Here is a 72,089-nt window from a genome sequence, read left to right as displayed (position 1 = left end):
ATGCATTGAACATTCGCAGAAATTTGTGCAACAAAATAGCCGTGTGTGAACGCACCCAGACTGTAGCGCCAATTAAACACAACACTCTTCTTCAATGTACGCCGGGTCTTAGCTGGTATTCGATGTCACATTTGCGCCAAATTTAGCCACGCCCACAAACAGAAGACAGCCGACTAAACATTATAGATAGTCACATATCACGTACCTGCGGAGAGCCCTGCGTAAGGACAGACGCAGCAATTTCGGCAAATGAAAAGAAAACAAGTGAAAGATACAATAACTGATGTACACCCTAATGAATCATTGATGCGCACAGTTCTCGCAAGGAAAAAAAAAGTAATATTATACTCGGCTTATGTTTTAATTGATTTATTAATATTTTATCACAGGAATGTAATTTAAGCTTCTCGTGATTTAGCTCTCATAAACCTTTAGCATTTTGCAAATTCAAATTCCAATTTGAAGCCAGGGCGAGCAATTAACTTTTCTATCATCTTGTCAGGGGAGAAGGTTCGTGTTTAATCTGAGACAAAGTGACAGAAATATATACACTCCGTGTATTACTGCAATTTCATTACTGAGTCCGTTTCGTACGCCGTCATTCCTCAGAAAGGAGGGGGTGACCCCCCACATTTGCAGCCGGTGTATCCCCCACTTCATCTACAAAAGGGTCCAAACACGACCCTGAAATTGTAAAGATATTATAAAGCGAAAAAGATTCTTTACCAATCTGAAGATCACCAAGTTTGTACATCGGGGAATCAACAAAGCTAATTTTTGCCTGTGACACCAAGTCAGGTCTATAATACATTTCTTTACAGCATAATTAGCAATACAGATTACATATAGAATTAAAGGGGTTTTTCCATGATCATTATTTATCACCTATTCACATATCAGGTGATAAATATCTGATCGGTGGGGGTCCAACCGCTGATACTGCCACCGATCCCAAGAATGAAAGTCCCCGACTGCCCTATGTGAATGGAGTGGTACTGTGCATGCTTGGCCACAGCTCCATTCACTTTCTATGAGATAGCCTGTCCTGTGGAGGTGATAAATGATGAATATGGGGAAACCCCTCTAATCTAAGGTACATAAAATATATCGTCACTGTGTACATACATTACATTACTTATCCTGTACTGATCCTGAGTTACATCCTGTATTATACTCCAGAGCAGCACTCACTATTCTGCTGGTGGAGTCACTGTGTACATACATTACATTACTTATCCTGTACTGATCCTGAGTTACAGCCTGTATTATACTCCAGAGCTGCACTCCCTATTCTGCTGGTGGAGTCACTGTGTACATACATTACATTACTTATCCTGTACTGATCCTGAGTTATATCCTGTATTATACTCCAGAGCTGTACTCACTATTCTGCTGGTGGAGTCACTGTGTACATACATTACATTACTTATCCTGTACTGATCCTGAGTTACATCCTGCATTATACTCCAGAGCTGCACTCACTATTCTGCTGGTGGAGTCACTGTGTACATACATTACATTACTTATCCTGTACTGATCCTGAGTTACATCCTGTATTATACTCCAGAGCTGCACTCACTATTCTGCTGGTGGAGTCACTGTGTACATACATTACATGACTTATCCTGTACTGATCCTGAGTTACATCCTGTATTATTCTCCAGAGCTGCACTCACTATTCTGCTGGTGGAGTCACTGTGTACATACATTACCTATCCTGTACTGATCCTGAGTTACATCCTGTATTATACTCCAGAGCTGCACTCACTATTCTGCTGGTGGAGTCACTGTGTACATACATTACATTACTTATCCTGTACTGATCCTGAGTTACATCCTGTATTATTCTCCAGAGCTGCACTCACTATTCTGCTGGTGGAGTCACTGTGTACATATATTACATTACTTATCCTGTACTGATCCTGAGTTATATCCTGTATTATACTCCAGAGCTGTACTCACTATTCTGCTGGTGGAGTCACTGTGTACATACATTACATTACTTATCCTGTACTGATCCTGAGTTACATCCTGTATTATACTCCAGAGCTGCACTCACTATTCTGCTGGTGGAGTCACTGTGTACATACATTACATTACTTATCCTGTACTGATCCTGAGTTACATCCTGTATTATACTCCAGAGCTGCACTCACTATTCTGCTGGTGGAGTCACTGTGTACATACATTACATGACTTATCCTGTACTGATCCTGAGTTACATCCTGTATTATTCTCCAGAGCTGCACTCACTATTCTGCTGGTGGAGTCACTGTGTACATACATTACTTATCCTGTACTGATCCTGAGTTACATCCTGTATCATACTCCAGAGCTGCACTCACTATTCTGCTGGTGGAGTCACTGTGTACATACATTACATGACTTATCCTGTACTGATCCTGAGTTACATCCTGTATTATTCTCCAGAGCTGCACTCACTATTCTGCTGGTGGAGTCACTCTGTACATACATTACATTACTTATCCTGTACTGATCCTGAGTTACATCCTGTATTATACTCCAGAGCTGCACTCACTATTCTGCTGGTGGAGTCACTGTGTACATACATTACATTACTTATCCTGTACTCATCCTGAGTTACATCCTATATTATACTCCAGAGCTGCACTCACTATTCTGCTGGAGGAGTCACTGTATACATACATTACATTACTTATCCTGTACTGATCCTGAGTTACATCCTGTATTATACTCCAGAGCTGCACTCACTATTCTGCTGGTGGAGTCACTGTGTACATACATTACATTACTTATCCTGTACTGATCCTGAGTTACATCCTGTATTATACTCCAGAGCTGCACTTACTATTCTGCTGGTGGAGACACTGTGTACATACATTACATTACTTATCCTGTACTGATCCTGAGTTACATCCTGTATTATACTCCAGAGCTGCACTCACTATTCTGCTGGTGGAGTCACTGTATACATACATTATATTACTTATCCTGCACTGATCCTGAGTTACGTCCTGTATTATACTCCAGAGCTGTACTCACTATTCTGCTGGTGGAGTCACTGTGTACATAAATGACATTACTTATCCTGTACTGATCCTGAGTTACATCCTGTATTATACTCCAGAGCTGCACTCACTAGTCTGCTGGTTGGGTCACTGTGTACATACATTACATTACTTATCCTGTACTGATCCTGAGTTACATCCTGCATTATACTCCAGAGCTGCACTCACTATTTTAAAGGTGGAGTCACTGTGTACATACATGACATTACTTGTCCTGTACTGATCCTGAGTTACATCCTGTATTATACTCCAGAGCTGCACTCACTATTCTGCTGGTGGAGTCACTGTGTACATTCATTACAATACTTATCCTGTACTGATCCTGAGTTACATCCTGTATTATACTCCAGAGCTGCACTCCCTATTCTGCTGGTGGAGTCACTGTGTACATACATTACATTACTTATCCTGTACTGATCCTGAGTTACATCCTGTAATATACTCCAGAGCTGGACTCACTATTCTGCCAGTGGAGTCACTGGTCAGTTGGTCAAAGGATCACTAATCCTGAAGTCTTATCCTACTTGCTCAGCTGTAAAATACCTTCTAGTGCACTCAGCTATCAGCTGGGTGCATTGTGTTCTTCAATGTTATGAGTGACAGCAAGTGAACAAGCCCTCCATCCCTTTTTATAACTACTTGTAATGTCACTTATTGTCAGTACCGGGAACCTAGATTTTAGATACACAAGTGTGACTGATATCAGGCGCTCCTCTAATATAAGGTTTAGGGCATGTGCCCACATTTTTCAGGGCGTTTCTGACCCAATGGGATATCAAAACTCTTTTTTTTGTTTTTTTAAATTGGCATTGAACTCTTGCTAATCACTCTACCCTGTGGTCTTCCAAAACGTAGAGTCCTCCATTTCTATTCCAGGATCTGATTGACTATCCAATAACAGACCTATTGTATTATAAACTAAGTGGACTATAACTGACTGCAATGGATGCTGAATGACTGATGGATATTGGATAATCCATAACAGCTACACTTACTGCTCTAAAATGCTCCGCTGTGAAGAGACCAATCCTAAAACCGCATGAAAGAACCTATACACCCCTCTGAACCTCTTGAATTTTCTTATTGCATAAAAGCAAAGGCCACATTTGCCTACAATCCCAATAAACCCTCAATCTGTGGTGTCCTACCTGTGGATCTCCAGCTGTGAAGAATGACAAAAAGTAGAGAAAGTGTTCAAGGGTGTTGTAAGTAATGAGTTTGGAAGAGGGGCGTAGTGGGCCAGAGAGTGTGGGGCGTAGTGGGCCAGAGAGTGTGGGGCGTAGTGGGCCAGAGAGTGTGGGGCGTAGTGGGCCAGAGAGTGTGGGGTGTAGTGGGCCAGAGAGTGTGGGGCGTAGTGGGCCAGAGGGTGTGGGGCATAGTGGGCCAGAAAGTGTGGGGCGTAGTGGGCCAGAGTGTAAAGTGAGCAAAACCACGGGCAGATTACGTAATAGTCCCTTTTAAGTCCCTGCCGTGAACTACCAGTCAAGTAGGCAGGACAGCCGCCATGACAAGGAGTCCACACAACAAAGTCACCCATGTAGGACCTGACCAACGCATTTCGTCACTTAGGTGTACAGTCTGATCATTAAGGGCTCGGAATGGCCAAAACATACACGCAGCCAAGACCCAACAAAAAGAAACTGTATTTGGGTAAAAAAAGTGGAATATTTTGATAAATACTCTTCTATTTTGTGGCTCATTTGCACCATTTTCCATATGAACGTGAACATAATAAAACATCTAATCATAACTAGAAATTCTGCCACTTAGTCCTGAGAAGGCACCTCTGTCACCGGAACGTCCCAGCCTCCCACTAATAATATAAAGCGACATGGTGCTCGGTGAGTTCTGTGCGCTTCTCTCTCCCTCCTGATTCCTGGAGCGCGGCCAGCTCGCAGCGTCTTACAAAGCGCTCCCCGTCCCCTCTCTGGTGCTTTGTAGTGTGTGCTCCCTACCATCAGATGGAGGACATAGGTAACCTTTCCCACAGTCTCTCAGCTGCTGGCTTTGTCTGAGAGATTACCTGAAGTAACTCTGCGCCTGGCCCCCGTGGGGGTAAGTTTGGAAAGGACAAAAGGTTTGATCTGAAAACAAGAACATTCAAGGGGGGTGGACGGAGAAAATTAGGAAATTGCAGACTGTTGCAAAGAAAAAAAAGAAGAAAAAAAAAGACCAGTGCCCTCTTACCATCTGTTTCTGGAGCTTTACCGCTACTCCCGGTAGGGCACAAAGGATATAAGAGCCCCCGCTGTTTAGTGGGTGTCACTGTTTCGCTGGGATTAGTAAGGTAATATGGTGACTCCATCGAAATAAAATCATACTTCTAATACTGTGACCTCTCCTTGTTAAGTGCTCCTGACAATGAATCCATGAATCTGGATTTATCCTGCCCCCCCCCCCGCTGGGTCGCACTTTAGCACCTCGCTGTGTCGTGTAAGATTATTGGCCTTACACTCGGTGATGTGGTGGAGACATTCATAAAAAAAACAATGTAAGATAAACATAACGGGCTGCACATCATGGAAAGCTCATTAGGGTGACTGCACAGGGTGTTCTTGGTGGCCGACGTCCCTCGAGAAGTCATGGATGACGCTGTTATATGAAATCATTTTATTTTTTCCAAATTATCTACTTACCAAGAGCCTTTACTCTACGGGTTATTTCACATCACCGCTCTATTTCCTATTTCATTACCCAGAGACTGGCCCAGACTGAAGAATGGGAAAAAGGGGAAATGATCTTCCACCATTCAGGACATTCGACCCACGCGTCTACACCGTGAAAGGCTGTAAACTTCCTACCGGCAACTAATTGCCGACGTAACTGATGGTTCCAGCTGAGTTTTATTTCGGCACTGTAGGGTGGTAGAATTCAGGAACTGCATTGCACTGTCATTTTGGCATTGCATGGCACTATTATGTTCACCGCATGGCACTATTTTGTAGGCAGCTTTATGTGTTCACTGTATGGGACAGTTATTTGGCATTGTACGGTGGTAATTGGGCACTGTATGGGACTGTTATTTGGCATTGTACGGTGGTAATTGGGCACTGTATGGGACTGTTATTTGGCATTGTACGGTGGTAATTGGGCACTGTATGGCACTGTTTACTTGCCATTTTATAGTAGTTTTGTGTGCTTACTCTATGGCACTGATATTTAGCACTGTATGGTGGCTTTTAGGCATTGTATGACCCCTGTAGGTGTTCACTGCATGGCACTGTGTTGCAGGCATTTTATGTCAGATTTATGTGTTTACTGTATGGCACTGTTATTTGGCATGGCACAGTGGTGATTAGGCACTGTATGGCCCTGTTTTGTAGGTATTTTATGGCAGATTTATGTGTTTACTGTATGGCACTGTTATTTGGCACTGTTTGGTGGTCTTTAGGCGCTGTGTGACTTTGATATGTGCTCCCTGCATCGTACTGTTTTGTAGGTATTTTATGTCAGTTTTATGTGTTTACTGTATGGCACTGTTATTTGGTATTGTATGGTGGTAACGAGGCATTGTATGGCACGGTTTTGTAGGTATTTTATGGCAGAGTTGTGTGTTTATTGTATGACACTGTATGGTGGCCTTTAGGCACTGTATAACACAGATATGTGTTCACTGAACGGCACTGTTTCGGAGGTGTATGTAGGACCTATGTGGCACTATTCTGCATATACTGTTATTTTTTTTTATAGGGCCATTATTTAGGCAATATCTTAAGTTTTCACCTTCTAACATGGAAGGAGGCCACCACACACGTTTTATCCGGGCGCCTCCACAGAACTTGTTTGCCCCTTTACGGATTGACTTATAATTTACTACAGAAAATGCCATTTCACATAACCATGGGTTGTATCTTCCCTTCCATGACAAAGAAGTAAATAGAGAAAGGGGATATCCTAGCGGAGTCTGAATAAAAGTGAAAAACACTTCTCCCCTATTTAGCAAACCAGGATGAACTTTTTGCACAAATAGCGGAGATACCATGCAGACATGGACCAGGGGTTCTTCCTTTATAATATGATGAATCAGCAATAAGTTTCATGCAAACAAATCTATATTCTCTGTGTGTTTTCTCCTATCAAAGTCAATATCCAGACGAGGGCCGCAGGCTGTGTTCAGTGCTGGTTGTACCGTAAAGTTTACATAGAGAGCAGCAGGTTCCGAGTGTCTAGACACCTCCGGGTGTAATATGGTGAATGGTTAGGGTGTGGACTGTGGAATGTGACACTAAGAAGAGTTACTTGTTCTTCACGCCTGGTAGAGCGTAGGCTGCTAGGATTGTAGACGAGAGGTGTACATTTAAAGGAACAACAACAGTGACAACCCCGCAAACTATTATTTGCGCAACAAATATTTTTCAACCCTCTGGCAAACTTATTGGTAGCAGAACAAATATATAAAAACTGTCTCCAAAATTTGCAAATAACAGCATGGCCAAATCGGAAAGGGTTAAGTGGTGACAGGGTAGGGACACCAACAAGATGGGGAGGGTATATTGAATGGGAAGAGGGGTTAAAATCACATGACCATCAATTCTGGTAACAGAGGCGGAGCAGACAACCCTTCAGGTGGTTTTATGAATTGTCACACTCCGTAGTTCTGCCGCGTAATTGGTGTAGCTTTCCAAAAAGATCAATGAAGGAGTTGTGCATACTAATCAGCAAAATTCCTTTCAAATATTTTCTTCTTCTTTTTACCCCAAAAAACTGAGCATGATGAAATAAAAGTAGGCCCGGGACATAACATGGCGTCATAATCTTGATCCACAGTCATAGTGGTGATCCTGCACTGGCCTTATACTTTTCCAGACCAGGACCATAAATATTCATGACTTTTCATTTAAATTAGTGATGGAGGTCGGAGCTATGGCACCTGTATAATCCTATGTAATGATGGGCATCAGTAGTTAATGATAATTTATAGTAATATGCTTGCTGTAGAGCGGTGTTTCACAACCAGTGGTCCACAATCCACACGTGGTTCTCATCCCCCTTGCATGTGGCTCCCACTCTGTCAGCAGATATCACTGGGGTCTGATGAGTAGTGTAGACAGTGGAGACTCACAATGCTACAGTATATGGGGATACAGATAGAAGGGATACAATATATTTTTGTTACTAGGAATAACACTGTTGAATGGCACTTATCATGGAGTTTTCCAACAACTGATGAGATGATCAGAGATCTATTCTCTTCTGACCACTGCATGAATGAAACGTCATTGAAGGAACTGTTTAGCCCAACGTGCCTATAATTTGGCTCTGCACTACTTGTGGATTTTGTATGTGGCTCACAAGAACTCGCTGTGCCTCATGATACAGTGATATCCCACAGGGATTTTATAGACCACAAAAATAATATATAAAAGTTGGGGCTGAACATAAAATAATTAATTCTTCTAAACGTCTACTAAAAAACTAACAACCCCTATTTACAGTAGAAACCTCCAAAGGTGAAATTTGTTTTCACCCAGTGAGGTTTGTACACTGTACCTTCCTTTTCCCTGATGCAGAAGTGAATGTGAAGGGAGATCTCATAGCCCAAGTATAAAGAAGGTGAATGGAGAATTCATAGCCCCAGTGGAAGGAAGGGGAAGGGAGATCTCATAGCCCAAGCAAAAAGAATCTCAGAGCCCAAGTAGAAGGAAGGGGAAGGGAGTTCCCATAGCTCCAGTGGAAGGAAGAGAAATCTCAAAGCCCAAGTGGAAGGAAGGTGAAGGGATCTCTCAAAGCCCAAGTGGAAGGGAGATCTCATAGCCCAAGCATAAAGAATATCAGAGCCCAAGTAGAAGGAAGGGAGTTCCCATAGCCCCAGGGGAAGGATGGGAAACCTCAGAGCCCAAGTGGAAGGAAGATGAAGGGATATCTCAAAGCCCAAGTGGAAGGAAGGTGAAGGGATATCTCAAAGCCCAAGTGGAAGGAAGGTGAAGGGATATCTCAAAGCCCAAGTGGAAGGGGAAGGGAAATCTCATAGCCCAAGTGGAAGGGAGATCTCATAGCCCAAGCATAAAGAATATCAGAGCCCAAGTAGAAGGAAGGGAGTTCCCATAGCCCCAGGGGAAGGATGGGAAATCCCAGAGCCCAAGTGGAACGAAGATGAACGGATATCTCAAAGCCCAAGTGGAAGGAAGGTGAAGGGATATCTCAAAGCCCAAGTGGAAGGAAGGTGAATTGATATCTCAAAGCCCAAGTGGAAGGAAGGTGAAGGGATATCTCAAAGCCCAAGTGGAAGGAAGAGGAAGGGAATTCTCATAGCCCAAGTGGAAGGGAGATCTCATAGCCCAAGCATAAAGAATATCAGAGCCCAAGTAGAAGGAAGGGAGTTCCCATAGCCCCAGGGGAAGGATGGGAAATCTCAGAGCCCAAGTGGAACGAAGATGAAGGGATATCTCAAAGCCCAAGTGGAAGGAAGGTGAAGGGATATCTCAAAGCCCAAGTGGAAGGAAGGTGAATTGATATCTCAAAGCCCAAGTGGAAGGAAGGGAAAGGGAGATATCATAGGCAAAGCATAAAAAAACTCAGTGCCCAAGTAGAAGGAAGGGGAAGGGAGTTCACATAGCCCCCGTTGAAGGATGGGAAATTTCAGAGCCCAAGTGAAAGGAAGGGGAAGGGATATATCAAAGCCCAAGTGGAAGGAAGGGGAAGGGAGTTTTCATAGCCCAAGTGGAAGAAAGCAGAAGGGAGATCTCCTAGCCGAAGTATAAAGAAGGTGAATGGAGATTTCATAGCCCCAGTGGAAGAAAGGGGAAAACAAATCTCAGAGCCAAAGTGGAAGGAAGGTGAAGGGATATCTCAGAGCCCAAGTGGAAGGAAGGTGAATGGAGATCTCATAGCCCAAGTATAAAGAATCTCAGAGCCAAAGTAGAAAGAACGGGAAGGGAGTTCCCATAGCCCCAGTGAAAGGAACAGGAAGGAAAATTGCAGAGCCCAAGTGAAAGGAAGGTGAAGGGATATCTCAGAGCCAAAGTAAAAAGAAGTAAAAGGGAAATCTCATAGCCCAAGTGGAAGGAAGGAGAAGAGAAATCTCATTGTCCAAGTGGAAGGGAAAAGGAGATCTCATAGCCAAAATTCAACAATGGTGATGGTAGTTCACATAGCAAGGGAAAGGAAAATCTCATACCATAGGAAAGGAAAGTGTCTAAGCTCATGGACCGCAACAATCTCATCTTCTGCTGTATCACTATAACATGACACTAGAAATGCACCACTGGGGACGGAGTGGTCTGGGTGCTTGGGAAATAAGAGCCATGGACCTTTTACCAACAATCTGAATCATGAAACCCTTTATTTATTTTGATCTAACTTTATTTAAAAATATAATGATTGTATTATTTTATTTCCATGTATTTATCATTACTTTATACCACTGGAATGTCACACCACATATTTTTTGCTCCCATGAAAGCGAGTGCGTGGACCTCGGACAGAACACAGAGCGCTGTGATGTTATTGAGACGACGAGGCACACAGTGGGTGGATGCACTGGTCTGTGAACTGCCAGACCTCTGTTACCTTGCACAGTGTATTGCTAAGTATTCTGTCTATCACACTCTCCTCCAAATAGAATAAGAGTGGTTTTATCTGTCTCGCGACTCCTACCTGGCAATGCCAGTACAAAGACTCTATTCTTTGCTGAAAATAAGCCTGAGACTGTACAGATCGCCATGATTTACCGTCCTATCATCTCAATCACAATTTTATAAACAATCATCCCTTCCTTGCGTCATAGACTCTCAGCTGGATGCTCATGGTCCTTTATCAGATCTGCAGGGCATAATCTATGCATTGTAATCTACACAAAAAGCTCTATTTACCAGTAGAATTAGCTCAGTCAATGTAAAATAATATAATATATAATCGGACAAGTTAGTGCAATCAATTCCAGGTCAACTTCAACAGCCTATGGAAGGTCATGTGGTCCCAGCATAGAACGTGGCCCCCATCAAAACCATAGTTTGTCTATGGACGGTTTTATCCGAGTCTGTAGCCTGTGGTTGGGCTGCAAGGAAGCAGAAGGGAATTTGGTTACCGGATTACTACATTTCTCTATATTTACACCGCTCTATTTTGCGGTAGAAGTAATTCTGATAATATAGCTGGGTTTACACTTCATGGTAAAGCTTTATATTTATCGTATTTTTGGGATCACATCTTTGTTTTGGCAAATGAATAAAACCAGGTTGTGAAATCTAACAGCCTATAGGGGAATGGGAAAAAATTAATAAAAAAGTCCCCTAAAATAGGCACTTTGGTACTCCCAAACTGGAGGCACGCCAACTGCATGGAGCTTGTATATTGTTCTTGGGTTTCTCCAGTTTTTTTTCCACCCTCAATAAACTGGCTTCGTATGGAATTGTCCCTATTGTATGTGCATGAGCTACATGCCTCCTCCCTAGGTTTGCCATCGCTAGTTGGTAAATTATTACACAAAAGGGATTTTTTTATTGTTTAAGAAAAGCTTTTGTGGAACCATTTTGTCCCCATTTAGTTTTTGGTTTTCTTTGGGACAGACCCGTTGGCACATGGGCACTTACTAGTGCCTAGTGACAACGAGATAACCTAAATGGAACAGCAAGCTTTGCGGCCATGCACCCCTATAAACCTCCGACTCTTCTGTACTTTACACAGATAGGGCAAGTGGGCGCAATGTTGGCAGGACTCTCCTGTATTCTTAGACTGGCAAAAGCATCAGTGTTGCACGCACACCAGCCAGTATAAACCCCGGGATCGTGACATTGGTGCAGTTGGTCATGTAAACCTTTGTTCACATCTGCGTTTGAGGCTCCATCAGAAACCTCTGTCGCAGATTCCAACATTCTTGATTGGAAGAATAGCGCAGCTTCCTGTCAAAACAACGGACACCGCAACGGAACCCGACATACCCCATTATAAGTCAGTAGGGTCAGTCGGAAAACGTTGGTAATTGTTGTGTCACGATCAGCCACAGATTGAATTCAGTTTTTCTGCTCGTATGACGAAACAGAAAAACGGAATTCACAACGCAGATGTGAACTTAGCCTAAGTGGCACTTGTAGAAGAGAGTCTATGTCAATTTCCACCCATAAAACATTTTAGCCTTGGCAGGAATTGCATTTCTGCCTCCGGATTCCCACCAGCCATCTGAAACGTCCATGAGCCTGGCGATAAAGCTGTCATTTTAAGTGGTCATTACGAGCAAAGGGCTAAGCTCGTAATGAAGTCTCCCCCTGTGCTCCTGTGTATCATTGTGCAACTATTTTGGGTGCGTTTGATGAGCAGCAAAGACAATAATTAGCATGTAGTCAATGTGCGCATGTTGTATGATTACAGTGACGTGCATCTGGGGCTCGAACACCGAGCGAGAGAATGTACTGAGCCGGGAACAACCTGCCCTTGTGCATGGAAAACTCTGTGGTCATACACCAGAAGAAATATTAATCTGGTTATAGTCATTGGACAGGATCTGTGCCCACAGCCTATCCCTGCTGATGTATACATTATAAATACATATACAGGCCGGCTGTGTACAGTCAACAAGCAGCAATACAAACATTGCCGGGGAATGTATAAACACAATGATGCGGCCTGCCACCCACAGCCTGCTTATTTACAGAATATCAGCCGTATACCATCAATGGACTGGGACATCCAAAGAAATCTTCCAAACACAGTGTCGTTTTGCATTAGTTTACATGTACGGGGGTTTCTTCCAACAATGTCGACTATAATGAGGTTTGCATGTGTTTATATTTGTTGGACTCCTCTCTCGTTCTGTTATACTTGGGAAGAAAGTAGAGAAAGGATTTAAAGTGTACCTAACCTTTTAGGGGACTTTTCAGAATAAGCAGTCATATGTGTGTACATGAGGAATAACACTATTTCTGGCCATTATATGACTTGTGTATGAATTTTTTTTAGCAGTTTTATCCCTCTGAAAGCTCTCGCTCTAATTCTCTGTTTTCCCTGAACTAGTGAGGGAACCTAACTGTTTTTTTGTCTTCTATACATTGCACACATAGAGAACAGAACATCCTGCTCCCAAATCTCTTTGTAGGGCACCCTCAAAAGCAGCAGCAGCTGCATGGAGGACGTCATACAGCAGTACTGAGCAGTTTAGCTGTGAATCCAGTACTGGGGTGAGATACAACTCTTACTAGGAGCAATAGCAGCATGGAGGATATTAGACAGCAGTAATGAGGAGTGTAGCTGTGAATCCATCACTGGGGAGAGAAATAACACTTACTAGAAGCAGCCGCAACACGGTGGACATTATACAGCAGTAATGAGCAGTGTACCTGTGAATCCAGCACTGAGGTGCGATATAACACTTGCTAAAAGAAGCAGCAGCATGGAGGAGATTACACAGCAGTAATGAGCAGTGTAGCTGAGAACCCAGCATTGGTGTGGCACTATCTTCATGGCCACTATGGGACTATATGGGCACTACATAGAGGGGACACTGTGGCGCTAACTACATGTATGGCACTATCTACATGGGCACTGTGGCACTATGTGGGCACTGGCCCTTTTTACGTCGCCACTATGTGGGCATTATCTACAGTGCGCACTGTGACATGATCTACAAGGGCATTGCAGCACTATCTACATGGGCACTGTGGTGTTTTCAGAAGTTTGTACAAAAAAAAAAAATCGGACAAATTAAATCCATCCGTTTTTATTAACGGCCATGAAAAACGGATGGGAAACGGCCATTGAAAATGGACAGATGGAATGGAAATGGATGAAAATTTAGAGACACACTAATGCAAAACGGCCATGAAAATCAGTTGATCAGTTTTGAATGGTCATTTTTTTGATTGTCGTGTGAATGTGGCCTTATCCTTAGACAACTCAGATGCTCTGATCCATCTCCACTTTTAAATTAAAGTAATATATTAAATGCTTCTGTTCTTTGGAGTTTCCAGATTATTGTGCAGTTCTGAGCTAGAAAAACATGGTGGACTGCTAGTCTTTCTGGCCTATTGGATGTCTAAGTTTGCAAAATGATGGTAATACATGGTTGTTCCGTTTGTAACTTACATTATTTTGACACATGGATTGGGAGCTGCTGCTGATACCAGCCTTGGTCTGGAGATTCAAACCATTGGACCTCTTTACAAATGGCCATTATCTTATGTCGGTCTTGTAAGGTATTAGTCATTTGCTCTTTTACCGAGGTCCAAAAGTCCAGATCTTTGGATATTTGCTGGTATAGACAGCATGGGAATGATCTATCTGTTCAAGAAGAAGTTTTCATTTACAAACTTTTTAGGTATAAAAATATTGGAATCCCTATTGGTACTTAGTGGCCATTTATTAATGGTCACTCTCCATTGAAATGAATGGTACATATCAAAAACAGATGCCGTCTTTCAATGGAGATTGACACGGGATGTGCAGTCACCACTTTGGGACAGAGAACATGCGTCCTCTCATACTCTAGAACACGAAACCTAAAAATGAATGAGAAAAAAATTAAGTCAAAAAGCAAGTTTATCGGTCTGTAGGGACAAAATAAATCAAAACAGGCAGGGGCCTTCCACACATTAATTTTTCTCACATTTCAGCTGGTGTGTGAAAGGGCGGGTTTATCTATATGGGCGGGGTTTATCTATATGGGCGTGGTTTCTCTATATGGGCATGGTTTATCTATGTGGACGAGTTCATCTATATGGGTGTGGTTTCTCTATATGGGCGTGGTTGCTCTATATGGGCGTGGTTGCTCTATATGGGCGTGATTGCTCTATATGGGCGTGATTGCTCTATATGGGCGTGATTGCTCTATATGGGCGTGGTTGCTCTATATGGACGTGGTTGCTCTATATGGACGTGGTTGCTCTATGTGGACGTGGTTTCTCTATGTGGGCGTGGTTTCTCTATGTGGGCGTGGTTTCTCTATGTGGGCGTGGTTTATCTACGTGGGCGTGGTTTATCTACATAAGCGTAGTTTATCTATGTGGGCGTGATTTTTTTTTGTTTGGTGTCAGTTGCAATCAAAGCGGTAGGAGAAAGTTTCTAAAACTTCCCAGAGACAAAGCAGTCAAAGCCCCACCCATTTCCCCCCATTTTCTATTTATTTTAGGCCCCATGCACACGACCGTTGTTTTTCATGGATCTGTGCTGGGGCCGCAAATCTGCGCCGTCAAAACTCAGCCAAGTTATTTTACAGTCTGGATTTGTGGCTTGATTAAACTGGTGACATAAATTTTTTTGTTGCAGATCTGTGAATACTGGAAAAGTTTTTTGCGGACAAATGGACTGCAATGGATCCATGGTTTTGCGGCCCGCAAAAGGACTGCTACGGTCATGTGCATAAGGCCTTACTCTCTAAAACGGGTGAAGGATGGGGAGGTAAAATGAATGCCTCCCGGAAGGAAAAAGAATATAACAAATTATTACAATTTTTAAATTAGAATTTTTCTAATGCAATCCGAAACAGAAAAGGAGCATATCATTGTAAGTGTTGCTTGTATGTTTTATGTATCTTTAATGTCCCTTTCATGATAACGACGGGGGTTGCACCTGTAGAGCAGTCACATTAGGAGTCATTGTTTCATTTTGGAATTATTTGGAAGAAGCACTAACTGTACAACAAGATAGAACCTATAGATAAGGTGGGGAAAAAAAGAACGCTTCTCTTGTTCTGATCCATCACGCCTTCTCTGCGGCCATAATGAATGACTTGTTGACAGCAGGCATAATATTTAGGGTGTAAATAGTTGAAGGGTTTTTGAAAGGACACCACGCTGAGTGAAATCTGAGGAGTGATACAAGCGCTGAGTGAAATCTGTTCCCTGTGATTCCTCTGTGTGTAGTGTCAGAAGCACAAAGACAAAAATCAGATTTAGGGCCATTGCTAGAGTCGACACATTAGGAGCTCGTCTTCTGTTGCATTTTGTGAAATGATTGGACGAGGCTTCAGCCTTCAACTGTATTATGGATCTGAGCTGAATGGAAGCAGAATACAGCACCCTCAGAAACCTTTGGGTCCAAACAGCACCTCCGAGGGCCTCTGATTTCATAAAAAATTTATGAAATAAAAAAGTGGCATGTTCCACCGCATGACATATTACAGAGCATTGCTTCTAGGAGAGAATACGGTGCCAAGAGGAGGCGCCAGACATCGGCATAGAATGTGCCACCATACCGGCCTAACAGAGACCAGCCAGGATCAATCGGATCTTTGATCCTGGACTCTCAGCTCCTATGTATAAAATATGGAGAAAATTTCCAGCTTACAAATATATTTAAAAAAAAGCAGTAAAAAAAAAAAAAAAAGAAATAGTCAAGAAAATCAAAATGCAGGAAAAAAAAAAGTTATTTTAAAGGGACTGGCCGTGCTGCCCCACCTGTAGCATTTTTGGTCCATTTACGTGGCAAGAAACCTAAAACTAACCATCAAACCTAAAGCTAAAACTGCAAATATGTCACCATGATGTACTTTTCCATATTGGGTTTCTAGAAAAAACCTTATAGGAAATGACGCTGTGAAGATGGGTAGCCATGGGTAAGCGTGGTAAGCGTGCAAGCTACCCATCTTCACAGCGTCATTTCCTATAAGGTTTTTTCTATTGACCAGCGGCAATAGAGTTTGATGAAGGCCGGATTGTGGCCGAAACGTTGCACCTTTTCTCTTATATTGACTTATTTCAAATAAACCTATTTTGCATATTTCAACCGAAGGAGTGCTTGAGTTTTTCATTGCAAGTATCTACGGGGTGGGAACCCTACCTGCAGCCCCCAGACAGCCTGCAGAGTGCCACAGATTTGACCTACGTTCCTCTAGGTGGGCTGCGAAGGGCCCGGTTGTCTTGGTCACTGTATAACACCAAAAAGGTAAACTTGAAAAATTCCATCTAGTCCCACTATTCCATGATATATTCCACAACCCTAACATACCCCAAATCCCCCATACATAGAACCCCTTGATTCGTCTCCTCTGTTAAGGGGTGGTAATGGTGTGGCAGAGAACAATTGCAATCCGCGGTAAAACCGCATGTAAACCACATTGCATTCAGCCATTTCTCCGCTAGATCTGTCCCTCCCATAGGTGATATCTGAATGGCCATTATGTAGTGATGCACCCCCCCCCCCCCCCCACTTTCATTACTATGCAGACTGAAGAAAAAATGGATGACAACTCCTATCGGAGTTGTTCTGGTAGTCATATTGGTTGCCGCTCAGCTTTGCTGGAAACGTAACCGAGATACATCTGAAATTTCTTTTTAAAAAAAAACGTAAAAAGAAGAAAATCTCAAAAAGAATAGGCTGCAGACAGGGCACGTTTCCTGCTTCCCAGGCCCTTTAATATTAATTTGTGGCCATTAGAATAAATTGCATTCCGAAATAAAGTTTATGACCGTAATAGACTGTATGAAGTGTGTGTGGGAGGGGGGGGGGTCACATATTTACACGGCTACCTTAGGTGACCATTTGAGGTAGTACGCCCCCCTCTGGTCACGTTCTGGAGGGGGGTACGGTAAATAAGCAGCTGGCACAGACCGAGAAGCACGCGGATTTATATCCCATCGTCTCAATCGAGGCTGCTCCACTTAATAAAAAAGAATAATAACTCCTCGCAGCATCAAGGAGGCTGAGAAGTCCCTCAGGCTCATACAGAGCGCTGGAGGACGGCCAGAAAAAACTCCCAGGAGGCCGAGCATGGGAAGATTTCATCAATGTGAGGGCTGGGGATGGGCTCCGACTCTGCAGCAAGAACCATGTACAGGATTCCTAAAAAGCTTACAAGTTAGGCGGCTCCCCCCTTCCCTCTGCGCTGCCCCTTCCCACTATAAATAATCCTCACTGCCTTTGTCATCCACAGATAATCAGGTATTGGCTGGGCCGGCGCCGGGAGGGTGAGTGGAGAGCTCCAGTCTGGTGCGGGCACAGCAAGGCCCCGAATGTAAGCTTACCCACGTAATCGCGGGGCTCTTCAGATGTGGAGTTAAGCTTGTTTACCATCAACACACACAAAAAGGAGGATCCCGCTTCCAAGCAGCTGCTCCCGTCCCCAAATTCTCCATCCGCCGCACTGACCTCCCGAAAGGTGGAGTGTCCAAGGATTACTTCACTGCTGGGAACTGATTTCTAGTGGATAATACTGGTCTGAGGCCTGAATCAAACTGGTCTGGTGTAGGAATCGCTGTTTGGATTAAATTTTACAATTTATTGTAAGAAAAAAACATTATTGTTGATGATGTACACACGACAGGAAGAGAGGGGCAGTGGAGTGACAGCGGCAGAAGTCCTGAGGACTTATAGGACTGCTTGAGGTCATTCTCATTTAACCCCTTAGGATGGGGCCGGCTGTGGGCCCCAATGTTGCAACAATTTTTTCATTTTTTTCATCTCCGCATTCCGAAAGCCGTAACTTTTTTCAGTTGACAAGGCCAAATCAGGGCTTGAGTTTTTGCAGGACGAGTTCGATTTGTAAATGGCCCTATTTTGGGGTTCATATATTGTAGTGTATACAAATTTTGGGGGGTTTATATTCCTGGCTTTCACTCACTGTGCCGTAAAAATAACATGATAACTTTATTCTCTGGGTGGATAAGATTATGGCGATACCAAAGATATATATATTTTTTACGTTTTACTATTTTTGCATAACAAAAACACCAGATGTCGTTTTCATTGGTACAATTTCACACAAATCTGGATTTGTGGCAGAGTTTGATCTGCCTGCACTTTTTTGCGCCATTTTTCGGGCATAAAATGGTGCGAAAAACACTTTCTCTGCCTCCCTTTGATTTCAATGGGAGGTCAGAGATGGAAATGCGGGATGAAAGATAATGTCACCTCTTTTTCCCGCGAGCGTTCTTTTTCCACTTTTTACACCTTGGTCTCTCATTGATTCAATGGGAGGCGATTTCGGGCATTTTTTGGTGCAATTTCCGATGCGGTCACCATGTCAAAAACAGCGTCAATAAACGGTGTGAACTAGGCCTTAGGGTACATACCTCTTTTTGATCACTTTTTATTATTTTTGGGGGGGGGGGGGGGTGAACAAAAACAGCAATTCTGACATTACTAAAAAAAACAAACATTTTTATGCCGTTAAACGTGCAGGATAAATAAAGTTTTATTTTTATAGTATGGGTCGTCACGGATACAGCATTATCAATAGTTTTTTATTTTTTTGTTTATTTCTTATTAATGGTGCATTTGGTAAAGGAAAAAAATGCTTCTCCTGATCTTAGTAGTTACATAGGTTGAATAAAAGACATTGGCCCATCAATTTCAATCACTCAGATCAATTATACATCATTCATTACTAAATTGTCTATAACCCAGTGGCGGATCAACATTAGGGCAGTTTGGGCGGCCGCCCGGGGCCCAAGGCTCAAGGCTCCCAGGGGGCCCGTGCGGTCATGTGCGGTTTGGGCAGCCATGGGCCATGCCCGGTGGCGTCGCTAGCACTGGAGGGGGCCCCGGTGCCAGCAGCAGTCACAATCATTTGTATCGGAGTATGAATATTATAGGCTGCAGGACACATTAGGCCTGCAGCCTATATGGCGGTGGGAAGACTCCCTGCGCAGGCCGGCATGATGAGGTACTGAATCACGCCGGTCTGCGCATGTGTCTAGTCCGGAGGATTCACATGTGTCTAGCTGGAGCGGCGGCCACGGGGCAAGGTAAGTAAAATATATATATATTTTTTTAGGTGGGGGTAGCGCTGTGCATATATTCAAGGAGGGGGGAGTGCTCCGTGACACTATATACAAGGGGGGGGGGGGGTTTCTCCGTTACACTATATACAAGGGGGGAGTGCTGGGTGGTCCTATATACAAGGGGAAGGGTAGCGATGTGTGGGCCTATATACAAAGGGGTGGGGGAGTGCTCTGTGACACTATATACTAGTGGGGGTGTGCTCTGTGACACTATATACATGGGGGAGTTTTCCGTTATACTATATACAAGGGGGGGAGTGCTGTGTGACCCTATATACAAGGGGGGAGGGGAGCGCTGTATGGCACTAAATACAAAGGGGGGAGCGCTGTGGGGCCCTATATACAAGGGGGAATGCTAAGTGGCCCTATATGCAAGGGGGGAGTGCTGTGTGGCCCTATATACAAAGGGGGAGCGCTGAGTGACACTATATACAAGGGGGAGCGCTGTGTGACACTATGTACAAAGGGGGAGGGCTATGTAGCACTATATACAAGGTGGGGCTGTGTAGCGCTATCCACAGCGGTATGTGTGTGGCGCTCTTTACAGGGTGGGCTCTGTGGCGCTATTTACAAGAGGGGGAGGGCTGTGTGGTGCTCTCTACAGGGGGGGCTGTATGGTGCTATCTATAGGGGGATGTGTGTAACGCTCTCTACGGGGGGGATGTGTGTGGTGCTAGCTATAGGTGGTGTTATATTTACAGGAGTCTGTATGTGGCGCTATCTATGGGGGTACGTAATATCTACTGTGTGTGGCACTATGTACAGGGGGTGGTGTGGCACTATGTACAGGGGGCTGTGTGTGGCACTATGTACAGGGGGCTGTGTGTGGCACTATGTACAGGGGGCTGTGTGTGGCACTACGTACAGGGGGCTGTGTGTGCCACTATGTACAGGGGACTGTGTGTATGTGGTGTTTTACAGTGTATGGTATTATTATATTCAGGCGCGCAGTGTTTGGTGCGATTATATTTAGGGGCACAGTATGTGGCACCGTGATAATTTTATTTTCGTTTATAGGTGTGGAAATGTGAGGCGCCGAAGACATCTGGTGCCTCAATTTACCCCTCTGAGCATTACTCGTTACAAGTAAAGCATACTTCCTAACCCCCGCTGAGCGTGAAACGCCCCCACAAAATAGAGAAATGCCCACTTTGGTGCATTTTTGCATAGGCACCGCCCCCTTCGCAGGTCCGTTTTGCAGGACAGTCCTGTGCAAAACGGGGCATTTTGTTACAGGTTCTAATGGGCCTAGCAAGGTACAGGACAGATTTATTTACCTAATCCCATTGAGGGGGGGGCGCAGCAATAGGGAGTAGATGAGGGAACCGGAGTGAGGAGAAGTTGGGACAGCTCCCTACACACTGGTGCAACCCCGTCTGACCTTCTTTATAACTGATCCCAGCTTGGCACTTCACAGTCCTGACAGGTCGGCGCCAAGCCAGGACTTCACCAGGACATATCAGGAAAATGCCTTATATTCGGGACTATCCTACTGAATCGGGGATGGTTTAGGAGGTATGGCTATGAGTTTATACACATGAACAGGTTTTGTGGCATTTTTTACAGCGACGATCACAAAAACACGGCAAAGAAACGCTGCAAAACCTGCTTGAGTGAATGCACCCTCAAAAATTATTACAATAGGGTTTCCCCGTAAAGATATTCCAAAGAAAACAAATAAACTACAACACACGTGGACAAGCGACACGATTCATACTTGTTATCGCGGAATAGGATTATGTATAGTCATTGTGAACCTGTGTTACTAATGTGGCTCTAGCTCCAATGAGCCTTATGTTTGGGTATCCAGTAATTATAAATCCCTATTACCTTAATTGTTGGCACTAAGCATGTATAATTGGTTGCTATGGTAATGCCCTCGGAAACGCTCTGTAGGGTTCTAAAACATGGAGTTTTTATCATTTTTAGGAAACTCGGGAAACTTCTTCAGCTGTTTAGAGATATGAGATCTGTACCTACAGGCCAGGAGCTTGTCCAGCGGAGAGACATGTACAGATACAACCTGAAGATCTAGATCTTACATCAAAGGCAGCTTTTTTGTTTTGTTTTTCTATACTTTTATCTATTCTTTTCACCTGTTGATTTGAAACTATAAAAATTGTAATGGAGGGACATATAACACAACTAACGATCTGAGAACGTAGCCTCAACCATAAACTATCACCAGGATGTACTGAAACCAAAAAATTCTGCTCATACTGCTACTATTGATACAAGGATTAAACATAGAATATAGCAACATTGTCGATGTAATGTGTGATGCATGTAAAAGACTGACGAGTACACAGAAATATGGAAAATGTATATTCTTGTATATAGGAGCAGTATTATAGTAGTTGTAGTCTTGTATATAGGAGCAGTATTATAGTAGTTATATTCTTGTATATAGGGGCAGTATTATAGTAGTTATATTCTTGTATATAGGGGGCAGTATTATAGTAGTTATATTCTTGTATATAGGGGCAGTATTATAGTAGTTATATTCTTGTATATAGGGGCAGTATTATAGTAGTTATATTCTTGTATATAGGGGGCAGTATTATAGAAGTTATATTCTTGTATATAGGGGCAGTATTATAGTAGTTATATTCTTATATATAGGGGGCAGTATTATAGTAGTTATATTCTTGTATATAGGAGCAGTATTATAGTAGTTATATGCTTATATATAGGGGCAGTATTATAGTAGTTATATTCTTGTATATAGGGGCAGTATTATAGTAGTTATATTCTTGTATATAGGGGCAGTATTATAGTAGTTATATTCTTGTATATAGGGGCAGTATTATAGTAGTTATATTCTTGTATATAGGGGCAGTATTATAGTAGTTATATTCTTGTATATAGGGGGCAGTATTATAGTAGTTATATTCTTGTATATAGGGAGCAGTATTATAGTAGTTATATTCTTGTATATAGGAGCAGTATTATAGTAGTTATATTCTTGTATATAGGAGCAGTATTATAGTAGTTATATTCTTGTATATAGGGGCAGTATTATAGTAGTTATATTCTTGTATATAGGGGCAGTATTATAGTACCGTAGTTATATTCTTGTATATAGGGGCAGTATTATAGTAGTTATATTCTTGTATATAGGGGGCAGTATTATAGTAGTTATATTCTTGTATATAGGGAGCAGTATTATAGTAGTTATATTCTTGTATATAGGAGCAGTATTATAGTAGTTATATTCTTGTATATAGGGGAAGTATTATAGTAGTTATATTCTTGTATATGGGGAGCAGTATTATAGTAGTTATATTCTTGTATATAGGGGCAGTATTATAGTAGTTATATTCTTGTATATAGGGGGCAGTATTATAGTAGTTATATTCTTGTATATAGGGGGCAGTATTATAGTAGTTATATTCTTGTATATAGGGGGCAGTATTATAGTAGTTATATTCTTGTATATAGGAGCAGTATTATAGTAGTTATATTCTTGTATATAGGAGGCAGTATTATAGAAGTTATATTCTTGTATATAGGAGGCAGTATTATAGTAGTTATATTCTTGTATATAGGGGGCAGTATTATAGTAGTTATATTCTTGTATATAAGAGCAGTATTATAGTAGTTATATTCTTGTATATAGGGGCAGTATTATAGCAGTTATATTCTTGTATATAGGAGCAGTATTATAGTAGTTATATTCTTGTATATAGGGGGCAGTATTATAGTAGTTATATTCTTGTATATAGGAGCAGTATTATTGTAGTTATATTCTTGTATATAGGGGGCAGTATTATTGTAGTTATATTCTTGTATATAGGAGCAGTATTATAGTAGTTATATTTTTGTATATAGGAGGCAGTATTATAGTAGTTATATTCTTGTATATAGGAGGCAGTATTATAGTAGTTATATTCTTGTATATAGGAGCAGTATTATAGTAGTTATATTCTTGTATATAGGAGGCAGTATTATAGTAGTTATATTCTTGTATATAGGAGGCAGTATTATAGTAGTTATATTCTTGTATATAGGGGGCAGTATTATAGTAGTTATATTCTTGTATATAGGAGCAGTATTATAGTAGTTATATTCTTGTATATAGGGGCAGTATTATAGTAGTTATATTCTTGTATATAGGAGCAGTATTATAGTAGTTATATTCTTGTATATAGGGGGCAGTATTATAGTAGTTATATTCTTGTATATAGGAGCAGTATTATTGTAGTTATATTCTTGTATATAGGGGGCAGTATTATAGTAGTTATATTCTTGTATATAGGGTGCAGTATTATAGTAGTTATATTCTTGTATATAGGGGGCAGTATTATAGTAGTTATATTCTTGTATATAGGGGGCAGTATTATAGTAGTTATATTCTTGTACATAGGGGGCAGTATTATAGTAGTTATATTCTTGTATATAGGGGCAGTATTATAGTAGTTCTATTCTTGTATATAGGGGCAGTATTATAGTAGTTATATTCTTGTATATAGGGGCAGTATTATAGTAATTATATTTTTGTACATAGGGGGCAGTATTATAGTAAATATAATATCGACCACAGGGGGAACTTTATAGTTTTTTTTATATAATTAGTCATAGAAGCAGAATTATAATAGTTATATTGTTGTAAATAGGTAGCGGTAGTATGATACTCGGTGCTCACGTAATTAAGATTTTCTACTCAGTTTGTGAAGACCAGGGCTGAATGGTTGTGAAAAGTGACGACTACTTTTGAGATAAAGAAATGTGCAACTCACAAATGTCCACTGTATCATTGATGTTAATACCTACCGTGACAAGAGTTGCCCTTTAACTGGAGCTTTTAGAAGGGGCCTATTACCAGGACTCACCTTCCCTGCTACCTACATGTCTCGAATTCAAATACAGTGGCGTTCATTGTTCTCGCCAGGTAGAAAGTCCTTGATGCAGTCAAGCGTTTGATAAGATATTCTTCCTCCTTCCACGGTGAGCTAACAATACCCCAATACCCCCAGGAATCCACGTCTGAAAACCAGTGCAAGTTGTTCCGCTAACTTATCTAGCTTCGTCACTGCTTCTCTTCCTCTCGCTGGATTCTTTTTCCCTGTCCCTCTCTTTGGATCTGAGTCAGTGCTCTTACCACAAAGAGATGTGCATCGAGCCAACCAATACAGAAAAGACATTTTCTCACACTGAGACTGGATATTGCTTTTCTGAAGCATCCAAGCTCTTCCTTTTCCTCTGAGATGAATGCATCTCCCCCTGCTCCACTGTCTCTTCTTGAGACTCCTGTCTTAATAAGCGATGACTGCCGTGACTGCTTGCATCCAGCGATGCTATTCACCGCCAGCACCTCTGCTCTCCTCCTGTGGCTCGAGAAGAACTGATTAGCACTTTGCATAATTAACCTGATTAGCACTGTGCATAATCAAACTGATTAGCACTTTGCATAATTAAAAAGAAATAATAACAACAACAATAAGCAGCACTAGGTAATATCAAAAGCCGCTAGTTCCAAAATCCCTTTTGGCCTCTGCCAGGGCTAGTTTAACATAAGGCACATTATTTCTTTCATGGAAGAAAAAAAAAAAAAAGAAGGCCTAAATAATCGGAGCACCAGACGATGAGAAGGATCCCGGACGCTGTATACATACAACTTGGATGAGGATATAGACAGAAGCAGAGACGAGCCTAATAAATGACCTAAACTACCCCGAGTGCAATATAAGCGCTAGACTCCCTTATGCACTGGGCTAAAAGTACGTTAAGGTGCTAGATTCTCCTACTCTACCCTATGCATAATATATGGTCCAGGCTAGACGAAGTGTAAATGTGTAAGAGACACATACAAAGTATTAAACTTCTTGTGTATAACAGATTCTCAGTAGGAGGTATTATAGCATATGATTAAGAACCCTAGTGGCTTGAAACGCGTAAGCGTCCTCCCGGGATTTTAATGAATTTGTCCTGTTTTTAAGATAACCTAATAAATTCATATATTTTTTACTACCAAGAGTGCTGGATACAACGTTCTTTATCTTTGTATCATAGCATATCCCTACTCTGGGGCAGATCTATAACTGCGTTCATCCTGATCCTCCTGGTCTTGCAAAAAACAATTCCCAAACCACCAGAAGTACCGTAAAATCATGATATACATATAAAAAGTCCTAGAGTTTCTGAACTTTCCTAGGTGGAGAAAAGCTATCATAAACAAATACTCAACTACAAGGGTAACAGCTCTTGCACACGACCGCGAACAGTGAGTGAAAAACGGTCCATGTGTCGGCCCCACCCCGGTACAGGTGAACGGCACTCCTGGCATCATAGACATTTATAATGCCCCTGCCCTCCCACGGCTGTTTTGTACGGTATCATTTTGTTCAGTACAGAACAGCAGTTCCGTGCAGAGGAAGGGACTCCTAGCATTAGAAATGTCTATGTCTATGCCAGGAGCCCCGTTTACCTGTACTGTGGTCGGGCCAGGCAAATCCAGCCAACACGCGGACCGTTTTTCACGTCCTGATCACGGTCATGTGCAAGAGCTGTAAGTTCACATGTAGCATAAATACTGCGGATTTTCCGCAACAGATTTTGTTGCGGAAAATTTGCAGCATAATACAGTATCATTAGAGTGGATGACATTTGAACAAATCTCCTCCACACGCTGCGTAAATGTTAAGTGGAAAAAAAAAACGCTCAGAAATTGACCTGCGGTGAGGTTTTTAATCCGTAGCATGTCAATTGTATTTGCGTAATCGCCGCTTCTGTGTTTTGCGGGTTTTCCCTATTGAATTCAATTGGTAGTTAAAACCGCAACAAATAGATGTGTTTTTGGCGTCGGAAAAGCAGCGGTTCCACCGCAAAAAAAATGCAACTCTTATTCCCAGTACCCCAAATTCTCTTTATCTTCGTCCAGGCCGGCCTCCTGGGGTGAGGTTTCATCCCATGTGACCGCTGCAGCCAATAACAAGCTGCAGCGGTCACATGGGATAAAACATCATTCCAGGAGGCCGGTCTGCAGGACGTCAGAGGTTAACTATGTGTTGTTTTTAGTCTTTGTGCAGTTTTCCGCAGCGGTCATTCTGTTTGAAAAACTGCACCACAATTTGGTGGGGTTTTTCGGACGGAATTCCATGCGGCGCCCAGGGCGGATACGTTGTGTGCTTTTACACAGCATATCCGCCCTGTGTGAACATGGCCTAATAAATATCTTATAGTTAGTACTGGAATATGCTACATATACATGTATGCCATTACTTAAATGGATATTTGAATACAATGAAGGGAGCACTCCAGGCAAAACGGATACAGTGTGTTATGTTTAGAGCAGTAGCTGAGGGGGTGGAGCATGACACAAGACTTCTCTTTGGTGCTCTTTGAATCCCTGTGTCATGCTCCACCTACCTCAGATCTTACACTGGGAATAACACCGTTTTTCCTGGAGTGTTCCTTTACAATAATATAATAAAAGAATTTCATATTTTCTTTTGATATGATACATTGTAGTCCGTAGTATAATATTATATGAACCCCCTACATGGGGCAGAATAATGTGTACACTCCCTCTAGATTGAATATTATAAGTTTCCAGGTCTTAGAAGAATTGCGAGAGGTTTCATAATACTCAATTTAGGATAAATGTGCTGGAGCCAACATATAGAATAGATGTAAAAAAGCAACCGATCTAACAATGCCGGTTCTGAGAATCTTTATATGGATATAATGAGGCCGATATTGCTTTATAACAATGCTATGTGGGCATAATTCTGCAGTATAGCGGTGGCTCACAAGAGTTGAATTGAAAAAAGGAAGAGAATGAGCAGCAACAAGATGAATTGGGACAATCACATGGGCCATGAACACGACACCGAGAAGCCTGAAGATCCAAAGACAAGACACGACATCCTGGAGAAACATACAGCACTTCGAGGGTATGTCAATTTCTGCAACCATTTTTGATTATTACAATCTACAATAGAACAAAATGAAGCAACTTTGCAAATATTCTTGATTGAGAAAATGTCTTACAGTTTTGTGTATACAGTTCCTATGCGGACCAATGTGTCTCCATGGCTACAGACTACGAGTGAGCCCTGTGTAGTCAGATGCCGCAGTCACATGTTATTCCCTTCCATCGACCTCCACTTTGAAACTGGCCGTACACATTAGATGCACATCGGCCACACCCGCCGTTTTCAGTGGGACCGGCCATCTAATGTACATTGCGGCGTCCTGACTCCCTTCTGACGGCAGATGTTGAAGGAGACAATGATCGAGCTGTTGAATTGCAACATGCCAGATCCTTTTGTTTGTAAGGAGATAAGCCACTGCCAGAAGAGTCTGGCAGTGGCTTTCTCCCTTCTCCCTGTTGAGAACACATACACGCTCAGCCGAGCCGAGCCTGCATGTTCATAGGACAGTCGCTAGGAATAGCTGCAGGCCGAAAGACCGTTCCACCGACAGCTATTTAAAGTGTATGGCCAGTCTTAGGGGGTTTTACATTGGGCAATTATCGGGCAGTTCATATAAGGCTCGTTGCCGATAATTGCCCTGTGTAAACAGAACAGCGATCAGCAGATGATTGAGCAAACGCTGGTTTATCTGCTGATCGTATTGTTTAAAAAACGGAAATATTATCGTTGTCGGCAGCGCATCTCCCGGTGTAAACGGGGAAACTCGGGGCCGACATAATAATAATATCTGGGGATGAGCGATCAGAGTAACGAGCGCTCGTCCCCAAACTAGCTCCTTGTGACAGGAACAAACGAGCGCGGATCAACGAGCTGTCTGGTTGATTGGGCTCGTAGCACCGCTCAAAATGTCCAGTGTAATAGGGCGTTTAGTGTCTGTTGGTTACTAAGTAGATACGGCAGAGGGAGTGGAGTAACACATGACTGCAGGCTTAGACTAAAAGGAGTTTAATTGTTGTTTGTAATTAAAGAAAGACATAGGTCTGCATAGGAGCTGTATACACAAAACAGCAGGATATTTGTAACCAAGACTATTTGCTAAGTCGTTTCACTTTTTGTTTAAGGGCTAGTTCACACAGTGTTTTTGGCGCTGTTTTTGACGTGAAAACCGCGTTTTTTTCCCCGCGAGCGGAAAAAAAAGCAACATGTTCTTTCTACTCGCGGTTCCGTCTCTGACCTCCCATTGAAATCAATAAGAGGCAGAGAAAGTGTTTTCGCAGCATTTTTTGCCCACGTCGCTCAATGTCTGAGGCCGAAAAATAAGGTGAAAAGCACCGCAAAAAAACACGGCAAAGAAAGCGCAGGCAGGTCAAAATCTTCCTCAAAATTCCTGAAGGAATTTTGAGGCAGATTTTTCTGTGGGCAAAAAACTTTGTGTGAACATACCCTTAGATACATATGAGCAATAAGATAAAACGGTATACACACCCTGTAATAATATTTATGGAGGTGATGGGGAGTGCATAGAATAGATTATAGAAGTTGCTTAGCTTTATTTTTAAAGTTGCCAAAGCTCAAAGACAACGTGCGCTACTTCTGCCTTATAGAAGACGTGTTCTTGTTAATGCAATGACTTTATTACGCTTCTGATGATGAGGAATATATTTTGAGAGATACGGCTTCGCGGGATGTTTCTCAGGTTCAGCAAATTGTCCTGATTTTGGTTGTTCGGCTCTATTCACATAGCGTTATATCCTTCCATCATCTAAACGATTCTATACATCAATAATATGCTGGGTGACTGGGGGCCTATGGACATGTTTGGCGTATGTGCCAGAAACTTCCCGCCTTATATGCCGAACATCGGCATCTAACGCGATGTGAACAGAGCCGGGGACACATTAACGGAGTTGACCAAGAGAGGATAATGAAGTAGGAGTCAAAAAGTAGATTCCATGTCAACTTCGCTCAACCTTGCTGCAGACGGACAGGATCTTCTTTACGTAGACCACAAAATTATTGTGTGCCATGAAGATGATCTAACCTTCTGGTGACCAGTGTTTCTTCTATCTTGTCCTATCTTCTGGTTGGATCTTCAGCCTTCTCCAACTGTGTTCTCAGTTGTGGTCAATGTCTCCATCCACTTTGCTGTTGCTTGTTCCCCGATTTTCTTCTCACAATATATCCATAGCAGCTTGACTATCCAGTCTGGTCATTTATGCTTCAAGTGGAAATTTCATCTTGAGTTCTGGTGAAGGGTCCACGCGTTTGCCGTCCATGGTCTACTTAAAAGTCTTCACCCACACCAAAGCGTACAACGTAGAAAATGTGGATCATCTTGAATGCAGCTGTGAAACTAAAGTGAAATCTTCTGCATGACCCTGAAATCTAAATTCTAAAGCGAACTTATCCATGCTCAACCCACTTCAGTCAACCTACTGCCGAGTATGAGCTCTTCAAGAAAATCAACCAGCCAAATTAAATACTAGAAAAAGTTTTTGCATATTATTAATCAATAATGTAAATAAAATGCTTTGCAAAGCAAAATAAAACATGCAGTGGTAGGAATGGCGCTACTGCTAGGAGGGGAGTTATGTGCCTCCTTTACGTATCACTTTGGGACACCTCATAATTCAGTATTGCTCTTTGGAGCATTGTAAGTAAAAATATTTAGAGGACTTCTCCACATTGGACAATCTCTACTTGTTATAAATGTCATTGACAAAAAAGGCAAAAACAAACAAAGTGCCCTCCTGCTAGGACCCCCAGCGATCAGCTTTAATCTTTGGGGAAGTCTAGACGTGTTTCGTTTTCCTGGAGCACCACCACAGGAGAAATTAAGCATTACACAGTGTCCATCCATATCAATGGGTTGTCTGTGTAATACAGGAGAGGACAGATCCTCCAGAGAGAGAGACGCTCTTTATAACCGCTCTCCACTCTGAGCAAGAGATGAGGACCCTGCACAGAGGACACCCCTATAATAACTCAGAATTCCCTAATAGGGCGTATGAAAAGGGTTTCCTAAGGCTTCATTCACATCTGCGTTGGGACTCCGTTCATGAATTTTCGTCAGAGCTTTCAGTCAGGGGAACTAAATCTGAAACAAACGGAAACCGTAGGTTTCCGTTTGCATCACCATTGATTTCAATGGTGTCTAATCCGGTGCAATTGGTTTCCATTTGTCCCCATTGTGTAAGGGTTCCGTGGTTTTGACGGAATGAACAGCGCAGTCGACTAAGGTATCGAGTCCGTCAAAACGACGGAACCCTTGCACAACGGTGGCAAACGGAAACCATTTGCACCGGATCCGTCCCCATTGAAATCAATGGTGATACAAACAGAAACCTATGGTTTCCATTTGTTTTAGTTTGGATTCCGTTCATGGTTTCCCCTGACGGAAAGGTCCGATGGAACCCATGAACGGAGCCCCGACGCAGATGTGAACGAAGCCTAAACTGGACAACCCTCCTTTAAAGAGGCATCTATTCCTACAACAGAGCGGGACAGATGATCAGTCCTAGCTCAGCATTAACTTCTCAACATTTCAGGTATAAAAAGACTCTTGAAGTTTGTCTCAAACAAGACGAGTCGCTGAATTTCTATACTACGGCATTCTCTCGAGTCGTACATAACACAATAATTTATAATAAAAAAACTTCAAGTAAAAACAGAATTTAAAAAATTGAATATTATGAAGATCGGCTAATGTTTCCGAGATTTAAAGGCGCTTTCCTTTCCTTATGCCCTATTATGGTATATAGAGGAAATAGAAAGGGGTGAGTGGGAAGCCTCCTCATAGCATAGATCGTGCACTGGAGGACCCGTAGCACTTGTGCATTACGTAAAAAACTATTACAGAAATACACAATTATCCAATCAGAAACAAATGGAGCTCAGTTTCCTTCTGGACGGAGGAGTAGTATCTCCCAGACTTCAATTATATAACTTTCTGATGCACCTAAGTGACGTCAGAACATAATAAAGCTGGAGAATACAAATTTTGTAAGTCAACCGGTTATATGAAACGCCATGAAAGCTAAATTAAGATACACAATATAAAAAAATAAATTAAGTACCCCTGCAGGTAGCTCTGTGTCCAAACACTCAATGACTCTCTCATGACTCTCCCAGGACCATCACACCCATTCACACCCAGTAAATCGGCAGGTTGTAACCATCTTGTGTTGTTGAAGCCTTCATTAGATAATCCTTCTAAGGCTGTGTTCACACGCAAACTCAAAAACGTCTGAAAATACGGAGTTGTTTTCAAGGGAAAACAGCTTCTGATTTTCAGACGTTTTTGAAGCCACTCGTGATTTTTGCAGCGTTTTTTACGGCTGTTATTGGAGCGGTTTTCAATAGAGTCAATGAAAAACGGCTCCAAAAACGTCCCAAGAAGTGACCTGCACTTCTTTTTCGCGGCCGTTTTTTTATGCGGCCGTTTTTCAAAACGGCCGCGTAAAAAAACGGCCCATCGAAACAGAACGCCGTTTTTCCCATTGCAAAAAAAGGGCAGATGTTTGAAGGCGTTCTGCTTCCGATTTTTCGGCCCGAAAAATCATATAAAAAAACCATATATACAGTACTCAGCCAGTTTTGATGTTCGTGGTCTGCACACAGTGTGATGCCATGGTCAGAATTTGCCCCAGGAAAATTTGCAGTGGATTTTTAATACAATTCGCTGCAAAAATCTGCAGCAGAAACTCTGTTTTCTGCCAATCCGCGTGCAAATTAGCTCCAATGTAACTCAGCATGAAATCCCTGAACGTGCAGAGGCTTTTAAATCTGCGGCGCGTTCATTATTTAGCACTAATTTGTTCGGAGAACGTGAATGGCTCATAAAATACCCGATTTACACTCATTGCGAGCAGAATGCTCTGGATTACTTCAGGATCTAGTTGCGGAACCCACAATGTATGAACGGCCTCGTATCGGATTTTATTAGTATAGAGCCGATTAAAAAGAAAGAGGTAAACAAAAACACAAAATAAAAGAGAGTGACTGGTTAACTATCCTTTAGAGCCACAATAATGGCTAGCTACCAGTCAGGACCCTCACTCAAAGCAGTATAGAAGCATAGCATGATTTTCAGGTGTAAGCCCCATCGTAGACCCAGCTTTCCCAAAACGGTGTTCTATGAGGCTCCAGACCCACGGCCACAAAGTACCTAAACATTCGTGCCCCTTGCGGACATGCCACACGCCAGTAATCATACAGTATGGTAAGCCAAAGAATATTTCCAGCACGGTATTAAAATTAGAAAGGAATATCCCACACCATGATCACCACACAGAACTACCCATAAAATAATCACATAGCAGTGCCCACAGAGTAGTTATCACTACACCAGTACCAATACACATGCACCAGACGCAGTGCCCCAACAACACAACACATCAATCTCCTCCATGGTCTTGCACTGCTCTGTAATCCACCAACAGGAACTTACATTTTAGCAGCCAATCATCAGTCGTTTGAATGTAGCGATCACTTCCTGTGATCAGAGATCAGCAGTGGAGAAATCCATTAGACAGAAGCAATCGATAATCGTTCTCTTCTATCGGGACAGATGCGTGTGTGTGGTCTTCTGGACAGTGCTAGGAATCCTGGACACTTGTTTGTCATGGGATACTGAGGAGTTAGGGTCCCGTGAGCCACATGATGGCCACCCCGAGTGTATGGAGTTAGTGGATCTTCCAATGAGGGTTGTGAGATAAACTTTGATAAAGGCTGTCGGGCTGCTCGTTTGTACTGCTCAAGGGTCATGACAACGTCACAAAAGTGACCCACCCACCCAAATCACATGACATTTCAGTTTTAATTATGATTATGATTTATTTTATTTCGTTCGAGTTGGTTGCGGCGTTTGTGGTGTGTTGATGAGCCTTTTTATTTTCCTCGTTTTTGCTCTAGGAAAAAAGCCACCTGCTTATTCTTCTATACTAAATATTTCTTCCATCTAATGATTCCCTTTATTAGACGGCATCTCATTTGCATACATTTACATACAATTTAACTGCTAGTATTTGAGAACAAAGGCGAAGCAAAGGACAATGCTGGCGGTAGATAGGTATGAGGCAGATAACTGGCTGCCTCTTTGTCTCACAAATATCAGATTTTTTTTCCCCCACACATCACTTAAGGAGTAAGACAGATGACTTCATCACATTGTGAGAAATGATCTACAGTATCTCACAAGTTTGTGTCATTTCAATCAGAATACCGGAGCTGTGTATCCTGATACGCCACCAACCCATTAGAGATCATCGCTCTTAAATAACAAAATCCTGCTGCAGAACTCAATGCAAAATCTGGTTTTCCGGCCTGTTTCGGCCACGACGAGAGGAAACATGGAAGACTATTAAGACGGCAATGAGAGGCTGTATTCATGCTACGTACAAAAGGAGGGGTGCTGGGTCTGGGACATTAACATAACATGAGGAAACTACAGGGGTCAGGGAGAGGGATGGTGATTATACTGCCCAATTATTGTATTGCCTTGTAATCTTATTTATTCAACCCGTAGGCGACGGGCAATCATCAAATCAGTTCCTATTAAATTAACACGTACAGGTCCCATTATGTACGGTGAAGGGTGGCATTGACCATGTTAAAAGGCTTTCTCTGTTTTAAGGGAAGGGGAAAATATATATATATATGTTGCAAGATATACACTTGCCCTTGATAAAGGTGAGATGATGTGCCGCTCCGAGATGTCTGGCTTTTCTTCTTCAATAAAGATGACAATTATTTCCACTTTTATGAGTCGGTTGGTTTATCGTTGATTCTGCGTGCGCTCCAGAAAATGTGCAGATCCCATATTGTCCTCACAGTAGTGACATTTACCTATATAAGAATGGCTTCACACAACAGTGCCTACAGACTACGGCTATTCTTATACTACCGTACAGTAGCCATATAGTTATACTGTAAAGCAGAGTGCCCTCGCAGAGAATAAAAGTACCATATAGTAGTACCACATAGTAGAGTGGCCTAGCACCATATAGTGCCCATATACTGGCATCAGATAACAGATTACCATATAGTGCACATATACTAGTGCCACATAACCGAGTATCATATTGTGTACATATACTAGTGCCACATAACAGAGTACCATATAGTGCACATATACTAGTGCCACATAACAGAGTATCATATTGTGTACATATACTAGTGCCACATAACAGAGTACCATATAGTGCACATATACTAGTGCCACATAACAGAGTACCATATAGTGCACATATACTAGTGCCACATAACAGAGTACCATATAGTGCACATATACTAGTGCCACATAACAGAGTACCATATAGTGCACATATAATAGCATCAGATAACAAAGTACCATACTGTAAAGGATCTGCCAGACACAGCTTCTGTGTCGACGCCCGTGGTTAATCAGTCTGCACCTGCTCCTAGGTCTGATAGAGTGACTCGATCTGCTACCACTCAGGCTGGTAGGCTCAGGAGTGGGAGAACCTATCACAGCCTGGCCAGACGGTTCTAGCTCCCGCCCTCGGTCTATTTATACCTTCATTTCCTGCTTGTCTTTGCCTGTGATTCTATCCTGTTTCCTGGCTCTGCTGCTCCTGCTATCATTATTGACCTTGCTTCATTTTGACCCTGGCTTTACTGACTACGCTCCTGCTCTGCGTTTGGTACCTCGTACACTCCTGGTTTGACTCGGCTCGTTCACTACTCTTGTTGCTCACGGTGTTGCCGTGGGCAACTGGCCCATTTCCCTTAGCTTCTGTGTACTCTTGTCTGTTTGTCTGTCGTGCACATATTGAGCGTAGGGACTGTCGCCCAGTTGTACGCCGTCGCCTAGGACGGGCTGTGCAAGTAGGCAGGGACTGAGTGGCGGGTGGATTAGGGCTGTCTGTCTCCCTACCCCGTCATTACACATACAGTGCACATATACTAGCATCAGATAGAAGAGCACCATATAGTGCACATATACTAGTGCCACATAACAGACTATCATATAGTGCACATATAATAGTGTCAGATAACAAAGTACCATATTGTGCACATATACTAGCGTCAGATAACAGAATACCATACAGTGCACATATACTAGCATCAGATAACAGAGTACCATATAGTGCACATATACTACAGTCAGATAACAGAGCAGCATATAGTGCCCATATACTAGAATCACATAACAGAGTACCATATAGTGCACATATACTAGCGTCAGAAAACAGAGCACCATATAGTGCACATATACTAGTGCCACATAACAGAGTATCATATAGTGCACATATAATAGTGTCAGATAACAAAGTACCATATTGTGCACATATACTAGCGTCAGATAACAGAATACCATACAGTGCACATATACTAGCATCAGATAACAGAGTACCATATAGTGCACATATACTACAGTCAGATAACAGAGCAGCATATAGTGCCCATATACTAGAATCACATAACAGAGTACCATATAGTGCACATATACTAGCGTCAGAAAACAGAGCACCATATAGTGCACATATACTAGTGCCACATAACAGAGTATAATATAGTGCACATATACTGGAATCACATAACAAAGTACCATATTGTGTACATATACTAGCATCACATAACAGAGCACCATATAGTGTACATATACTAGTGCCACATAACAGAGTATCATATAGTGCACACATACTAGTGCCGCATAAGAGTATCATATAGTGCACATATACTAGCATCACATAACAAAGTACCGTATAGTGCACATATACTAGCATTACACAGCAGGGTACCATATAGTGCACATACGAGTATACTAGCATCTCATAGCAGAGTACCATATAGTGCACATATAATAGCATCACGAAACAAAGTACCATATAGTGCACATATACTAGGATCACATAGCAGAGAACCATATAGTCCACATATACTAGTGCCACATAGCAGAGTACTATGCAGTGCACATAAACTAGTGCCACATAAGAGTACCATATAGTGCACATATAATAATGCCATATAGTAGCATGTCCTAGTACCATATAGCGCTTACATACTAGTGCCAAAATAGTACCCATAAAGTAGAACCTTACAGTGCCCATATTCTAGCCTCCCTCATTCTACAAAACAGTGCACACATACGATAGAGCCAGTATAAGTGTTCACATTACCCATATGCCAAAGTACTTAGAACCAATGAGTTGCCTTCCTTCCAGACTACTTCCACCTCTCGGTACAGCGGGGAACCAGCAGGAGTGATCTCAAACCCAAATAAACAAATTCCTCTAATAGGAGAAAGCAAGTAGTAATCTAGCCAGTCCCTCTAAGGACTTATTTCTGCATGTATTTACTATGTGTGTATATACTGTATACAGTGCCCATTCTCTGATTAGTTCAAATCAGACATGAATGGAGTTTGTACTGTATCTTCACCCTGTTTTTTGATTGGCCTCCTCTGAACTCCCCATTTTCCTTCCCGTCTATAGTTCATTCAGACGAGCGTGTATCACATCCATGTGTTGGCCGTTAAAACAACGGCCGTCACACAGACTCACGTATTTCAATGGGGCCGTTCACACGATCGCTGTTTCAACAGAGCGTGTGAAGGGTCCGTGAATAAATAGGACATGTCCTATTTTACTTCGTGTCACGCATCCCTCCATAGAAACTAGGTTTTGAGCTCCTGGGGACAGAGATTGATGTGACGGATTACAATCCGTGACTATGATAGCGCTATAGGAAAACCGCGAGCACCTGGTGACTCAGGGCTGACATCCTAGGTAGACTGAGGCCGATGCACACGACCGTAGTTTTCATCCGTAATTACGGATTCATAATTACAGAAAATCTGCAGACCCATTCATTTCTATAGGCCACGGACACCTTTCCATATATTTACGTGGGTCCGGGCCTTAGAAATGATCCGCAGAATACAGAACATGTCCTATTCCTGCCCGCAATTGCGGCAGGGACTCGCTCGAAGAAGTCAATGGGCCAGTGCAAAATTGCGGACGGCTGCATCTGTAGCCGTTCGTAATTGCGGAAGTGTTGTTATGCGACGGCAGAGGATTCCCCAAGAAAATGGCGGCTGAGCGATCATGGGTTCGGGACAAGTTGGTGGCATCATTTCCAGCCTCTGTTTTTTTTCGTTGCAGATCCGTAAATACACAGATTCACTATGGACCGTATTTGCGGACAGGGTGCCAGATATACGGATGACTACGAATATATGTATTTGCGAACGGTAAAAAACACTAGTGTCTTGTGCCTGAGGCCTAAGGATTTACCATCAGCCGACTAGTAAAGGAGTCTACTGCTGGGAGTCAGACAATGATAAGTAATAACGGATTATCCCAACCACAATGGTCACAGACCACGTCTAGGATACAGCAGGTCACATACTTGTTTTAATCAAACTTGGACAGCAAGTCTGTTCCACGTGTGACTGGACGCTCTCGGATTGAGGCACTGGAATGAGCAGCATCAATGCTTCTTATGGACTATTTACAATGGTGTAGACAAACTATACATGACACAAAAGCTGTGAAGGTGGCAATATTCATGGTGCTCCATCTAGTATTAGGGTCTTCTTACAATCAGTCGTGCTTCATCCAAAATGTGCAGGGAAAGGTAACTTTACTACCCGCAACAAACTAGCCAGGGTTGTAGCTACGAGAGGGCTGGGTGTACATTTCTGTTATTAGTATCCAGTAAGAGTAACTCTGTAAGAAATCACAAGTGACAGGCCTGTTGTCAATTATTTGTTATTTACTTCTCAAAGATATTGTACAAAGTTTTTCACATTTGTTGTAAGAGATCTATTTCCACCTTTACTCTGTGTGGGAAGATACTGTCGCTGACATGCCGTAGGTGCCCCATTGGTTATCAGGAGACTAAACTCTAGGATAAACAGAGTATTAGGATGTTGAATATAGAATGGGATTACTCTTTAATGGGGTAGCAAATCCAGTGCAACAACTTTATGAGTTCTGTGTCCAGACACAGAATAAATCATCTCTTTCTGCCCCTCTCCCAGCAGGAAGTCCCAGCACAGTCTTAAGCACCAATTTTATCCATCCATTCAGTTGCATGTAACCAAACCGTTGTCTTTTTATGTATCTGAAGCTGCGGAAACTGTCTTAATGTTAGTCATTCCTCCCACACTAAAGGGCAATAGTCAGCAATTGACAAAACCACTGTGATGGGAATAGAATTTTTTTTTTTTTACTGGTTTATTCTTGACTGGCAGAGGGCTGTATTTACAACGCACAAAAAAAAGCATAAGGAAACATTTCATAGGGTTTTTAAAAATGACTGATTAGTTGGAAACCTCTGGTTTGCCTGTAGTCTATAGCTTACGAGTAGTAAGGCAACCGTGCATACAAGCAACTAGTCATATAGGTTCGGAGGTCATATCTCGAAAATGTCTAATTGTACCTATCGATGATGTCTGCACATAGGCTTTAAATAAAAAAAAGATATATATGTCTTTATCACCAGTAAGAGGTCTGCTACTCATCCATAAATGTGTTCAGGCTGCAGTGCTCAGCATTTATATGTAAGATGGAACTTGTTGCTTGTAATATTTTTATAACGTACGGCGGGAGGTACTTTATCGCACGTGTAATGTACTTTAACGGGTATTAGAGGTTCACTGAATACTTTTCCATGTGTGCCAATTGAATCATTGACTGTGAGAGACTTTGCTCGGCAGGAGCGGAGGATAAAGATAATTTTTTTTTCCTATAAAGAGATAGCTGGAATATTCGGATTACCGTACAATGAAGCGAGGGCGCTGTGTTAAGCCGGAGGTTATCATTTATTTCATGCAATGATGTCTTAGGCTAAAATCCTCACATATTGGTCAACGATCCTGATGCAGAGAATTAGGGAGGACACGTAAATGGTGGGCATTATCACTCCTGGTCAGGGGAGGATTGGGGGGTAGGGGATCGTAATGGGGAACCTGGGGTGCCAGAATGCATGCCACAGGCACAGTATTGGTTGTAGCAGCAGGATAGCAGTGATAAATCGGTGTCGATGGACTAGTAACTACTACCCTCTATCGAAGATCATCAAGTCAAGGGTACTGAAAGACTGGTTTAGAGAGATCTTCCAAATGGACTGCGCCTTGGAGATACTAATGGGATGACTCAAGGACTTATAGTCATATTATAGGCTGATTATCACCGTCAATTTCATATTCTCCATTGGATTGGAAACACGGCAATATTCTGTATGTAGGATTAAGGTACAAAGGCACTCATACAGAATAATATGATCAATACCAGTACCCATGTATCGGGGTGCAGCTCTGCTCAGTATCACACACCATTCACCCGACCTGCGTGAACGACCGTCCTGAATTTGGGTCAGTTTAACAGCACCAGAAAGAAGTCAGAGAAATTTTTCTTATATTAAATCCTTATTATACAGAGCACAAGTGCAGGCAGCCAGCCAGCTAATCAATTTTTTAGAAGTACATATATAAAAATTTAAAGCAGGCTAGACAGACAGCGGGTGGAAAACAAGTCAGTATCACTGAGGACACTGGCTAGGCAAAGAAATGTTACTTAAAGTGGGTCACCGGCAAAAAAAGTAACTTGAAGGATCTGGACTGTCGACAAAACATCCCTCCATGTAAAGACAGTCACGTAGATCTCAACAGCAGGTCACGGCATCCAACCTGGCATTATGATGAACGTGACCCTCCGGATTCACACTGCATGTACGTTTCTCGGCAGGACTGTTCTTATTACTTCGAGGTAGGAGGTGAAAAGGAATAGTTATAGGAGAAGGATGGAGGTCTCTTTCTTCTAGGAATTGGTGGAGGTCCCAAGTCACAGACCATACGAGAAGTTTGTTATAACCATAGTTTTTCTTCAAGAAACTGAGCACTTTATTGGGGACCCCAAGTTAAGATCTCACAGGGGGTCCCATATTAGAAACTATCAGGGTCTTCTCATTACTGAATAAAATTGCCAAATTTCCTTACTGACCAGAAAATCCTTACATTTCATATTACTACTTGTACAGTGACTTGCTCCAGGTGACAACACGGATAACTGGCTAGGATGTTGACCTAAACTTTGCGTGCCAACTGGGATCACCACTGCACATCTCTGGGGAACAGGGGTCCACCAATCCCCGTCCTGCCGTTTGAGGCGACCACGGCATCTAGGCCGATATTAAATGGAGAGGTCGCTGTGAATGTGCGCGGCTATCTCCATTCACTTCGATGAGAGTTCTAGAAACTTCTATGGGAGTTACGGAGATGGCTGCCTCACCAGGTGGGATAGCAATGAGAGGACCCCTGCTCCCCAGAGAGGTGTAGGCCTCAGAGTTGGGACCCTCACCTATCAGATATTTATTGCGTATTCTGTAGATATGCAATACATATTCGAGATTAAAATACCCATTTAATGGGAATCCGTAACTAAGTGACCCCTTTAAAGGGGTTGTCCAGACACAGACTACTGATGACCTATCCACAGGATAGTTCATCAGTATATGATCGTGGGGGTCCGACACCCGGACCCCACACCTATTCCGGCTACCTCCAGGCACCAGATGTTATGCACTGTATGCAGTCTTCAGAGCCAGAAGCAGATGGCTCCATACACTGCCTAGTGGCCGTGATGCAGTACTGCAACTCGACAGCTACTCTGTGACTGGAGCTATCTGCTGCCGACATGGATGTCCGATGCCCGGACGCAGCCAGAAAAGCTCATTGATGCAGGGTCTAGTTGTCAGACCCCCACCGATCATATATTGATGACCTATCCTGTGCATAGGTCATCAGCAGTCCATGCCTGGACAACCCCTTTAAGTAAGATGCTCTATAAGAAAAATATTAACGGGTGAAATTACACTCGCTGTTCAGGGCACGAATGTAAGACAAATAAATGCAATAGCAGCCACCAGTGTAGGACGGGAGTTCTTTGAACCTATCAGATTATAACATGTGATTACAACCTGTGTGCAGCACTGCAGAATATTTTGGCGCTACAAAATTTATAAAAAAAACACAGAAAATGGGATCAAATTTACTTTAAAAAGCAGAAATAGGCTGTATAAATGATGTTATCATCTAGTGCAGCACACAGAATCAAACGTGAGAGGCGAGTGCAAACAATGCAGAGTATAAAATAACGTTAGACCTGGCCCGCTTCTCGCCCAAACATCACTGACACGTTTTTTTATAACGACACAGTAGACATAATAAAAGGTTAGCAAAGCGAGAATAATAAAAAAAAAAGAACAACAATAAAATAAACAGGATCCCGGTGGGAAGCGCTTTATGTTCTAGATGGCAGCAAGAAAGGAAGAAATGTGCCGATCGATTATTGCTTTGTCACAAGTTCTCAGAAAATGTAAAATCCAATATAACATGTATAGGAACGGCGTAATAAATCAGAAAACGTACAGTCATTGTACACACTCCATTCATTTAATCGGGGGATCTCCAGTCCATGAATGAATGTGGTCAGCCTGTTTATAGAAAGAGTAGGTATAAAATATTCTGTTATAAGAGATACTACAGGAGGATAATAATCATTTATAGTCCAGTTCTTCTTTATTTACTACTGACGGAAAATAGAAATAAATAAAAGAGTCAGAACAGGTAAATCTAGAGGAACCCTCTCCTTCCAAGCAATGTGTAGGATATGCAATGACTCCATGATAAGATCATTTATGAGTTTGTTTTTATTAAGATTTAGAATATTGTTGTGTGTGGACAATAGAAATATATGAAAAATATATAAATGAATGTGTCAGATAACACCTAAACATTAAATTACTGAGCCATAATTGTAGTTATATTCTTGTATATAGGGGCAGTATTATAGTAGTTATATTCTTGTATATAGGAGCAGTATTATAGTAGTTATATTCTTGTATATAGGGGCAGTATTATAGTAGTTATATTCTTGTATATAGGCGGCAGTATTATAGTAGTTATATTCTTGTATATAGGAGCAGTATTATAGTAGTTATATTCTTTTATATAGGGGGCAGTATTATAGTAGTTATATTCTTGTATATAGGGGCAGTATTATAGTAGTTATATTCTTGTATATAGGGGCAGTGTTATAGTAGTTATATTCTTGTATATAGGGGGCAGTATTATAGTAGTTATATTCTTGTATATAGAGGGCAGTATTATAATAGTTATATTCTTGTATATAGGAGCAGTATTATAGTAGTTATATTCTTGTATATAGGAGCAGTATTATAATAGTTATATTCTTGTATATAGGAGCAGTATTATAGTAGTTATATTCTTGTATATAGGAGCAGTATTATAGTAGTTATATTCTTGTATATAGGGGCAGTATTATAGTAGTTATATTCTTGTATATAGGAGCAGTATTATAGTAGTTATATTCTTTTATATAGGGGGCAGTATTATAGTAGTTATATTCTTGTATATAGGAGCAGTATTATAGTAGTTATATTATTTTATATAGGGGGCAGTATTATAGTAGTTATATTATTGTATATAGGGGGCAGTATTATAGTAGTTATATTCTTGTATATAGAGGGCAGTATTATAATAGTTATATTCTTGTATATAGGAGCAGTATTATAGTAGTTATATTCTTGTATATAGGAGCAGTATTATAATAGTTATATTCTTGTATATAGGAGCAGTATTATAGTAGTTATATTCTTGTATATAGGAGCAGTATTATAGTAGTTATATTCTTGTATATAGGGGCAGTATTATAGTAGTTATATTCTTGTATATAGGAGGCAGTATTATAGTAGTTATATTCTTGTATATAGGAGCAGTATTATAGTAGTTATATTCTTGTATATAGGGGCAGTATTATAGTAGTTATATTCTTGTATATAGGGGCAGTATTATAGTAGTTATATTCTTGTATATAGGAGCAGTATTATAGTAGTTATATTCTTGTATATAGGGGGCAGTATTATAGTAGTTATATTCTTGTATATAGGGTGCAGTATTATAGTAGTTATATTCTTGTATATAGAGGGCAGTACTATAGTAGTTATATTCTTGTATATAGGAGCAGTATTATAGTAGTTATATTCTTGTATATAGGAGCAGTATTATAGTAGTTATATTCTTGTATATAGGGGCAGTATTATAGTAGTTATATTCTTGTATATAGGAGGCAGTATTATAGTAGTTATATTCTTGTATATAGGAGCAGTATTATAGTAGTTATATTCTTGTATATAGGGGCAGTATTATAGTAGTTATATTCTTGTACATAGGGACAGTATTATAGTAGTTATATTCTTGTATATAGGGGGCAGTATTATAGTAGTTATATTCTTGTATATAGGGGCAGTATTATAGTAGTTATATTCTTGTATATAGGGGCAGTATTATAGTAGTTATATTCTTGTATATAGGGGCAGTATTATAGTAGTTATATTCTTGTATATAGGGGCAGTATTATAGTAGTTATATTATTGTATATAGGGGCAGTATTATAGTAGTTATATTATTGTATATAGGGGCAGTATTATAGTAGTTATATTCTTGTATATAGGGGCAGTATTATAGTAGTTATATTATTGTATATAGGGGCAGTATTATAGTAGTTATATTCTTGTATATAGGGGCAGTATTATAGTAGTTATATTCTTGTATATAGGAGCAGTATTATAGTAGTTATATTCTTGTATATAGGGGCAGTATTATAGTAGTTACAGTCTTGTATATAGGAGAAGTATTATAGTAGTTATATTCTTGTATATAGAGGGCAGTATTATAGTAGTTATATTCTTGTATATAGAGGGCAGTATTATAGTAGTTATATTCTTGTATATAGGAGCAGTATTATAGTAGTTATATTCTTGTATATAGGGGCAGTATTATAGTAGTTATATTATTGTATATAGGGGCAGTATTATAGTAGTTATATTCTTGTATATAGTAGGCAGTATTATAGTAGTTATATTCTTGTATATAGGAGAAGTATTATAGTAGTTATATTCTTGTATATAGGAGCAGTATTATAGTAGTTATATTCTTGTATATAGGGGCAGTATTATAGTAGTTATATTCTTGTATATAGGGGTAGTATTATAGTAGTTATATTCTTGTATATAGGGGGAAGTATTATAGTAGTTATATTCTTGTATATAGGAGCAGTATTATAGTAGTTATATTCTTGTATATAGGGGGCAGTATTATAGTAGTTATATTCTTGTATATAGGAGGCAGTATTATAGTAGTTACAGTCTTGTATATAGGGGCAGTATTATAGTAGTTATATTCTTGTATATAGGAGTAGTATTATAGTAGTTATATTCTTGTATATAGGAGCAGTATTATAGTAGTTATATTATTGTATATAGTAGCAGTATTATGGTAGTTATTTTCTTGTATATAGGGAGCAGTATTATAGTAGTTATATTATTGTATATAGGGGGCAGTAGTGTAGTAGTTATATTCCTGTATATAGGGGGCAGTAGTATAGTAGTTATATTATTGTATATAGGGGGCAGTATTATAGTAGTTATATTCTTGTATATAGGAGCAGTATTATAGTAGTAATATTCTTGTTTATAGGGGGCAGTATTATAGTAGTTATATTCTCCTATATAGGGGGGCAGTATTATAGTAGTTATATTCTTGTTTATAGTAGCAGTATTATAGTAGTTATATTCTTGTATATAGGGGGCAGTATTATAGTTGTTATATTCTTGTATATAGGGGGCAGTATTATATTAGTTATATTCTTGTATATAGGAGTAGTATTATAGTAGGTATATTATGTATATAGGGGGCAGTATTATAGTAGTTATATTCTTGTATATAGGGAGCAGTATTATAGTAGTTATATCCTTGTATATAGGGAGCAGTATTATAGTAGTTATATTCTTGTATATAGGAGTAGTATTATAGTAGTAATATTCTTGTTTATAGGGGGCAGTATTATAGTAGTTATATTCTCCTATATAGGGGAGCAGTATTATAGTAGTTATATCCTTGTATATAGGGAGCAGTATTATAGTAGTTATATTCTTGTATATAGGAGCAGTATAATAGTAGTTATATTCTTGTATATAAGGGCAGTATTATAGTAGTTATATTCTTGTATATAGGAGCAGTATTATAATAGTTATATTCTTGTATATAGGGGGCAGTATTATAGTAGTTATATTCTTGTATATAGGAGTAGTATTATAGTAGGTATATTATGTATATAGGGGGCAGTATTATATTAGTTATATTCCTGTATATAGGGGTAGTATTATAGTAGTTATATTCTTGTATATAGGGGGAAGTATTATAGTAGTTATATTCTTGTATATAGGAGCAGTATTATAGTAGTTATATTCTTGTATATAGGGGGCAGTATTATAGTAGTTATATTCTTGTATATAGGAGGCAGTATTATAGTAGTTACAGTCTTGTATATAGGGGCAGTATTATAGTAGTTATATTCTTGTATATAGGAGTAGTATTATAGTAGTTATATTCTTGTATATAGGAGCAGTATTATAGTAGTTATATTATTGTATATAGTAGCAGTATTATGGTAGTTATTTTCTTGTATATAGGGAGCAGTATTATAGTAGTTATATTATTGTATATAGGGGGCAGTAGTGTAGTAGTTATATTCCTGTATATAGGGGGCAGTAGTATAGTAGTTATATTATTGTATATAGGGGGCAGTATTATAGTAGTTATATTCTTGTATATAGGAGCAGTATTATAGTAGTAATATTCTTGTTTATAGGGGGCAGTATTATAGTAGTTATATTCTCCTATATAGGGGGGCAGTATTATAGTAGTTATATTCTTGTTTATAGTAGCAGTATTATAGTAGTTATATTCTTGTATATAGGGGGCAGTATTATAGTTGTTATATTCTTGTATATAGGGGGCAGTATTATATTAGTTATATTCTTGTATATAGGAGTAGTATTATAGTAGGTATATTATGTATATAGGGGGCAGTATTATAGTAGTTATATTCTTGTATATAGGGAGCAGTATTATAGTAGTTATATCCTTGTATATAGGGAGCAGTATTATAGTAGTTATATTCTTGTATATAGGAGCAGTATTATAGTAGTAATATTCTTGTTTATAGGGGGCAGTATTATAGTAGTTATATTCTCCTATATAGGGGAGCAGTATTATAGTAGTTATATCCTTGTATATAGGGAGCAGTATTATAGTAGTTATATTCTTGTATATAGGAGCAGTATAATAGTAGTTATATTCTTGTATATAAGGGCAGTATTATAGTAGTTATATTCTTGTATATAGGAGCAGTATTATAATAGTTATATTCTTGTATATAGGGGGCAGTATTATAGTAGTTATATTCTTGTATATAGGAGTAGTATTATAGTAGGTATATTATGTATATAGGGGGCAGTATTATATTAGTTATATTCCTGTATATAGGGGGCAGTATTATAGTAGTTATATTCTTGTATATAGGGAGCAGTATTATAGTAGTTATATTCTTGTATATAGGAGCAGTATAATAGTAGTTATATTCTTGTATATAAGGGCAGTATTATAGTAGTTATATTCTTGTATATAGGAGCAGTATTAGGCTGGGTTCACACGTGGCGGAATTTCACTTGAATTCCGCTGCGGACACTCCGCAGCGTTTCTCCATTGACTTCCACTTCTATTTAGAAGTGTTCGTTTAGACGATGCGTAAAATTCCGCTGCGGAGCATAGGCTGCGGAGCGGAATTTGGTGTCCGCAGCATGCTCTGTCTGTTGCGGACCAGTGGCGGACTGGTTGCGGACTCATGGCGGAATTTCTCCATTGACTTCAATGGAGATTATAAATTCCGCAATGAAGTCCGCAGCTGTCATGCACATGTTATGTGTGCTGCGGATGTGTCTTGCTTTTTTGACATGACATTTCTTCATTCTGGCTGGACCTATGTATTTCTAGGTCTACAGCCAGACTGAGGAAGTCAATGGGGCTCCCGTAATTACGGGAGCGTTGCTAGGAGACGTCAGTAAATAGTCACTGTCCAGGGTGCTGAAAGAGTTAAGCGATCGGCAGTAACTGTTTCTGCACCCTGGACAGTGACTACCGATCACAATATACAGCAACCTGTAAAAAAAATAGAAGTTCATACTTACCGAGAACTCCCTGCTTCTGTCTCCAGTCCGGCCTCCCAGGATGACGTTTCAGTCTAAGTGACGGCTGCAGCCAATCACAGGCCAATCACAGGCTGCAGCGGTCACATGGACTGCCGCGTCATCCAGGGAGGTTGGGCTGGATGCCAAAAGAGGGACGCGTCACCAAGACAACGGCCGGTAAGTATGAAATTCTTTTACTTTCACTAGGGAAAGTGCTGTCCCTTCTCTCTATCCTGCACTGATAGAGAGAAGGGAAGCACTTTTCCAGCAGTCCGCAGCAGCTAGTCCGCATCAATTTACTGCACATTTTGGGCAGATCCGCAGCCGTAATCCGCAACCCGGAGGCGGCATTGATGCGGACAGTTTCGGAGGAAAACCGCCACATGGGGGCATGCCCTTATAGTAGTTATATTCTTGTATATAGGAGTAGTATTATAGTAGTTATATTCTTGTATATAGGAGCAGTATTATAGTAGTTCTATTCTTGTATATAGGAGCAGTATTATAGTAGTTATATTCTTGTATATAGGGGGCAGTATTATAGTAGTTATATTCTTGTATATAGGGGCAGTGTTATAGTAGTTATATTCTTGTATATAGGGGCAGTATTATAGTAGTTATATTCTTGTATATAGCGGCAGTATTATAGTAGTTATATTCTTGTATATAGGGGCAGTATTATAGTAGTTATATTCTTGTATATAGGAGCAGTATAATAGTAGTTATATTCTTGTATATAGGAGCAGTATTATAGTAGTTATATTCTTGTATATAGAGGGCAGTATTATAGTAGTTATATTCTTGTATATAGGAGCAGTATTATAGTAGTTATATTCTTGTATATAGGAGCAGTATTATAGTAGTTATATTCTTGTATATAGGGGTAGTATTATAGTAGTTATATTCTTCTATATAGGAGCAGTATTATAGTAGTTATATTCTTGTATATAGGAGCAGTATTCTAGTAGTTATATTCTTGTATATAAGGACCAGTATTATAGTAGTTATATTCTTGTATATAGGGGGCAGTATTATAGTAGTTATATTCTTGTATATAGAGGGCAGTATTACAGTAGTTATTTTCTTGTATATAGGAGGCAGTATTATAGTATTTTCTTGTAATAGAGGAACAGTACTATAGTGCCTATATTCTTTTACATAGGGGGCAGATTATAGAAGCGTATGCAGTAAATTGGAGAACTGTGGAAGCACATGTGTATCAGCTAAACAGAGAAGCTGATATTAATTTTAATAAAAAATAAATATTTTAGTTATTACACAGGTGACCCTTTTTCAGCACAGACATCACATACACTGACAGTATCATTTATATTTTCTATTTAAAGTACAACAGGTTTGAGGGCTTAGCACACCTCAGCTGAGGTAAGAAGTAAAATGGAGCCATTGTGGAATAAAGATTGTGATTGACTGATTCATTGGTTGATTGTATAAAGGGTACACGAGTACCCGCGGACATTGTATCATATATCTTATTTATCCTTTCATTAAAGCTTAGTTACATAAACAGATCCTTTTTCCAGCAGATGTGATGACTTTTCCATGCATATTTCATTCACACTGGAGCATTTCCTGGCAAGTTTTATACATTTTTCATGTAAGTTTGTGGTAGACTCATATTGGCGGAGTTCTACATTCTATACAAAGCTAAACCGTTTATTGCAAGAACTTCAGAGGGGAGATCATACCCTTGACTTTTATATCTAATTTTTTTTGTCAATTCCTTTGGGTTTTTTCTTGTGGTCACTATATCAGTGCTCATTTTTCCCCCTTCATATTGTTAGGGAAAGTTCAGGCGTCCACAATGTCCCGACTGGTCAAATCTAGAAATCTTGTCACCATGTAAACATACAAAGTCCTCCAGAAGGAGAGACACTTTTTGCAGTGGTTCTCTGTTCGGACTAATAGATGGACATGTGAAAATATGTTCCATAGGATAAAGTTTTGGGTGGAAATGTTCTTACATTTAGTGACGGATGATTAGACATGGTGGGGTATCTAGAAAATTGAAAAGAGATTGAGTAGCCCATATAGAATTGGATGGAAGAAGTAACATATAGAGCTGGCTGTAAACATCAGCATGAGGCCGAGGACACATCTTCATGTGAATGGGCCCTAACTCTAGCACCGCTTACCTGCGTGAAAAAAAAAATTGGACAGGTAAACATCCAACCAGTTGGTTGCCCTGATGGAAGAAGCCAGGGGGTTGTTGGCTTGTGCCTATAGACAGATACCTAATGTCCATCGCCTGCATAAGTAGAGTGTGTTATACTAAAATTCAACAAGCATTATATCTATATCTTAAGCTCTGTTCATACAAAGATCCATTTATAAACTGATGCCAACGAATCCTGAAGGATTCCATTGACTTATAAAGGAATCCTGACGGACCCTATTGACTTATAATGGGCTTCATCAGGTTTCCGTCAGTATGCAGGCGTTTTGATAGCAGGAATGGCTCTGCAGACTATGCTATTTTTGCTGCAAAAAACACCAGAACCCTGATGGGATGAAAAAAAAATAATAATAAAATTGTATATAAAAAGAACCTAAAAATTAAAAAACAATTCTCTGTTCATAATCAAATGTAATACTTTCTCCTCTCCTTAAATTTTTTTAATTATTTAAGGTTCACTACGAAAAGAATATGTCCCCATCACAAAAAAAGAGGGAAAAAGGAAGATACCGGTGCTGAACACAAAGTCACATACACAAGCGATGACGGTTTCAGCTGAAATATTGTATTATACTATTGAAGTAATGTAAGTTGAATGCAACCTGCGGAGTGCGGATGGTGATTTAAGGTCAGGAAGATTCCGGATTCCTTTTTCATGAGAGTATGTGTGCAAATATGTTGAAAGACTCAGGAATGTTAAAAATGCGTAAAACGATGTAAATGGTAAAGAAAGACCTGGTCATGTGTTCACTCCTAAAAATAATTCTGCTTTATGCAGATTTATAAAAGAGATGTCAAGTGGGACGGAAGGTCATGTGTTTACAATGAGAAAACGGCAAGCATGTGCCATCCGTGGCAAGTGTACCGGAGAAGACGTGGTCGCATCTATTCACTACTAAAGTATTTCAACAAATAAAATTGCTAAAACATATATACATACATCATATTCAATTCAAGAACAATTTAATGTCACGACTTTTTCCGAGTGTTCTCGGTGACACTTTTGTGATGGAGAGTCGCGGAGGAGGAGGAGGAATGTAAGGCGGTTCTTCCATGCACGTTGGGTTGCAAACAAATGACATGTTCTATTTAATAACAAAATCTTGGGTTTCGGCTCACAGTGAGACGTCCTCGCCCCGTGATCAGGATTCACCTTGCTACAATGATATTTTTTTGTCTAAAGACATGAAACTAACGGTGAGAATTCTTTCTTGTATCCTCGCTGACGGGTCTCGGTCTCATCTTGTCAGAGGCTTGTGAAGACTACGTGAGTGGTGGATTCGGTCTTCTCCTTGTCCTTTATTACTATTGATACTCTCGTGTTGTTGCCCGCTCTGCTCCGTCTTACATTGTAAACACAATATGTTGGCGACCTGCTGTCTATCGTCTTCGTTACTGATGATGTGAGCTGCTCGAATGTCCTGGCCCCTGGTGCAACAAACTTTTAGCCCTCCACCTATCTGCCAATGAAACTTTGCCTGCTACTACATCAAAGAACGGCACGTTATATAGACTCTTCATGCATTATAAATTACCATCTTTTGCACAGTGAGATACACTATATGGACAAAAGTATTCGAACTCCTCCACATTCCACCTACAGGCGGTTTTATGACGTTTCATTCTAAATCCGTAGACATTCATTTGGACTTGCCCCCCCCCCCCCCTTTGCAGTAAAACCTCTTCCACTCCTCTGGGGGCTTTCTACAAGATTTTGGGGGGGTCTGTGGGAATTTTGCCCATTCATCCAAAATATCATTTGTGAGGTCAGATACGGATGTTGGGGAAGGGGGCCTGGCTCACAATCACCGTTCTAGTTCATCCCGAAGGGTGTTGGATGGGGTTGAGGTCAGGACTCTATGCGGCCAGTGAAGTTCTTCCACCCCAAACTCCCCCAACCAACCAACCAGCCATGTCATTATGAACCTTGTGCACTGGGGTGCAGTTATGATGGAATAGAAAAGGGACGAACACCAAACTGTTCCCACAAAGTTGGAAGCTGCAATTGTCCAGAATGTCTTGGGTGCTAAAGCATTAAGATTTCCCTTCACTGTTTTTGTCCTCCCGTAAATACTGGCGTAAATACGGTTCCTTGGTCACACGTATTCGATCCGTATTGCACCAGTATGTATGGACCCGTGCCCGTAAATACGGGTCCACTGTCGCCAGTATTACACGTATTTACGGGCACGTTTTCGCTGCAAAATAGCACTGCACTAATCGGCAGCCCCTTCTCTCTATCAGTGCAGGATAAATAGAAGGGACAGCCCTTTCCACAGTAAAAGAAATTCATACTTACCCGGTAGTTGTCTTGGTGACGCGTCCCTCTCTTGACATCCAGCCCGACCTCACTGGATGACGCGGCAGTCCATGTGACCGCTGTAGCCTGCGATTGGCCTGTGATTGTCTGCAGCGGTCACATGGGATCAAACGTCATACCGGGAGGCCGGACTGGAGGAAGAAGAAGAAGAAGAAGAGTTCTGGGTAAATTAACTTTTAATACTATTACCTCCAGCGGTAGTCACTGTCCCGGGTGCTGAAAGAGTTACTGCCGCTCAGTTAACTCTTTCAGCACCCTGGACAGTGACTATCCCCTGACATCGCCTAGCAACGCTCCCGTAATTACGGGAGCCCCATAGACTTCTATGGGCTGCCCGTGCTGTAATTACGGCCTGAAATAGGACATGTTCTATATTTTTCAACGGCACGGGCACCTTCCCGTAAGCGTACGGGAAGGTACCAATGACCAATAGAAGTCCATGGGCCCGTAATTACGGGCGTTTTTACGTTCGTGTGCATGAGGCCTAACTAAGGGGCTGACACCTGAAAAACACCCCCGGAGCATTACCCCTCCTCCACCAAACCTTACAGCTGGCACAATGCAGTCAGGCGGGTAACGTTCTACTGGCATCACCAAACCCAGACTGATCATCAGACCCCCAGATAGAGAAGCGTCACTCCACAGAACACGTCACATAGAGAAGCGTCACTCCACAGAACACGTCATATAGAGAAGCGTCACTCCACAGAACACGTCATATAGAGAAGCGTCACTCCACAGAACACGTCACATAGAGAAGCGTCACTCCACAGAACACGTCATATAGAGAAGCGTCACTCCACAGAACACGTCATATAGAGAAGCGTCACTCCACAGAACACGTCATATAGAGAAGCGTCACTCCACAGTACACGTCACATAGAGAAGCGTCACTCCACAGAACACGTCATATAGAAAAGCGTCACTCCACAGAACACGTCACATAGAGAAGCGTCACTCCACAGAACACGTCATATAGAGAAGCGTCACTCCACAGAACACGTCACATAGAGAAGCGTCACTCCACAGAACAGTCATATAGAGAAGCGTCACTCCACAGAACACGTCACATAGAGAAGCGTCACTCCACGGAACACGTCATATAGAGAAGCGTCACTCCACAGAACACGTCACATAGAGAAGCGTCACTCCACAGAACACGTCACATAGAGAAGTGTCACTCCACAGAACACGTCACATAGAGAAGCGTCACCCCACAGAACACGTCACATAGAGAAGCGTCACTCCACAGAACACGTCATATAGAGAAGTGTCACTCCACAGAACACGTCACATAGAGAAGCGTCACTCCACAGAACACGTCACATAGAGAAGCGTCACTCCACAGAACACGTCATATAGAGAAGCGTCACTCCACAGAACACGTCATATAGAGAAGCGTCACTCCACAGAACACGTCACATAGAGAAGCGTCACTCCACAGAACACGTCACTTAGAGAAGCGTCACTCCACAGAACACGTCATATAGAGAAGCGTCACTCCACAGAACACGTCATATAGAGAAGCGTCACTCCACAGAACACGTCATATAGAGAAGCGTCACTCCACAGAACACGTCACATAGAGAAGCGTCACTCCACAGAACACGTCATATAGAGAAGCGTCACTCCACAGAACACGTCACATAGAGAAGCGTCACTCCACAGAACACGTCACATAGAGAAGCGTCACTCCACAGAACACGTCATATAGAGAAGCGTCACTCCACAGAACACGTCATATAGAGAAGCGTCACTCCACAGAACACGTCATATAGAGAAGCGTCACTCCACAGAACACGTCATAAAGAGAAGCGTCACTCCACAGAACACGTCACATAGAGAAGTGTCACTCCACAGAACACGTCACATAGAGAAGCGTCACTCCACAGAACACGTCACATAGAGAAGCGTCACTCCACAGAACACGTCACATAGAGAAGCGTCACTCCACAGAACACGTCATATAGAGAAGCGTCACTCCACAGAACACGTCATATAGAGAAGCGTCACTCCACAGAACACGTCACATAGAGAAGCGTCACTCCACAGAACACGTCACATAGAGAAGCGTCACTCCACAGAACACGTCATATAGAGAAGCGCCACTCCACAGAACACGTCATATAGAGAAGCGTCACTCCACAGAACACGTCACATAGAGAAGCGTCACTCCACAGAACACGTCATATAGAGAAGCGTCACTCCACAGAACACATCATATAGAGAAGCGTCACTCCACAGAACACGTCATATAGAGAAGCGTCACTCCACAAAACACGTCATAGAGAAGCGTCACTCCACAGAACACGTCATATAGAGAAGCGTCACTCCACAGAACACGTCATATAGAGAATCGTCACTCCACAGAACACGTCATATAGAGAAGCGTCACTCCACAGAACACGTCATATAGAGAAGCGTCACTCCACAGAACACGTCATATAGAGAAGCGTCACTCCACAGAACACGTCATATAGAGAAGCGTCACTCCACAGAACACGTCTTATAGAGAAGCGTCACTCCACAGAACACGTCACATAGAGAAGCGTCACTCCACAGAACACGTCATATAGAGAAGCGTCACTCCACAGAACACGTCATATAGAGAAGCGTCACTCCACAGAACACGTCACATAGAGAAGCGTCACTCCACAGAACAGTCATATAGAGAAGCGTCACTCCACAGAGCACGTCTTATAGAGAAGCGTCACTCCACAGAACACGACACATAGAGAAGCGTCACTCCACAGAACACGCCAGATAGAGAAGCGTCACTCCACAGAACACGCCATATAGAGAAGCGTCACTCCACAGAACACGTCGTATAGAGAAGCGTCACTCCACAGAACACGTCGTATAGAGAAGCGTCACTCCACAGAACACGCCGTATAGAGAAGCGTCACTCCACAGAACACGTCACATAGAGAAGCGTCACTACACAGAACACGTCACATAGAGAAGCGTCACTCCACAGAACACGTCATATAGAGAAGCGTCACTCCACAGAACACGTCATATAGAGAAGCGTCACTCCACAGAACACGTCACTTAGAGAAGCGTCACTCCACAGAACACGTCATATAGAGAAGCGTCACTCCACAGAACACGTCATAGAGAAGCGTCACTCCACAGAACACGTCATATAGAGAAGCGTCACTCCACAGAACACGTCATATAGAGAAGCGTCACTCCACAGAACACGTCATATAGAGAAGCGTCACTCCACAGAACACGTCATATAGAGAATCGTCACTCCACAGAACACGTCATATAGAGAAGCGTCACTCCACAGAACACGTCATATAGAGAAGCGTCACTCCACAGAACACGTCATATAGAGAAGCGTCACTCCACAGAACACGTCACATAGAGAAGCGTCACTCCACAGAACACGTCTTATAGAGAAGCGTCACTCCACAGAACACGTCACATAGAGAAGCGTCACTCCACAGAACACGTCATATAGAGAAGCGTCACTCCACAGAACACGTCATATAGAGAAGCGTCACTCCACAGAACACGTCACATAGAGAAGCGTCACTCCACAGAACAGTCATATAGAGAAGCGTCACTCCACAGAGCACGTCTTATAGAGAAGCGTCACTCCACAGAACACGACACATAGAGAAGCGTCACTCCACAGAACACGCCAGATAGAGAAGCGTCACTCCACAGAACACGCCATATAGAGAAGCGTCACTCCACAGAACACGTCATATAGAGAAGCGTCACTCCACAGAACACGTCATATAGAGAAGCGTCACTCCACAGAACACGTCACATAGAGAAGCGTCACTCCACAGAACACGTCACATAGAGAAGCGTCACTACACAGAACACGTCACATAGAGAAGCGTCACTCCACAGAGCACGTCTTATAGAGAAGCGTCACTCCACAGAACACGACACATAGAGAAGCGTCACTCCACAGAACACGCCAGATAGAGAAGCGTCACTCCACAGAACACGCCATATAGAGAAGCGTCACTCCACAGAACACGCCATATAGAGAAGCGTCACTCCACAGAACACGTCATATAGAGAAGCGTCACTCCACAGAACACGTCGTATAGAGAAGCGTCACTCCACAGAACACGCCGTATAGAGAAGCGTCACTCCACAGAACACGTCACATAGAGAAGCGTCACTACACAGAACACGTCACATAGAGAAGCGTCACTCCACAGAACACGTCATATAGAGAAGCGTCACTCCACAGAACACGTCATATAGAGAAGCGTCACTCCACAGAACACGTCACTTAGAGAAGCGTCACTCCACAGAACACGTCATATAGAGAAGCGTCACTCCACAGAACACGTCATAGAGAAGCATCACTCCACAGAACACATCATATAGAGAAGCGTCACTCCACAGAACACGTCATATAGAGAAGCGTCACTCCACAGAACACGTCATATAGAGAAGCGTCACTCCACAGAACACGTCATATAGAGAAGCGTCACTCCACAGAACACGTCATATAGAGAATCGTCACTCCACAGAACACGTCATATAGAGAAGCGTCACTCCACAGAACACGTCATATAGAGAAGCGTCACTCCACAGAACACGTCATATAGAGAAGCGTCACTCCACAGAACACGTCACATAGAGAAGCGTCACTCCACAGAACACGTCTTATAGAGAAGCGTCACTCCACAGAACACGTCACATAGAGAAGCGTCACTCCACAGAACACGTCATATAGAGAAGCGTCACTCCACAGAACACGTCATATAGAGAAGCGTCACTCCACAGAACACGTCACATAGAGAAGCGTCACTCCACAGAACAGTCATATAGAGAAGCGTCACTCCACAGAGCACGTCTTATAGAGAAGCGTCACTCCACAGAACACGACACATAGAGAAGCGTCACTCCACAGAACACGCCAGATAGAGAAGCGTCACTCCACAGAACACGCCATATAGAGAAGCGTCACTCCACAGAACACGTCATATAGAGAAGCGTCACTCCACAGAACACGTCATATAGAGAAGCGTCACTCCACAGAACACGTCACATAGAGAAGCGTCACTCCACAGAACACGTCACATAGAGAAGCGTCACTACACAGAACACGTCACATAGAGAAGCGTCACTCCACAGAACACGTCACATAGAGAAGCGTCACTCCACAGAACACGCCATATAGAGAAGCGTCACTCCACAGAACACGTCACATAGAGAAGCGTCACTACACAGAACACGTCACATAGAGAAGCGTCACTCCACAGAACACGTCACATAGAGAAGCGTCACTCCACAGAACACGTCATATAGAGAAGCGTCACTCCACAGAACACGTCATATAGAGAAGCGTCACTCCACAGAACACGTCATATAGAGAAGCGTCACTCCACAGAACACGTCATATAGAGAAGCGTCACTCCACAGAACACGTCATAGAGAAGCATCACTCCACAGAACACATCATATAGAGAAGCGTCACTCCACAGAACACGTCACATAGAGAAGCGTCACTCCACAGAACACGTCACATAGAGAAGCGTCACTCCACAGAACACGTCACATAGAGAAGCGTCACTCCACAGAACACGTCATATAGAGAAGCGTCACTCCACAGAACACGTCATATAGAGAAGCGTCACTCCACAGAACACGTCATATAGAGAAGCGTCACTCCACAGAACACGTCATATAGAGAAGCGTCACTCCACAGAACACGTCATAGAGAAGCATCACTCCACAGAACACGTCATATAGAGAAGCGTCACTCCACAGAACACGTCAGATAGAGAAGCGTCACTACACAGAACACGTCATATAGAGAAGCGTCACTCCACAGACCACGTCATATAGAGAAGCGTCACTACACAGAACACGTCACATAGAGAAGCGTCACTCCACAGAACACGTCACATAGAGAAGCGTCACTACACAGAACACGTCATATAGAGAAGCGTCACTACACAGAGCACGCTGCTCCAGAGTCCAGTGGCGGCAGTTTTACACCCCTCCATCTGACGCTTAGCATGTGCTTGGTGATGTAAGGCTGGCATGCAGCCGCTCGGTCCACATGCCATGAAGCTCCCAGGTTTTGTGCGGATGGTAACACCGGAGGAGGTCTGTACTCTGCAGTTATAGAGTCAGCAGAGCGTTGGTGACTTTTCTGCACTTGCTCCTCAGCACTCGGCCCCCCGCTCTGTAACTTTACGTGGTCTGCACTTCGTGGCTGAGTTGTTACTGTTTCTTCCACTTTACAATAATATCAGTCACAGGTGATGGTGGAATATCTAGGAGGGAAGAAATTTCCAGAACTGACTTGTTACAACAGTGACGTCCTATTAAAGGACTGGGCTGGAATTCAGTGATCTCTTTACGCCGACCCGTTCTATCACTAATGTCTGTAAAGTCACTGCATGGCGAGTGCCGGATGTTACACACCTGTGGTAATGGGACAGAATTCAATGGTTATGAGGAGCGTCCTAATACTTTTCTCTACATAGTGTAATATTGATATAATTAAATTCTTGCCATTGCCCCAGTGGTAACTAGAAAATGCGCCATACCCAGCTGTAAATGGCTGCGGCACCACACGGCTGTTACAAGGAGGTTATTGCCGTCCCTGCAAAAGTGACCTCAATATTCTGACCGTGATGACCAGAGACAATGGTCTGGTTCCAACATTGCCGTAGTTCCATCGTTTGCTGCTTCAGATAATATTATCACCATGTAATCAAAGAGGAAAGAGAAATAACACAAGGGGTTGGAGTCTGACATTTGCTGGCGTTTTATGGAGGTAACAGTCGCGAGTTGCTGCATTGTTGAAATTATACTGTGACAGCGAGTAGAATGTCCTCCCTTGAACTCCATCATGTTTTTTAATCTAAAAAGATCCAGTATTCCGTGCGGATTCCTAGTAAATCTTTACAGCGGCCAGAGCTCCAGATCCTCTGCACCAACATGGTTATAATGGTAAATTTCCGGTTACCCCGGCCTGGCCGACATTGACCAGCGGGACATTAGATGACGTCTTTCTGGTACTTACGTTTCATATGTTGTGGTTTCCACTACATATTCCTCCCTCCACCGGCTTCTGATGGTGGATAAGTATCTGTTTTCCATCTTTTCCATTATATGGATGCCGTTTTAGTTGGTACCAGAAATTTGGACAGGTGTTAGTACCTCCAGTTACAGGAAAGTTAGCTGCTTATTATACACTTTATTATTGATGAACTTGCGTCTGAGCCCCTAATATTTGTTACTGGACTTTGCAATATTCATTGGGGGGCATTTATTATTTTTCTACGGCAGTTTTCTGGGGTAGAAAAGTTGCAAAAGGCCCAAAAGTGGCAATTTGTGGGGTAAATTTGAACTTTTGGGCATTTTACGTCATCCTTGCCCCTTTTGAAATAAAAAATGCGTAGCTTGAACAAAAGGATCGGGGTCACCTGCGGCCCGATAGATTTACTATAATTTATGCCTGCCTGGCACAAATTTCACTCTGTGGGGCATAATACGGTAGAGGCACCCGCTGGGTCCTGTACCTCGTACTCACCAACTACCAGCCCCTTTCCCACCGGACAGTAAAATTCAAAATATTGTACTCACCTCATTGCTCCGCTCCTCCCCTCTGGCCCTCACAGCGTGCCGCGTCTCATATAAGGTACTGACACCTGGCAGCGTCGGCACGTTGTATGTGACGTAGCACACAGTACCTTGTATGAGCCACGGCATGCTGTGAGAGCGGACACCAGGCAGCGTCGGCACGTTGTATGCGACGTAGCACACAGTACCTTGTATGAGCCGCGGCACGCTGTGAGAGCGGACACCAGGCAGCGTCGGCATGTTGTATGTGACGTAGCACACAGTACCTTGTATGAGCCGCGGCACGCTGTGAGAGCGGACACCAGGCAGCGTCGGCACGTTGTATGTGACGTAGCACACAGTACCTTGTATGAGCCGCGGCACGCTGTGAGAGCGGACACTAGGCAGCGTCGGCACGTCGTATGTGACGTAGCACACAGTACCTTGTATGAGCCGCGGCACGCTGTGAGAGCGGACACCAGGCAGCGTCGGCATGTCGTATGTGACGTAGCACACAGTACCTTGTATGAGCCGCGGCACGCTGTGAGAGCGGACACTAGGCAGCGTCGGCACGTCGTATGTGACGTAGCACACAGTACCTTGTATGAGCCGCGGCACGCTGTGAGAGCGGACACCAGACAGCGTCGGCACGTCGTATGTGACGTAGCACACAGTACCTTGTATGAGCCGCGGCACGCTATGAGAGCGGACACCAGGCAGCGTCGGCACGTTGTATGTGACGTAGCACAGTACCTTGTATGAGCCGCGGCACGCTGTGAGACATTTTATATGTCTGAGTGGGTGGGCGCAGAAGGGTTCTCAGTTGCATTGTTACGCCATTGTTGGGCACGGCAAGTGAAAAGATGCAACAGATTTATTAAGAGTTGTGGCATCGAGGACTAACGTATGTAACGCCAGATGTAGTAAATCTGCCCCACAGTGTTTTATTTTACATACACAACATTTATTCGTTACTCTTAACTATTTTCATTATTACCAGCGGCAAATTTTATTATTTGTGGACTCTTATGCCATTCATGAATATTGATGAATTGATCATGTCCATTATGTTTATCCATTAGAATACATTTATACATTTTTATTTATTAGCTCTAAAGCCCCATGCAAACGAACGTGCTTTTGCGACCGCAATTCCCCCTGAAAATCAACGGGAGTATTGCGGCCTCATTCATTCCTCTGGGGCCATGCACACGACCGTGGTTTCCACGGTCCGTGCATGGCCCAGGAGCCTGGACCGCAGAAAGAACGGACATGTCTTATTACGGCCGTGTTCTGCGGTCCGGGCTCATAGAAATTAATGGCATGTGCACGGCCCACAAATCTTGCGGGTGACACTCCGCCCCCGGCCGATCCGAAAATCACGTCCGTGTACATGGCTATGGTCGTGTGCATGAGGCATAATTGCTAGGTAATTCATGGGCTGGTGTTATTTATGTGCAGAATCACCAGATTAATTTCAAATAAGTTTTTATCTATTGGATAACCTGTGACCGAGGGGGCCTGCCTGTTGGTTTCCCTTTGGTTTTTCTACCTTTGCCCCTTTCCCTGGCTTATCATATATTTTTGAAGAGTTCCACCATAATAACTGTACAGTGTCAGTAGAGTCTTCATGGAGATCTACATTTCACTTTTTTTAAATTAAAATTTTGCCTTTTTGCATCCACCACCCATTGGAGCTTACTGCATACAGGTTATACATTGATCTTAATAATAACAACACAGTATACAGTGAGCTCCCTCTAGTGGTGGCTGAAGGCAGACATCATTTTAACATGTAACTAGGTCTATGCAGGGGAAATGGAGCTCTGCATCTGAAAACTGGAACTCCAATCCTATAAAGAAATATGTAGAAATGATTAAGGTTTAAAAAGGGTAACTAAGCTTTCAGAAGTTTTAATCGGTGGGGGTCCGAGCACTGAGACGAAACGGCGTAGCACTCAGGTGAACGCTGAGCCACTTAGTTTCTGATCGGTGTAAGGATCAGAAAAGCCGATCAGAAACCAGGTGGTTCAGCTCTCACCCGAGCGCCTCTGCCGCTTTTGAGTTGAAACAAAGGTATGCCGACGTATACCAGCATATGCCAAAGGCAGTGTGAACAGACCCTAACTCTTCTGTGCATAGACATTCTGTTATAGACTCGTAAAGGTCACATGATAGACTGTCCATGGAGTGTTAGTTTGTTGATGTTACCATGGCAACCGCCGAGCAAGCGCAATTTTCAATTTTTCTAGTAAGAGGACCAGAAGAAAACAAAGCAAGTGATATATTAATAAATGTCATTTCAATTTAAAATTAATTGAGCTCCGTTTTTTAAACACAAGTAAAATCTACGTGAGAGAGGATTTTACGTTTTCGACCCCTCCCTCCAGTGAGGACCTGATCCAAAAACATCCATATACTACCTTCTGCGACCTTCAAAACATCGCAACGTCTAAGAATTCACTTTCGTGCGCTTGTTAGTTCCAAAAAGAAAAAAAAAAAGAGGTACGAAAATGATAGGAGTTTTTTGTGTCTTGAAATTCCAAATTCTAGAAGGAGGTGAGACTTTCCCCGCTCTACAAAAAGGTGACGGCTGCGTCATTAGAAGTAAAGCTGCATATTCAAAAAGTGTGATTGTTAAAAAACAAGAGAAAAATAAATAAAAAATAATAAAAAATAATATAAATAATAATACAAAAGTCCAGAAGCGGATTCCATAAATATGTCTTTTTTTTTGCCGGGCGTTCATATGAAATTTACGAGACACCTGAATGTGTTTATTAGTCCTTAACATATGGAACGAGTGTCGTCTGTCACGTACAAAAACTAATGTCGAATGTCTCGGAGACAAACCAGAGAAGCAGAAATGCAGTTAAGATCACACCTCTTTGAGATGTAAATTGGAGATGAGACATTGCGGCAGGCAAACGTGTACCGCTGATCTCGCTACCGTAGTGTAAACTGCTTAATCACAGTCCTGACTCCGAGAGGGTTACTTTGTGCCGCGCTGTGAATCTAATTAGTAAATGAGAACTAGCACAGACGGGCTTCCTTTACTTGGTGCCTTTCTCTTTAAGCGAGGGGATAATCACATCTTATAATAGGCTACACGAAGAAAAACTCTACACCTGTTCATACTCGGCAAACACGTGTCCTAATTTAGGAAATGTAGAACGCAGGACACCTTCCCCCCCGACTTGTGAAGATGACCACAAGGTACGTAAAATGCTTTTTCTGCCATTACAGTTGTTGTGATTGACTGCGAGTATGAATACCGCGGCGCGGACATGAATTGTCAACGGAAATAAACTCCTTGGTGATGGTACAACGGAAAGGTATCCGGAAAATAAATATCAACTTTCTGTAAAACTCGGAAATAAAAAAATCGCCAGAATTACGACTGGTGGAAAATGAAGGATCAGTCTGGTGCCATCAACTCAGGTAAAAGCTTGGGATTTTATATATATATATATATATATAATAACTTATACAAAAGCCATATGGATGCATCAGGTGTGGTACATAACGCCATTGGTACAGTTTAAACATGGCGTATGTTTACGATAAATTAATCAATCAATGCCTCCCAAAATGTAACAATTTTAATGTAAAAACTACAAATCCATGTTCCTCCTTGAAAAAAAAAAAAAAGATTAGTGTCTTCTGTCTTAAAGCTAGAGATTAAAGAGACACTCCAGGATCCCCCTTAATAAGACTTGATTTCGTGTGGGCGTCAATTACCTGATGATCATCTTTTTCTTACTGTTGGCTAAGTAGTCTGTAGGTTATAATCATTCTGTCCTCTTCGTGCTCTGACTACCTGGTGAGCTTGTGCTTATACACAGAAGCCAATCTGAAGAGACCGAGCTGCAGTGGGGAGGGAGGAGAGAGTAGAAGTCTGAACCAATCATGAGACAGGAGGTTGATTTCAGACTACCTAAGACTCCCTTAGGCACTGTATCTAAACTGTAGTCCACAGATCACAGTTTTGTTGAGCTAAAAAGCAGCCAAGCACTGAAGAAAGTAAATCGCAGGTAAGCAGCACCTACAGGTACTGACTTACATCTTTTTAGGCTCATCACTGGACAGTCGATTTAAGTATTAAGAAAAAATAACAGCACATGTTTTGTATCAATGTGGTCATATTCACATTATGTACTCCGGTTATGTTACGTGGTCCCCATAGAACTGAAATCGCTAACAACCACCAAGTTCTGAAATAAGAACAAAGAAAAGAACAGTATGGGCTTCATAGGGGAGTGCATGACACAAAAATGCATTGATCGTCCCAGTATCTTGCATATAAATACGGACTGTATGGCATCGGAAGACAAGATTCTGTAGACTCCAGGAGCCAGTCCGATGTTTTAGGTATCCAGGAAAAAAAGGACTCCCGAAAACATCAATAGAGACAACACACAGGCACCAGCAACCAATTGCTAAACACATTGTCTACCTGGCGCCCGCTTCGTGGAATTTGAATGCAATGCCTAATAAAAATAGTTACTATAGAAGACAAAGAAAGTTGATCCAGCGCTGCTATTGTGTTTAAAAAGGAATCATGTTCCTATATTTATTAGGTATGAAAATTTAAAATCGGACGGACAAACAGACGTAGTAACAAGGCCATTTCAGGTAGGTATTCGGAGCCTACGCGTTTCGAACATTTGCGGCGTTCTTAATCATGGCCACCGCAAGTGTTCGAAACGCGTAGGCTCCGAATACCTACCTGAAATTGCCTTGTTACTAGGTCTGTTTGTCCGTCCGATTTTACATTTTCATACCTAATAAATATAGGAACAGGATTCCTTTTTAAACACAATAGCAGCGCTGGATCAACTTTCTTTGTCTTCTATTGCTACCTACCGTCGACCGTCGCGGAGATCCGAGCGAAGCTGGAGTGTCAGGCGTTGGACTGGTGAGCTGGAGGTTTCCTCCCCCTGCTTCTTTGTTAAAAATAGTTACTACTCCAGCTCTATCGTTGTGACAAGCAGGGTCAAATCCAGGTATATGGAGACCACTGGGCAAATCCACGTGTTCCAGCCTCCTATGCTTTTTGGAAGGAGGTAATTGTAGAGTTAAAGTAAGGACACCGATAACGACCCGGGACCGGCTGAGGTGCGGCCGCGATGCACCCAAACACCACGCCAACATGTCATTTTATCACAAATCAGCACGGTTTTCAAATTATTGTAATGTCCATGCGGTTTTTGCAGGTAAAAATCTTCAAAAATTTGCCAATTTCCATTCCTACAGGTGTCTCTACTCGAATACTGCCAAATAACTGGCACTATCACCATACAGTGCCAAGTAACAATACCATACACATAATAGTGTCACACGGTGCCTACATAATACCCTTAGCCTCTGACATGACATAAAAGTTTTATACCAGGAATCGAGAGCGGGTCCTAGGTGTAGGTTTAGGCAAGTAGAAGATCTGTTACCCCTTTTGCCCATGCAATAATTTGAGCTGTATTCACACATACAGTAAAGACCACGTCCTTGAGAAGACCGATCTAGACCAGATTTTTCTCTGATGGATTTTCGATGATCTTATATCCTGTGTGTATGAACACTCCTCTAAAAAACTTTTTTTCGTTGCAATTTTGGGTGGTCGTCTGAAAAAAAAAAGAAGGGTTTTATTGTACTCCAGTATAAAAGTTAAGGCAGGAGAGGATTTCCAATGTCGACATGGACTTTAATTAGATGTCATACAAGTTCACCTGACAATTTGGTGACTTGTCGGCAAGTCGATGAATATCTGATAGTGTCAGAGAAAATTTCAGCTTCCATCTATTAATCTGTTGGATGTCCGTCTGAGGAACGAGCGATCTAGTAAAAAAAGTTTCGCCCAACTGTTGGCTGAAGTCAACCAACTCAAGAGCAGAAAGAAAAAAGGGCCTCCATGTGGGGCATATACTTAAGATTCAGTGGATCAAGGTGAGAAAATTGGGAAAAATAATTTACGACTCTACAGCTGGGAGATATTGAGGATTTTTTTTTCCCACCCATGTGTGATATAATCCAGGGAGATGCCTATCAGGTGGTGTCACCTTGGTTTAAGGCTACAGTTAATGTGCAGTCAAAATTCATCCATCTCTCAGTTCTGCGCTCCTTCCCACTTTAATCTATTCTGCGTGCACCAGAATACATTTCCCACATGCCATATAGATTTCAGCATTGTGACAGTGTTTCATTGTTCTGTTACCACGTCCCTCAGACACACATAAGAAGGCTGGAGACGGCAAAAATAAACTGCGGTATAATAGAGGCAGATACACTGTATGGAAATGTTACGTTTCTTATTGTCCCTGTCATTTCATTATGGTAAAGCCGAGCACGTTCTGTCTTCTTATACATCCTACCAGACGATCGTTGTGCTCGGTTGTTGCGCGCAGTAAAATATTCCGGATTTTAAAGGCGCGTGACAAATTACAGGGCAAAAACGTTTCGTCTAGGGGTCCACAGTGACGCCTGCGACTCAATTTCCATGTTTCCCTATGGAGAAAAAAGGTTGCTTCTCTATTAGGCAAAAAGTGTCATCGCGCTGCGAGTCGTGGTAATGCCTAACGGGGCTCGTTCGGTTTCGGACAATTAATGTTATTTTTTGTATAATTAATAGTTATACAATTTTCCAATATACTTTCTGTATGAATTCCTCACAGTTGTCAGGATCTCTGCTTGCTGTTTTCCAGTAGGAACATTCATTGTTTTCTTCCAGTGGATACACGTCTGTCCATAGTCATGTGATGGACGCACAGGTGCACAGCTCGTTACACTTCGGGACAGTTTTACGTGCGCAAATCTGCCCGTGTGCAATGCGTTTGGCAATAGTGTTCTTTGCGTGTGGCGTGTGTTTTTCACGCACTTGCAAGCACTTTTTTTTCAATGTAATTGATGCGTGAAACACGGATATCACACTGATGTGCGTCCATGTGTTGTCCGTGGTTTTCACGCACCCATTGACTTCAATAGGCGGCTAGGTGCGTGAAAAAGCACCAATATAGGACATGCAGTGCGTTTCGCTTTCCGCTGTGTGAAGACTCACATGTGTGAATAGCCCCATTGAAATCGATGCGTCTGTGTGCTGTACGTTGTTTCAACGCACGGCACGCGGATGAGATTCACGCTCGTCCGAATGAGCCTTTGCAGTAAGGCCCTGTTCACACTGAGTTTTTTGCATGGAATAAAATATCGGCCTCAGATTTCCTTCAGGAATTTTGAATCAGATTTTGACCTACCTGCGCGTTTTTGCCACGGTTTTCACTGCGTTTTTCGCCGCAGCCATTGAAGCTAATGCAAGGACATGTGGCAAAAGACAAAGCGAAAAACGCTTGGAAATGAGCGTCGCACGTTTTTTCTGCCCCCCATTGATTTCAATGGGAGGTCAGAAGCGGAACCACGGCAAGAAAGGACATGCCGCCAAAAGGCACTCAGGGAAAAAACGCCTCTGCCTCCCATTGAAATCAATGGGGGACGATTTCGGCTGTTTTGTGGCGCTGATTCCGACGCGGTTTCCACATCAAAATCAGTGCCAAAAAAACCTGTCATTAAAATGTATTACCTATCCACAGGAAAATAAGTAAACATTAGACCTTAGGGGGTCCGACGTTTCGGGGGATGACCGGTGGACTCTAGGCTCTCCATAGGCAGACTTATGGGAAGTACAAAAACAGCTTGCTTATCTTTATTATCGGGGCACTGGAGCATCTACAAAAAAGGGGCACGCGAAACATTGCAAGAGCATCCCTCATTACATGTGCCGCTCCTTGGTAGATCACCTGACTCCTCAAAAACTAGAGCTCACTGTAAAAAAGTTTGGTATTAAGAATCATGCTTTGCTAAACCTTCAGTCAAGCCACAATGTATCTATTGCTCAAAACATGAATACGTATGATGTAAAGTTTTACACTGTGAGCAAGAGACTTTTACAAAGTTACTCGGCTCTGCTGCATCTGAAAATGTCTTTGATCCGACTGTGTTATTCCTGTCTGACTCAGCCTAGATATGAGTTATATACAGAATCTCGTGTACATTATAAACTGAAGTACCTGCACAAAACACTTTTTTTGTTTTATATAAAATCTGTATTCATACAGGAGATCAACACATTTTTACACCATAGAAAGTGAAACATCTTGATTGCTGCAGCATGGCAGACGGAGAAAGAGAACAAAGTAAATGAATACAAAAGTCAATGCATGTTCAAACACAGAAACAAATTTTATTAATCTCTCTTGACATTGTGGCGTAGCCGGCGGGACAGATATAATAGGGGGAATCCATAACTGCTTCAGCTCCAGATCTATTGTCATTCTTACCTCGGTGTCTGAGATTTCACAAGATTTTAATGACATTATAAAGTTGCATAGAATACGAATGACACCAATTGGCATCCAAATATATTCTGAGATTCATTGCTCTCCAATCATTTGACCCCCGTGAGCGTGTGAGTTTGGGATAGGGAATTAAAACTCTGTAAAACTGCAGTATACTCTATGTCCAGCGATCAATGACAAATACAACTGCTTTGTGGAATTGCATATTTGTGCTTGATATTTTTTCCACAGGGTAGAACACAAGATAATTAAAAGGTCTTTTCAGGTTTCGTGCAAAAAAAAATCTTAATCAACAGTTAGTAAATAGTGATGCAACTTTGCCATATACTTTATGTTTCATTTAATCCAAATTTTCAAGATCTGTTACTGCTTGCTGTCAATGAATGGGAACATTCTTGCTTACATTCAGGGATTACTAAAAATTAAAAAACCCCATCAAAAAACCTCTTGCAGCTGAGCATTTGGTACAATCTATCCAGTCTAGGCCAGAGTTGCTATTGTCAACGCCACTGCGCTAAAAGTGCGCAAACACAATAAGAATTAGGATGGCAGTGTGCAAGTGTAGACGTAGTGACACTGGCACCTCTGCAGGCGAGTGCCGAGACTGGATACATTGTAGCAAACCCTCAGCTGTGACAACTATTAAATCTGTACAGGTTTTTAACCGTCATTTGCAAATAGGCATGAAATATGTGTAGACATTGGGGGAAATTTATTAAGCGATTTATGGTGGAAAGAGTTGCAATTTTTGATGCATGTCAGTGTTATGCTAAAATGTGCAATTCTTTTTCAATTTTTCGCAACTCTTGCGTATTTTATAAAAAGTGTACGGAGCTTAATGGGAGGTGGCGGGGTCACCTGTCAACCGACAGAGTTACTATCATTTATGCCAGAAATTGATAGATTGTAGTTTGTGGTGCATGGACAGCCCAAGATGCACCAAATTCATTAAGAGGTGTTTTGCGCTTCTTAATAAATTTATTGAAAAATCTTACACTTCTGGTATATGAAACGCCAACTAAAATTACCCCAATGTGTTCTAAGCAGAAGAAGTGGCTACCAAGTCCAGGCTGCTTGTACCTGTTGTAACAAATTCTCTTTAACAATAATGTTTCCATTCACTAACAGCAAGCAGTGATCTTAAACATAGTAAAAAAATATATAGAAACACGGATTTTATGAAAAAGTTGCCGAATTTTTAATTAGACTGGAATTTACATAGAACCCGAAAACCTGTGTAAATGTGTACAAATCTACCAGGGTGCAGAAAAAAATGCACAGATTCCAAAAAGTTCCTGGAGGATTTGGTAAATAGCGGGATCAAAAGGAAAAACGTATCCTTGGATATCTCCCAACATTTGATTCCCCACCAGTAGGACATTTTAAGCCCCGCCCCATATCTGCTAAGAAACGCCCATAAATATTTCAGGAAACGCCCATTTTGGGGGTGCATTTGCATACACCCTCCCCCTTTGAGAACCACTTTGCAGCATAATAAGGGTCTATTCGTATAAGTCAAATAGTTTTTTCTGCAATTTTGCATAAACCGCTTGTGGTAATCGTGGAAAAATACTGCAATTTGACTGCGCAGTGTGAATAAACCCTTATGCAAAAAATGGGTCGTACGGTAGAAAACAGAATAAAATACAAGCTCCTGTTATGACCGCTAAAGAAACCGATATATGGCAGCTGAAGCAGAGGCCCAACTATAGGGGGCGCCATATGATGCCTGCGGGAGGGCGCTGGTCACATAAGAGGACGCCAGTCCTATAAATGGCACATAATGATTGGTGGATCCAAATTTTGCATCAGGGCCTGGGGTGCTTTTCGTTATGCCCCTGAGCAGAAGCGTGAACATTGTGCCTTGCTGCGGTCTCTAGGGGGCGATATCTTCAATGGGTGGCAGTATTACTTTGCTCATGGGCAGGAAAAGGGTTAAGAGGACACAAAACACTTTCAGCTATCAGTCCGAGCGCTTGACAGGCTGCTTAAAGTTTCTGAACAGATCCTACCAGTGCACAGAGAGCGGCTTCTGAGGCTCACGCTGTGCTATTTTCTGCACATGACATTATCAGTCAATTACCAGCTGACTGATGATGTGAAGAGCAAAGAGAGCAAAAGCCCGAGCTTTAACAATCCCTTTCCACTGTGCAGTAAATGAGAGGGTAGAACGCGCAGTTATAACTAGGAAAGTCAGCGGAGCCGGCTCTGAAGTCTAAGAACAGGGATACAGAGGAGAGGCAAAGTGCTCATTTTCACAGCCTTAAGCAGTCCTGAGATCCTCTGAACGCCACATAATAGGCAAAATACATGAGAAGCGCGAGGCGGCTGAAAGGTACGAGAGTGCGGAGTTCTAAGGAAAACCATTACCGAGAAAAGACGACCACCATCTCCCTCCCGAATACATTCTGCAGACGCTCACCGACCGAGACAAAGAGCTCGCAACGCTGCTGATCCAACATGGAGGACGTACGGTTTAACCCCGTACATGACCCGCCGCCCCGCCGTTCCTGGGCAGGTCAATTGACGGTTTTGGATATAACGGGGAAAGACCTTTTGGTTAGAATAGTTGAATGGTTTAAAGGGGGTCGTACACTGCACTAGTGCCGGAGCAGGGAAATAGGGGGCCCCCAATCTCCCTCATTAATGACAGGGATTTTGTTGGGTGGCAGTAGGAAGCTGCGCAAAGACACGTCCTGGACTAGAGAAGTGCCCCTCACCCTGGGCAGAAAAAACGACTGACGTGAGGCCTCATACACACGACCCTGTGAAAAACGATACCATACGGCGTGAGTGAAATGATGGTGTCAGATTTTTTATTATACTGCGTTGAGTCTACTTCCATTTGAGTCCCATATGTGTTTCAGATAGAAGCATGCTGTCCCAGGGGAGTAACCAGGAAAGACTGGGCACCATAGAAAACTTTTGACTGTTCCCCCTCCCCTGGATGCCCCACACAGCCCCCCCCCCCCCTTGTAGACAGTGTCCCCTGTAGATTGTGCCATACAGCCCCCCTGTAGATTGTGCCATACAGCCCCCCTGTAGATTGTGCCATACATCCCCCCTGTAGATTGTGCCATACAGCCCCCCCTGTAGATTGTGCCATACAGCCCCCCCCCCCGTAGATTGTGCCATACAGCCCCCCCCGTAGATTGTGCCATAAAGCCCCCCCGTAGATTCTGCCATACAGCCCCCCCATAGATTGTGCCATACAGCCCCCCCGTAGATTGTGCCATACAGCCCCCCATAGATTGTGCCATACAGCCCCCCCGTAGATTGTGCCATACAGCCCCCCCCTGTAGATTGTGCCATACAGCCCCCCCGTAGATTGTGCCATACAGCCCCCCCTGTAGATTGTGCCATACAGGCCCCCTGTAGATTGTGCCATACAGCCCCCCTGTAGATAACACCCCCACCTCCCCCTTGTAGACCGTGCCCCCCAAATAAATAAAAAACAATTTTTATTCACCTAGGCCCGTGACGATCAAAGCCTCTCAAAAGTGGCTGCTAGCGGCGCCATCGGGCATGGGAGGGCCCGTGCCAGTGGGTGGCATGGACTCTCCCATGCTGCGGGCCCCGTAGCAACCGCTATGGATGCTACAATGGTAGTTACGCCACTGTGCTGTCACTCCAAGAAGCGTCACTCCACAGAACACGTCACATAGAGAAGTGTCACTCCACAGAACACGTCATATAGAGAAGCGTCACTCCACAGAACACGTCACATAGAGAAGCGTCACTCCACAGAACACGTCACATAGAGAAGTGTCACTCCACAGAACACATCACATAGAGAAGCGTCACTCCACAGAACACGTCATATAGAGAAGCGTCACTCCACAGAACACGTCACATAGAGAAGCGTTACTCCACAGAACACGTCACATAGAGAAGTGTCACTCCACAGAACACGTCATATAGAGAAGCGTCACTCCACAGAACACGTCACATAGAGAAGCGTCACTCCACAGAACGTGTCACATAGAGAAGTGTCACCCCACAGAACACGTCACATAGAGAA

This window comes from Rhinoderma darwinii, chromosome 2, assembly GCF_050947455.1.
Source record: "Rhinoderma darwinii isolate aRhiDar2 chromosome 2, aRhiDar2.hap1, whole genome shotgun sequence".
Lineage (NCBI taxonomy): Eukaryota > Metazoa > Chordata > Amphibia > Anura > Rhinodermatidae > Rhinoderma > Rhinoderma darwinii.
Note: the sequence above shows the minus strand (reverse complement) of the source record.